Source organism: Canis lupus, chromosome 16 (genome assembly GCF_048164855.1).
Source record: "Canis lupus baileyi chromosome 16, mCanLup2.hap1, whole genome shotgun sequence".
Classification (NCBI taxonomy): Eukaryota; Metazoa; Chordata; class Mammalia; order Carnivora; family Canidae; genus Canis; species Canis lupus.
The window spans coordinates 6,583,827-6,654,918 of NC_132853.1; the positions used below are offsets into that span (position 1 = coordinate 6,583,827).

The window sequence follows — 71,092 nt, forward strand, 5'->3', positions numbered from 1 at the left end:
TGGGCCATCTGCTCTGGCTGACGTGGTGAGGCTCCCAGTGATGTGTTTACGTGTGGGTTTCCTCTTGGGGCTCAGTTCTCTGAAGAGGGCCCCTTGTCTACCCTTCACTTTCCCCCAGAGCAGCCTGCAGATTCACCCCAGGAGGTGACACTGGGAACGTTGAGGTGGGGGGGGGCGGCGGCTGTTGTTTTTACCTGCGCAGCACCCAGCCCTCCCCCTCAGTTCCCTAGGTCATGTGGTTCCCCATCCTCTGTTGGGGACAAGCATGTGATCCTGGCCTGGCCATCCTTCTGGCCACAGGGCTTGGTGGGCGCCATCATGTGAAGGTGAGGCTGTCTTTCTGCTGGCAGTCTGGGCTGGTAGGGTTTATTGCTGGGGTCAACCACATGGACACCTGTGCGAAGATGAAGCCAGCACGGTAGAGGGAAGGACAGAGAGGGAGAGAAAAAGAGATGATAGTATTTGAGCACCTGGATCCAGCCTTGCCTGAGCCCGCTATCTGCTTTGGCTTACACAAGTTTGAGTCGGGTTTCTATACTTGTTTCACCCACTTGTCTGTCCACCTTCTACTCTTCCATCCCACATTTGTTCAACTCTTGCTTCATACCAGCCTCTATGCTAGGACCTCAGCCCTCTTGGCTGGAAGGGGGAGGTGACAAGGTGACACAAGCTTTTCATGGCTAGGGAAGCTAGGAGCTGCCTCAGAGGTGAGTGCTGGGGGCTGTGGATGTGAGAATTTCCATGTTGTGGGGAGGGGGGAATCCTGGCAGGCTTTCTGGAGGAGGTGACTTTTGTGCAGGGCTCTGAGGCAAGGCAGGATTTCACCGGTTAGAGAATTGAGCAGAAGGAGTCAGAAAAAGGCAGGTCAGAGAAGACCAGGATCAGTTGAACCCTGCTGCCCCGTGGTGGAGGGGTTGGGATTTTAGGGACTGTTGGGCTGTATGTAATAGTAATACTCACTGGTAATCAGTCACCAACATTTGTCCAGCAAGCGCTGTGCTAGAACTTGGTGCTTATTTCTCATTGGTTCTCTTCACCTCCCTGAAGGGGGAGAATGTACATATGCCCATTGATAGGTGAGGAAACTGAGGCCCAGTGGTGGCAACCTTCTTGAGGCTTCATGAACACCAAGGGGCCAGCATGGCTCTCTGACTTCCATCCCAAGTTCTTAACTGCTCAGGCCCACGTGAGTCCTTCTGGGGCTCTGTGTCTTTAGCTGCGTCCTTGGGAGGAGGTTGGGGTGGAGGCCAAAGACGAAGCCCTGGAGAGTTCTGGAGTTTCCAGGCTGTGTGTGGGATGGGGGCTTGCCCTGCAGGTCGTTCCCAGGACTGGGATGGAGACACTGGGTGATTGCTGTGGGACCCTCAACCCCTGTGCCCTCCCCCAGCCTACCCTCTCCCATCTTCACCCTGGCAGCCAGAGCGATGGAACCTTTGAGGGCATTATCTGCTCAGGTATCCCTTGCCAAACAGTCTTCAATGGCTCCCTATTGCCCCAGACTCTCTTCCTTTGCTAACAGGCTTTTCATTCTCTGGCCCTGCCCCCTCCCCCAGCCTCTTTTCTGAGGCTCAGACTCACACTGAACAGTGGCCACCCTCCCCTCTGAGTCCCTGGAGGCCTGGCACCCTTCCAGCCTCTGTGAGTCAGTCCAGGTACCCTGTTTCGGTGGAGACTGGGGCCCTTTCTGGGCCTGCCGCTCACTCTTCATGGCACTTACTGCTGAACTACCAGCGGGTGTGTCTGAGTCTCCAGCTTGACTGGATTCCCCCTGAGACCAGAAGCTCAGGTCTTGGCACACGGGGGCTCACGATCGGTGCAGGAAATGCATGGGTCCAAGCTTTCTTGGCTTCTAAAGAGAAGCCCTCACCACTCCAAGAATCACCTCATTTCCAGGGCACTGAGTAGAAAAATGAGGAGAGAGAGACACCCCCACTCACCCCAGAAGTTTGCCTGCAGGCTTAGCTTCCGTTAAAGCAGACTGGACCCCTGAGCCTCGCTGTGCTGTGCTGACAGCTGAGGCTTCCCCTGAGATTCCAGAGTTCCAAGGTGGGCTGTGGAGAGGGAGGGGTGGAGGGGCGGAGAGGGTCCCTTCCTGGATGGCTGTGGGGTGATGACTTCAATAGGCTGGGCGGAATGGTCCTGCCCCTGCCCTTCGCTTGGCCGGTGAATGTGATACCCCCTGGTGAGCACGGTCCCCTTTTGGCCCACCACCACTCAGCCAGAGCCCCCCTGCCTCGAAGGCCCTGAGGCCGGCTGGACCCTGTGGGACAGGGACTCCGTGGGACAGATGGTTCTAGTAGTGCCCAGTGCATCCACCTTGCTCGCTTCAATGTCCGCGCTGTCTTAGCAGGTGCTTGATACATTTTATTTTGAGTGTGGCAGGAATGATGGTTCCCGAGTTCCCACTTCTGGAAAGGGGGCCGCCCCTAGGATCTTCTCAGAGAGACTTAGAAAAAACAGACACCTGTACTGCCATGTTCATAGCAGCATGAGTCACGGAGTTATAATGTGGAAAGAGTCCATGTGTCCACCGACAGATGGACGGACGGACGGACGGACAATTGGACATGATGTGGTTGGCCTATCGGAACAACAGAATATTAGTTGGCCTTCAAAAGGGAGGTGATGTTGCCTCCTGCTGCCTCCTCGGGCAAAGCCCAGAGGACATGGTCTAAGCCAGGGAGGCCAGTCACAAAAGAACAAGTCCTGTGTGATCCCACTGGTGTGGGGGACCTGGGGTCATCCGGGGTAGAGGGTGGGACCAGGGGTCAACGGGGACAGGATCTCAGTTTCGCAGGAAGGAAAGAGGTCTGGAGATGGACGGCGTGAATGTACTTTGTGCTGCTGAACCGTGCACTTAAGAGTGGTCAGGATGGCCAATTTTACATGATCTGTATTTTACCACAATAAAAAATATCAGAAAAAAACCCCGACAACCCCTTTCTACATTTTTTTTTTTTTTATGGTGGGAGCTTTCACCTTCTCAGATGGAACTCTCCAAGCACTTAGCAGAAATGGAGAGAATAGGATAATGAACACGGGTACCCATTGCCCAGGTGCGCCAACACTCACAGTCGGGTCACCTCACCTGTCCCCACCGATTCCTGTCCCTATTTCCTTTGAAGCAACTCCCAGCCGTGATATATATATATATTTTTAATCTGGAAATACTTCAGTATGCAGCTCTAGAAATCAGGGCCTTTCAAAATGTAACATGTAGCTACGATACCTCCCAAACTCGAATCAATATCATTGCATTTCTTTTAAGTGTAAATATATTTCACATATAATTATATATGTGGGATGCATAGGTAGTGTCATCAAATTTCCAATGGCCTCCATTTATATTTAAAATATAAACACATATCTTTTTTTGTGTAGTATTTAGCGTATTCACACACTAGGCATTTGATCTATAATTATATTTATGTATTTAATATGTAATTGCATATTATGTGACATATATACCACATGCATTCCTACAGAATTATTTTCATTTGAACCAGGATTTAAATTAAGGGCCGCACGTTGAGATCGGTGTTTTAAATCGCTTCTTAAATAGGCTCCCTGACCCCGTATTGTCTTCCTTGTGATGTATTTGTCCTGGAGAGTCTCCCTCGGGCTGGACTTTGCTGGCCGGGTCCCCACCGTGTTTTCTCACCTAAGTCTGTGCTCCTTGTATTTTCTGTAAATTGCCGTTTGGGTCTAGAGGCTGGTCCTGGTTCGGGCTCGCTGTTTCTGGTGGACAACCTCACAGGTGCGGAGTGTTTCCTCACTAGGCACAATACCCTCTGTTTTCTCTTTTTTTTGGTGGGGGAGGTTGGCAACCGGTCACCCAGCACTGCTGGAGCGCATTAATTCATGAGGGGCTGCCCAGTGGAGACAGCCCGATGCTGCCACTCCTTCACCCGCGAACTGGGGTGTCCCAGCTCTAGGTTTGGGCACCATGTGATACCGTGTCTAGGAAGATGCTCAAGCCTTACCTTTTATTGACCATCTTCCCGCCTCCTCCTTTTTTTTAGAGAGGCAGAGGGAGAGAGAGAGGTGGAGAGGGGCAGAGAGAGAGAGAGAGAGAGAGAATCCCAAGCAGGGCTCCACGCCCAGTGTGGATGCCCAGGAGTTGAATGCACTTCACCTTCTCAGATGGAACTCTCCAAGCACTTAGCAGAAATGGAGAGAATAGGATAATGAACACGGGTACCCATCACCCAGGAGTTGGATGCACTTCACTGACTGAGCCACCTGGGTGCCCCCACTTTTTTAATTGGGAGGAAGCTGAGGCTCAGAGGCAGTGTGTGACTTGAATTTTGGGTCACAGAGCAAAGGGCTCCAGTGGGCAGGGCTAGAACCTCACTATCCACCCACCTCCGCCCCCACTGCTCACTTCTGCAACCCAAAAGATGAAAGGGCGGATGTCATGTTGGAGCTGACCTTGGACCACAGCCTCGACCCTGAGTCCCCCGGACCTCCTGTGCTCACTGGCTGGCTCGAGTGCCTCACCTAATTTGCTTTCGTGGGAGAGGTGGCTGGTGCAGGTCCCAGTGAGCAGTGGATCCTCCTTCCCCGTAGACTCCGCTGCTCCATCTTCAGGCTGGCCGTTCTCTCTCTCTCTCTCTCTCTCTCTCTCTTAATCTCAGCCTTTGGTTCTTAAGGAGAGCCAGGCCTCCCTTTGGCCTCTTCTTCAGGGGCAGCCTCCATGTGGGCCTGACCTCCCCTCTCTGTGGCCAGCCCCTGTGGAGCTCCCTCGAGCCTCCCAGGTTCTCGCTGTGGATGCTAAGCTCCTGCCCCGGCTGAGGCTCTTCAGAATCAAATCTTGTACCAGGTACCAACATTTCATTTATTGACTGATTTTTTTTTTCTTTTCAAAAGATTCTTTTAATGGACATGCAAGAAATGGCACCTGTTTGAAGTGTGCACTTTGATAACAAACCAATAATTTACTGAGCACCTATTATGTGCCAGGGATTGCCTGACAAGCCATGGAACAGAGGGGCTTTGATGTCAGACAGCTTGGGCCAGAATCTCAGTTGGAATCATGGTAACAGTGGTGTCACCTTGGGCCACTTGTGTCCCCATGTGAGGCCCTGTGTTCTCACTTGTGAAACCTCTTGCAGGCAGATTGGACATCATTCTTTTTTTTTTTTTTAATATTTTATTTATTTATTCTTGAGAGACACAGAGAGAGAGGCAGAGACACAAGCAGAGGGAGAAGCAGGCTCCATGCAGGGAGCCCGACATGGGACTCGAACCTGGGACTCCAGGATCAGGCCCTGGGCCGAAGGCAGCCTTAAACCACTGAGCCACCCGGGCTGCCTTGGACATCATTCTTAAATTTTCACTCTCTCCTGTAATAGAGTTATACATCCATGCTCTTCGCCATGTAACTCTGTGGTCCCTGCCTCTGGCATAGGCAGGGTCTGTTTCCCCAGCCTGCTGAATTGAGGCCTTGGCCACCTGACTTGGTTTGGTTGATCTGCTATTAGTGGATGTGACAAAAGCATTGGCTTGAAATATGGTTGGGTTTTCGGCCTGGCTGCTTAAGCCTCTGCCATGTGCTATGAGGCACACAGGGCATAGGGAGCTGATGGTTCTAGAAGGAGACATGCACTTAATGTTGACCTGAATCTGAGCTGTGTCCTGTTGCTGAATCCAGCCGACCCACTAGAGCCAGCCCAGTTGACCTGCAGACCTATAAGAGAGGAGGAGAAATGTGACAAGCCAGTGGATTGGTGGGGTTGTTCGTTACACAGCAGTGTTGTAGCAGAAGCCTGACCGATCCACATGTATGATGGTAGTACCCCTACACAGGATCACTGGGAGGATTAAACAAGATAACATTTAAAAATACAAATTTAATATGTTAAAATATTTGTTAGAGTCTGGCATATAGTCACTCTAAAAATATTAGATATTATTAACCAGAGATTTTATTTTTTAATTTAATTTAATTTTTTAAAAAAGATTTTATTTATTTGAGAGACAGAATGGGTGAGAAAGAGAGAGCACCAAGCAGGGGCAGAGGGAGAGGCAGACTCCCAGGTGAGCAAGGAGCCCCATGTGGGGCCCGATCCCAGGACCCTGAGATCATGACCCAAGCCAAAGGCAGACGCCCAACTGACTGAGCCACCCAGGCACCCCACCAAAGATTTTCTCATGTAAAAATGTGTTTCTCAATGCATACCATGACATGCTGATACATTTATTTAACTTACTAGCATTCTTTTTTCTTTTCTAAGCCTCGAAACATAGAGTAACTCTGTTATTTACGGACACTGACCACAGTTCCCAGCCTGGGGTATGGATTTCCGCAGAGGCCCTCCAGTCCCTCTCTTCACTCCCACCCCCGCCCAGTGCAGGAACCCTGTCCCCCTGTCCCTTTCTAAGCCTTGCTCAGCGTCTTCTTGAATTCTCCCTGCTTCACATCCAGCCTGTTTCATTTCTGATCTCCCTCACGGTGAAGAAGGTTCTCTCTCGATGCAGGAAGACTCTTTTGGACAGGGCTAGAGATTTTTATTTTCTTTAAAGATTTATTTATGAGAGAGAGCGAGAGCGAGAGAGCACACATGAAAGTGGGGGAGTGGCAGAGGGAGAGGGAGAGAGAAAATCCCAAGCATACTCCTCACTCAGTGAGGAGCCTGACATGGGGCTTGATCCCATGACTCTGAGATCATGACCCGAGCCAAAATAAAGAGTCAGATGCTTAACCAACTGAGCCAACCATGCGCCCCAGGGCTGGAAATTTTTAATAGGTTGTTACTAGCAAGAGTACAGTCTCTCTTGGTGCTGTGTGGCCTTGGGCAAGTGGATTCACCTCTCTGGGCTGCAGTGCCCTCTGTAAAATGGGATGGGGAGATAACAAAAAAAATCCACCTCCCAGGGTGTTGGGAGGATCAAAAGAGAGACACCGAGTGGGTTCTGCAGAGGAGGGCGCGAGGTCACGTGTACACTGAGGTTCTTAGGGTACAAGACATTCCCCTTGCTATGCAGAAGTATTCTCTCATCTTTCCCTCCTGTTTCACGTTTCCCTTCTCGAAGTTTGAACATCCCCAACCCACAATTTTCCAGGTTGCTTTGGCATGTGCCTCGGAGACGCTGTTGGCTGAGGTGCCCCTCAGGGCACATTCTTGCTCCCAATGTGCCAGGCACCCATCTAGACCCCGGATGTTGCAGCAAACACTCCGTCCTCATGGAGCCCACATTCTGGGGGTGGAGGTGGGCATCAAACCGGCCCATACAGCGTTGAAGGTTAGGGTCATGGAGGCAATTACAGCAGGGAAGGGCAGAGGGAAGGTGCGGTCGGGCAGCCTTGGGGAATTCATTCTTAGGGCGCACAAAGAGAAACGCGATGTCCAGAGCAAAGAAGGGGGGCCTCTTCCTCTGTTTTCTCTGCTCAGGCCCAACTGGCAGTGCTCTCTGTACTGAGCATCAGTTGCCCCTTAGTGATGACAGAAGCAAAGGGCAGGGGGCCGGGCGGGGGGGACAGGATGGTGGAGACACAGAGAGCCACATAACTGCAGTGATGGTAAGAATGGCTGCTGCTCCTGAAGGCTTGTCCTCCACTGAGCACCCTGCACTCCTTTCCCCCTCTATTCTTGGCGTGAGGTGTGTCCGGCTACCCTCATGCCCACTTTACAGAGGAGCTAGCGAGGCTCGGCATGGAGGAGTGACCCGCCCAAGTTTGCACAGTGAGTTGCAGAAGGGGCAAAGTTGGAGCCTGGGTCCCTTGGACTCCAGAGGTGATTCTTGTGATGTCTGTGAAACCGTGGGTGCCACTGGGTGCCTGGGCCTGGACGGTGGCGTGCGTGCTGGTAGATGGACAGCACCCAGCGCCCCCAGGAGAAGAGAAGCTCTGATTTGTAGCATTTGCCCATTTCCATGGGGTCGGTACCCCCATGATGGTCAGTGTCAAGCTACGAAAGGGAATTTTGGGGGAACGGAAGGGGCCAGGACGTGGTGTGTGACTGGACGGAGAGCAGTCCAACGGGCTCCAGATCCTGCGGCTACAAATATGAGGGTCTAGGGGATGCTGGAGGACCCCTGGGAATCCTAGCCTGTAGCTGCCATTGCCTTGCAAATGTTACCAGAGCTCCTGCAGAGACAGGGCTTGTCTTCGGCCCTTGGGGGCCTCTGCCCTCCTGGTGCGCCTATCTGGGAGCACTGGGGTCTTGGAAGCCATCACCATCACCCCTATCGTAGTGGGCTCTCTCCAAGGTCAGAAAAGGGCAGGTGGCATTGGGAGGTGGAGCCTTGTCGCAAGGAAGAGCCTGGTGCTGGTCATACCCGCACACACCCGGGTGGGGTCACAGCCTTCCTGCTCACAAGCCTGTGATCTGCGGTGTGACGTCCACCCTCTGGGGGCCTCAGTTTCTCCCTCCCGCAAATGCAGAGGCGAGAAGGATCAGCCCTGAGGTCCTCTGGGCTTGGCCCTTCCTCCACCAGCACCGTGTGCGGAAACCCAGCCGGAGCTCCTGCCTGCACGCGCTAGCCTGCCTCTCCTCCCTGCTGCATTGCTATTTAAAGTGGCGGTGGTTTGGCTCACTCTTTTTTTAAAAACCATTCCCGTACTGGAGCCGAGTTCCACAAGGCCAGCTGTCACCACTAAAAATGTCTGTCGTGTGACAGTCACCAGTAAGGAGGTGGGAGGAGGCGGGAGGCCCCGGACAGGACCACACAGTGGCTGGATTTGAAGCAAAAAAACAAAAAACAAAACCCCCAAAACAACACTGCAAGGCAGAAAGAAAAGATGGGAGGGGGTTGCTCTCCTGTCTTTCTCCACCCCTCCTTTCGAGCTCTGAGCTCCTCATGGGCTCTGTTAGAGGATGGAGGCCGCAGGCACTGCGTCGCCGTGGTGACGAGGTGTGCAGGGGCGCAGCAGATAGGACCAGTCTTCGCCTTTCTCTTGCCCCAGCCCCTCCCCATGCAGGCTCGCTGAGCCCTGGACCCTCGCAGGTCCTCCCAGCAGCCCCATCTGTGCCTCCCGGGCCATCCTCAGCCCTCCTGGGGTGACCGGGGAGGTGACCTGTCCAACACTGCTGTTCCATGAGGGGCCGAAATAGGGCTTCACCAGGGAGGGAAGGAAACCTCTGATGAGCCCCTTCCTCAGACTCTTCCATGAGTCAATTTTCAAACAACGAAGTTTTCATGATACATTTGAAAAGAAGACTCTAGCCCCCCATTTTACAGATAGGGAGACTGAGGATCACACGGTAGAGCACCCGCATAAGGCAGTGAGGAGTGCAGACAGGTTGATGTGACATCGGACTTGGGACACTCTCACAATGTAATCGTGAACAAGTGATTCTCTGGCCTCAATCTCCCCAGCTGTGAAATGCAGCAGGAATAGAGCTGCTTCCCAAAGATGTTGTGAGGATGAACCTAAAACCAGGCATATCAAAAAGTAGGTAAGGTGACTGGGGCACAGAATGTGCTGGAAGGTCAGGAGCTGGGACAGGATCCAGGGCTGTCAGATTCCAGAGGCTGAGTTCTTTCTACCACATGTCTGTGGCCTCTCAGGGCTGCTGGGAGAAGGGCTTGGAGGAGGCCTAGGGTGGGTGGGGAACGGGAGGGGGTTACCCCCTGCTCTCTCCCACGCCCTGCACCTGGGTGTGGCCCCCTTGGACTGTTGGGGGGCTGTGGGCTTCCTGACCACTGGTCTGAAACTGTAGCTTCTCCGATGGGCCCCCTGGCCCTCAAACTGTCTGGGACATCTTATAGCAGGGAGGGTGGGCAAGCAGAGACCAAATGGCAGAGACTTTTTGAAAAGTAAAGGGAACTTATACAATTAGTGGGGGAAAAAAAATTCCAAAGAAGAATTTTGTGTCTCTGGAATTGTTTCATCTTTTCATCAGGGTTCTCCCGGCTTCACTTCTTGCTCACAGGCCCAGGTAAGTAATTTATACTTTAGTAATAATTATAGTAGCTACCATGTATTGAGCATCTACTCTGTGCCTAATACTTCTAAGAGTTTTCCTCTTAAAAAGCTTTGCTTGTCCCTCTGAAAGTTATGTATTCATCTATTAACAGGTCTTTTATTCATTCAACAAACATTTATTGAGCAATGATGGTATGCCAGCTTCAATGCAGCGTGCAACATCAGTAGGCCCTGGAGTATGTGTGAAGGAGTGCACAGTTGGGCAGGTGGGAGTAGCTCTGGGATGATTTTCACTCCTTCCACAGGGATCTATTAAGCACCTCTGACACGGCCCTGGGATGGGACATGGCCCTGTGCTCACAGGGTGATGTTCCAATGGGAGGGACACACGATCAAATACACACTTTGATTTGAAAAACAAAGCAGGTGAAGGGTGAAGAGTGATGGAAAGGGGGCGGCTTTAGTAAGTTTGGTCAGGGAGAAGCTGTCTAAGAAGGCTGAGATGCCAAAAAACTACATTTGTCCATTTATTAATACATTTTTTTGTGTGAACATAAAGAGTACTCACGTGATTCAAATCCCAGAAGATGAAAAGCTCCTCTTCTCTCTCCACCTCTATCTGCTTGGTTTCCCATCCCCAATAGTCACTGTTCTTCATTTTTAAATAATCTTTCAGAGTTTCTTTAGAAAGATATAAGCAAGTACAAATATTCTAATCAAACACAAAAGTCAGCACACAATAAGTATTAACATTTGGACTGAGACTTGAATGAAAAGGAGCCAAACCAGGGAGAGTTTCTGGTAGAGGGTGGACAAGTGAGCCAGGGGCCAGGTGGTGGACAGGCTAAGGGCACAGACATGGGCTGGACTTTGAGCAGCTGGGGGCGGTGGGCCACAGTGAGAAAGAGGCCTACCAACCAGGAGGCTGCTGTGGATTGTTGATTGGAGTGTGTGCCGATGGAGCACAGGCTTTAACAGGATCCCTTTGGCTGCTGTGGGGGTGAGGGCAGGTGCAGAGATATGGCTGGGAGAATTCATGCACAGGAGCCACAGTGGGTGCCAGCACACATGTATTTTCCATTAACAGTCCAGGGAGGTGGGTGCTATTATTACCTCACCTGTGCAGGGGAAGGAGCTGTGGCACAGAGAGGTTAATTAGGCTGAGGAAGGTCACACAGGCAGTGAGCAGCAGAGGTGGGACAGAAGCTCCGATGGCCTGACTGGCGAGCCTGAGCTTTTAAATCCTGTACCCACCAGCCTCTCCTAATGGCTACATGAGGCACCAGCATAAAGTATGTTGAAGGGCCACCTGGGTGGCTCAGTTGGTTAAGTATCTGACTTTTGATGTTGGCTCAGGTCATGATCTCAGGGTCCTGGGATAGAGCCCCACTTTGGGCTACATGTTGAGCAGGAAGTCTGCTTGAGGATTCTCTTTCTCTCTCCCTCTGCCCCTCCCCCTGCTCACATTCTCTCTCTTTCAGATAAATAAATAATTCTTAAAAAACAAAAAGTTGAAGGCCACACAGCAAGGAAGGGATGGAGGTGGAGCTCACCCTCACGTTTGCAGGTGCCAGAGCTTCCAGGCTCTTCCAATGCAATAATGGGCAGTGGCGCCCCCCCGCCCCCCGCCCCGACCTGCTGTACCAGAGTCACCTGGGCTGGTAGTCAAATGCAGGTTCCTGGGCCTGGGCTAGACCTACGGAATCAGAGCCTTTGAGGATGGAGCCTAGGAACCCACATTTTAAACCAGGAGTTCCCTTGTCACCCCACCTCATCCCCTTATACAATACATATCTTGAAATCTGGGATTCCAGGTGGTTGGGGGTGGAATCCCCCTCATTCACCAGGGTCAAATCGTTCCCCTCTGGGGTCTAAGCCGAGCCCATCCCTTGCTGAGAAGACTGGTAGCAGCTGGCCGCCGCAGCCACGCTGGTGCCTTGAGGCCAGGATGGAGTTCTGGGTCTGGCTTTGCCCCTCTACGCAGAAACTGGGAGGGCAGCCTCCCCTGAATCCACCCTGAGTGATGCTCCTTGTCTCACCTCTGCCACGGCAACTCCTCAAGGGATGGGACCCCCACCCTGACTCATGCTCCGAACCCCACCCCCAGCACGGAGCCTGGCACACTGCAGGGCCAGCACAGCCTGAAATGAACCCGTGCCTCAGCGGCTCCCTGTGTGTGAAAGCCTGTCGCCAGCTGCCCCCACGAATTAACACCCATGACGCTCCCTCTGCTCCCACCCACAGGTTGCTTTTCCTTTACAGGAGAAAATGCAAGTGAAAGCACCTAGCGTGGGGTGCCCAGGCTCTCACTCAACACGTCTGCCCACCTCAACACGTCTGTTATTCTGGTTGCTCGGGTCATGGGTTCCTGGGGCCCCCAGGGCAGAAGGCACCGCAGATCCTCTGGAAGCCCCACACCCCAGGGGGGTGGCTTGCTCTGGGGTCAAGGGCAAGAAATGGCAAAAGGGGACGCCTGGGTGACTCAGTGATTGAGCATCTACCTTTGACTCAGGTTGTGATCCTGGGGTCCCCGAGTCGAGTCCCACATCATCGGGCTCCTTGCATGGAACCTGCTTCTCCCTCTGCCTGTGTCTCTGCCTCTCTCTCTCTCTCTCTCTCTCTGTGTCTCTCATGGATAAATATACAACGTCTTTAAAAACAAAACAAAACAAAAGAAATGGTCAGACCAGCATTCAGAGCCAGGCCCACCGCCCAGGGCTTGTGTGCCTTCCTGTGGTGCCAGAGTCAGAAGGGACCTCCCCTTCATTCAGTGAGTGTTTGCTGGATGCCGTTCGAGTGGCCTTCTCCTGGTGGGGACAGATGACCCGGAGCCAGTCACATGCTCCCCTCCACACGTGGGTGAAGCGCTGCAGAGACACCTGCATTGTCAGCATCCCAGGGCCACAGCGGGCCCTGGAGGGGTGCCGAGGACTGACCTCTCCCTGGGCCCCTGTGGCGGCCCCTGTGTGCTCAGGGTGGGCTCTGTGTTAATACGTTGGTCCCGCCATGTATGTATTTGTACGCTCATCCCTTTCTGGGTTGTGCCTTTCTGATGAATCCCCGTCGCACATGCTTCTCCAGCACACACGAGTGCGGCAGGCTGCAAGCGCACAGGCTGAAGAGCCAGCTCTGGCCCTCACTCTGCTTAGGGAGGCAAGGAGGCCTCTGGACGATGGGGGCACAGGGGACAAGGGCTCTGCAGTTGGGGGGAGCCCCCCGGGGGCCCCCACTTCTCCCAGGGACAAGGAAGTCTTCGCAGAAGAAGTGACATTGGGCTCAAGCCTTATAGGAGGAATAAGGCCTGCCTCATGCCCCATGGAGTGGTGAGAAGTTTCCAGGGCCTGGGGTTGAGTAGAGGAGGAGGAGCCTTTGAAGGAGGTGGGGCTGGGGAAGTAACCTAGGGTTCTAGGGAGCCACTGAAGGTACTTGAGGATGGGGGTGACCAAGCAGAGCTGTCAGCTGTGACAGAGTAGACCAGAACTGGAGGCCCGGGGAGATGGGAGAGGCCTGGGGCCACCTGGCTCTGGTTCTGCCCTCTGGTGGGCGCCCCTCTGCTGCCTGGGCCTAGGGGCTCCCGTGGGTTCCCTCCCCTGCTCCAGCTGCATAGCTCACCCTCCTCCCGCCCCTGAACCACAACTTTGGAGCAGGGCAGGGCAGGACCGGGGTGGGGGACGGCGTGGGAGAGGGGGTGGCCGCTGCTTGATGACAGGCTCAACCCCTCTCCTCTGGGTGCTCCCCTAAATCTCGAAATAAATGAGGCAGAATCAAAATCAGACTCTCTTCATCAGGAGAAATTACTCATTTCAAATATTTGCAGCCGCTTGAACTGAAATTTAGCGAGATGAGGACTTAGATGAATAATCTGGGGCCTTTTCAAAGACAGTTTTTACTCAGCAGTTTTCCTGATTCCTGAGCAGCCCCCTTCCCTGCTGAGCCCCCTCCCCGGCAGGAGCCACCCTCCTGTCTTCTTCCTCGGGCTCCCTCCCTTCACCCCCAGCCCTGGTCTGTGTCTCCCTGTTTCATTCGTTAAATCTGCAAATATTTGCTGAGCGCCTCCTCCTGCCTGGCACCGAGCTTGGCCTGGAGACCCAGTGGGGACAAGACCGTGTAGCCCCTGCGCCCCCCACCAGCCTTAGGAGCACCGGGGATTCCTGGATTGGGACCCGCCTTGTCCTTTGAGGGGCATTCGCCCCCTTATTTGCTCTGAGTGGCCCTCCTTAATATTTGCAAACATTTCCTTTCCACCCTTTTAAAAAAGAAACTTTATATAACCAGCTCTCTGGAGGCCCTTTGGAGGCTGGGAGAAAATCTGGAGAATTCTCCTCCCCCCCCCAACCCCTCTCTCCTCCACATGGGCCTGTGGCCTTCGGGATGGGCGGCGTTTGACAAAAGCCAGGCCTGAGCTTGACCACCCTCGGCAGCAGGGCAGCAGCCGGGGCCCTACAGGAAGTGGATGGGCATGCTGGGTGCCCCGGAGGAGGCGTGCGATGAGAAGGCAGGAGGTTGCCAGAGCTTTCCTGCCCTGCTGTTCTCTGGAAGAAGCTTCCAGACTGGATGTAGAGGCCAACCATACTTCCTGCTCCCAGGGTCCCAGGCTGTTGAGTCTGCTCTGTCGGCTGGTGGGGCTGGTGGGGTGGGAAGAGGGTGTGCTCATCCTGTCTTCCCTGTTCAGTGGAGAAATGTGTCCACGTCGGAGGGCGGGGGCAGGGGAAGGGGGGGGTGGGGATAGGAAGGAGGAGGGCAGAGGCAGGGGCGGTTCAGACTGCGAGTGCAGGTGGGGCAGAGGCATAAGCCCCTCTTGCGAGCAGGCATGAGGCCTGTGTGAGTTGGTGCCTGTGGGGACACTGGGGGACCTAGAGTCAGATGCCCATGGGCATTTGTGCCCGGTGGCCTTTCAGATCATGCCCCTGCACAGTCTCAGCCACTTCACATCCTCCTCTGTGCCACAAGGAGCTGCTTTCAGTTCCTGGAATGGATCAGGGCCTTAGCACATGCTGTTTCCTCTCCTATAATACTCTTCCTTGACCTGGTCATCTTGCTGGTGGCACTGGATCCTCGGGTCTCAGCGTGGCTGTCATGGTGGCCCCAAGAAATCTGTGCTGTGTGCTAGGCAGCTGGACTGGCCGGGGCTGGGAATAGACTGGGAGTGGGTACTGTGTGGATGGGGCTGAAGCTAGGCTTGCAGGGATCCTCCCACAGGCGTGCATGGAGATCACCCAGGCCAGAGCCCCAAGGGGCAGACATTTAGAGGACCTTCAGAAGAGGGGCAGATTGTAAAGGAAAACCTGAATGGCACATGGAAAAGTTTTTACCTTTATTTTTAAAAAATATTTATTTATTATTTATTTATTTATTTATTTATTTATTTATTTCAGAGGAGAGAGAGAAAGAAAGAGCAGGAGTAGGGGCAGAAGTGGGGAGGGAGAGGCAGACACCTCACTGAGCAGGGACCGCCCCCCCCCCCCCAGTGCAGGGCTCGATCCCAGAACCCTGAGATCATGACCCGAGCCGAAGGCAGATGCTTCACCAACTGAGCCCCCCGGGTACCCCAACAGGGAAGGTTTTAGAGAGGTCCTGAACCTACTCTCTGTCTCCCTCACGCACACACAGAGATGTCGATCCAGTTAGGGCACAGGGTGCTGCCACCAGCACCCAGAAGCTCCTCGTGTATCCTTTACTGGTCATACTCTTTTTTCCCCCTTTACTGGTAATTCCCATTTTGACTCTTGAAGAAATCGCTTCCTTGGGACTCCTGGGTGGCTCAGCGGTTGAACATCTGCCTTCAGCTCAGGATGTGATCCTGGAGTCCTGGGATCGAGTCCCACATCGGGCTCCCCACGGGGGGCTTGCTTCTCTCTCTGCCTGTGTCTCTGCCTCTCTCTCTCTGTGTTTCTCGCGAATAAATAGATAAAAATCTTAAAAAAAAAATCACTTCCTTGTCTTTCTTTAGCATTTGATGTACGTCTAAATACCAAGGTTCAGGCAGAACCTGGGGGGCTCAGAAAGTGAAGCTTCTGCCTTCAGCTTGGGTCATGGTCTCAGATGTGGGACCGAGCCCCACATCGGGCTCCCTGCTCAGCGGGGCGTCTGCCTCTCCCTCTGCCTCTCCCCCTGCTTGTGCTCTCTCTCTCTCTCCCTCTCGCTCACTCTTTCTTAAATAAATAAATAAATAAATAAATAAATAAATAAATAAAATCTGTAAAAAGTACATTCATACATACCCGGGTTTAGGTTTGCTTTTTGTGATGAGAAAGCAGAGTGATCTGTGCAGTGGTCCCAGCGAGGGCCACCATCTCAGGAGGGGAGGGGGAGAAACAAGTGAACAAGATTCTGCTTTCCTGACGGTTCATGGGTTAAATTCTAGGAGCTAATTTTATGGTGCTGACGGAGGGAGCCCTTGTTGCTCCAATGCACCTTGCACCCTCCCGGGGCACACACACACACACACACACACACACACACACACACACAGAGCCAGCTGGGCAAGGCTCCTGCTCTCATGGAGCTCATGACCTTCCTCCTCCTCCTCCTCCCTCCTTCCCACAAACATTTGCTGAGCACCTACTGTATGGCAGGTGCCGTCCTGGGCACTGGGGAACAGCCTGGCAGCGGAGACACAGACCCTGAGTGCACCCATTCCCCAAATAAGTAGATGAAATGGACCTGCCCCAGGTGAGGAAGGCGCAGGGCGCTCGGGGTCATCTGGGGACCTGGCTTGTTCTGGGTGGGGGTGAGGAAGGTCTTACTTGGCACAAGTCTTAAGTGATGGGCTGTGAGTGCTAAGCACGTGGCACCCCAGAAATGCCAGCTGTTGCTCTTCCAATCTTTTTTTTTCCAGGGTCCCTGGAAAGTGGGTGTCTGCCGAGCTCCCCCTCTCTGCGTCTAGGGTGGAGGCTGGTATGAGGCCTCAGGCAGGCAAGCGGCTCTGCCTGGAGGTGCTCTGGGGAGCTCTCTGAAGTCAGTGGTTCAGCTGTGGGTTCAACTTGAAATGCCATGTGAATTTTTGGGTCCCTTTGATCTGAAATCAGGGGTTTCCCACCCATAAAAGAGAGGAAATGGGGAGGCGGCAGGGGCTTAGAACAACAACAACAAAAATGCCTTTTAGTCTGAAGCCTGTGATGGGGACAGGGTTCATTCATGGAGGGAGCCTCGGGCAGGCACAGTGGGAGGGTCCACAGTCCCCAGCATGGGGCCTGGCACAGAGCTGTCTGTGAAATGCATGGTCGCGTCGGGGCTCCACGGCCTTGTCCTGCAGAGGCTGGCACAACAGGAGCCACCCCACATGAGCCTCTGCTGTCATGTGTGCAGCAGGCTGCACTTTGACCTCAGGCACCAAGGAGCCACGGATGACTCTTAAGGAAGGGCATGACATAAGGACATCATGGAATTGGGGTTGCCTCATAAATAGAGCACATCCAGTTAAATTTAAATTTCAGATAAACAGTGAATAATTTTTTAGTTCAAGTATGTCCCAAATAGTGCGGGACGTGCTTGCACTAAACATATTATTTGTTTATCTGACATTCAGTTGTAACTAGACATTCTGTGTGTTTCTGCTAAATCGGGCAACCCCGGAGGGAATGACCTTTCTCCAGCCTTCTCTTGACCTCTCGTAGTCCAGGGTGTGAGACGCAGACGGCCAACAGAGGAGGCCACAGGCCAGCTGTGGGGTGACAGCATGTCCCGGGGGCTGCCTTGGCCCTGGCCTTGGCATCAGAACTTCTTCCTGAAACGGAAGGCAAACTGGAAGGGCCACGGAGGTGTGAGCATTGCTGGGTAGGGGGGCTGGGGTCCGGGGTAGGAGCCCACCTGGGTCTGTCTGACTCTGGGGCCTGGGACTCTCAACCCTGGGACCGTCTGCCCCTCCCAGCCTTGGGCTCTCCCCTCTGACCCCTAACTCCTGACCTCCCTTTGGCCTGGCTTGGCCCCTGCTTTCCCTCTCAGCCTGCCTGCCCTGGGCCTGGGGCTTTGTCTCCCCACATCCTGCCCCCTGACTTGGCCGAAGGGTGCCTCTCATTTCCTGAGGGTCAAACAGGAGAGATGGCACCCATCACTCCATGGTCCCCCGAGCCCACAGATACTCAGGCAAAGGCTGTTTCTCCAGTTAGCTTGTCACAAGGGGCCAGTAGACCCCCACTCTCCCTGAAGAGTAATGTGTTTGCCAAGCTCTTTTTTTTTTTAATTTTTTTTTTATTTTGTTTATTTATTCATGAGAGACACAGGCAGAGGGAGAAGCAGGGTCCACGCAGGGAGACCGATGAGGAACTTGATCCTGGGACTCCAGGATCAGGACCTGAGCCAAAGGCAGATGCTCAACCACTGAGCCACCAAGGCGTCCCTGTTTGCCGAGCTCTTAACACACTCATGCCTGGGCCTCGCCATGGGATCCCACTGGAGCCCCACACTGACCCAGGGAGGGAGGCCTGCCAGGAGCCCCGTTTCACAGAGGTGGAAACTGAGGCTCAGAGAGGCCCATCACCTGTGCGCCTCAGCCAGTGCAAGAAGTTCAGTGTGCCCTTTGTGTCTCAGTCTAAATGTTAGGTTTCTGGGGAGGTTCTCTCCTACCCCCCAGGCTGGCTTCCCCATTGCATGCTTTTTAGGCATCTGACGTTTCTTCCTTTGCCCCAGTTAATGGGGTAGTTGGTGAATTGTGGGTGCTGGGTGGATGTCTGTCCCTTGCGTCTTGTTTGCAGCTATAACACCAGTACCAAGCTCAGTGCTGGGCATGAGGCCGGAGCTGGAGACCCAAGAGAGGCTTTGGATGCAGCCTAGGTGGCGAGAGGCTGGCGCCCAGGCTTGGGAGGGCCTGTGGCCTCTGTCTGGACTCAGAGGTTGAAACACTGACCCCCTAAGTTGACAGTATTGGAGATGGTGGGGCCTTTGGGAGGTAGTGAGGCTTAGACCAGGCCGTGGGGGGGCCTCAGAATGGGATTAGTGACCTCTTCAGAAGGAAGAGATAGACCTTTCTCCCCACGGACACATCCAGGAAGGCGGCCATCTGAGAGCCGGGAAGAGGGTCCTCACCACACAGCCTGACCACACAGAAACCCTGATCCCGATTCCAGCCTTCAGAACCGGGAGGAGTAAAGTATGTGCTGGTGAAGCCCCGAGTCTGTGGGGTCTGTTGCAGTAGCCCGAGCTGACCAGGGAGGGTAGTTGTCGGGCACACCAAGTGGGGCCCTGGTGACAGAAGCTTGGAAGTGGGACACAGCCTGGTGTGTCTAAGAACCGTGTGTCGTGGAGGAGGGCGGTGCAGTGGGGGTGGGGGACAAGGTGCAGGAGAGAGAAACTGGGGACAGTATGGGGTCTGGCCAGGGGTCCCAGATGCCTGTGAACTTGGTATCATTTAGGGACACTCTTGGTTCTGTTTTCATATAATATAATGAGAACATCCTTTACCTGAAAGGGAATTTATGCACATTCCTGGGCTGGCTTCTAGAAGCAAAGTCTGCTCATTGTTTGGAGTTTCTCATGAGGCAGGACCTTGTATCCTTTAGAAACGCCTTTAGCTTCAGGTATCAGAAAACATAACTTCCAGGGGCTTAAACCATTAGACTCACTAAAGTTTACCTTTAAAAACAAGACCAGGGGCAGCCCCGGTAGCTCAGCGGTTTAGCGCCGCCTGCAGCCCAGGGGGTGATCCTGGAGTCTCAGGATCGAGTCCCACGTCAGGCTCCCTGCATGGAGCCTGCTTCTCCCTCTGCCTGTGTCTCTGCCTCTCTCTCTCTTTCTCTCTCTCTCTCTCTCTGTGTGTGTGTGTGTGTGTGTCTATGAATAAATAAATAAAAAATCTTTAAAAAAAATAAAAACAAGACCAGGAATGATGTCTGCAGGTTTATTTAGCCACAGGATCAGACTCTAAGTTGCCTCTCTGATTCTCTTCATGGTGATAACAAGCTGCCATAGCAACAAGCATCAACCTCATGGTGATAAGGTGGCTGCCACAGCCCAGGACTCCACGTCTTCATGGGGCCACATCTCCAAGTGGGAAGGGAGGTGTGCGTGATGAGAGGCATAGTGAAGGTGTGAGAGAGTGCTCTCCTCTGGGACTTCTCCCCTTTAATCAGGGAGGAAAAGATCTTGAGGCCCCTGCAGATTTTGCCTTGTATACCATTGGCCAGAACATGGCCCCATGGCCTCTTCTGGCTCTAAGGGATGCTAGGAAAATAAGCACATGGCTTTTTAGCCCCTGTGATGGGAGGCAGGCAGGGGAACAGGGGTTTGGGAATGGCTGGGGGCGAGAGGATCTTCAGTGTCTGTTAGTGTCCCTTTCTCCAGCATGTGACCCTGTTGCTCTCGCAGGCCAGCCCCAAATGTTATTACCTCTGTGAAGTCAGCTTCCACTGGAGCTGGTCATCACTTCCTCTGCCTCCCACCCCACAGTGCCTGGGGGGACATCCTGTGACAGGAATCCCTTCCTTTCAACATATATATTCCTGAAGCCAACTCACGGCGAGCGAGTGTGGGAACGTGTCGCAGACTTGAATGTGGTAATGGGGCTGTTCTTCCCCCGACATGGGAAAACATACAAAATCCCCTTGTCTTTTTAGGAACAGTTGTCAAAGTGCCAGGTCCAGGATTTTGTGTGTGTTTCAGTTTTGTCATTTCACTTCACGGTTTCCACCCTGCTTGTCCGGAATTCATCTGGAGCACTTCCAGAGGAGTGTCAGGATCTGTGGCTCTTGGAGGGTCTCGTGATGTCTGCCCTCGGTCACGTTACCCTGACGACACCCGGCCCTCCTCCCTTTTGGCTTGTGCCTCTGCCCTTGCATCTTCCAGCTCCTTTTTGTAAAATAAGAGAAAATGCAATAAAATGTTTCGTGAGTTCCCACTTATAATCGTTGTAGTCTGAGGGGGTGACGAGGGGCACCTGGGTGGCTCAGTGGCTGAGCATCTGCCTTTGGCTCAGGGTGTGATCCCAGAGTCCCTGGATCGAGTCCCACATGGGGTTCTCCGCAGGGAGCCTGCTTCTCTCTCTGCCTATGTCTCTGCCTCTCTCTGTGTGCCTCTCATGAATAAATAAATTAAAATTTTAAACAAATAACAACTACAAAAAACAAAGGTGGTGATGAAGAACCACAGACAGGACATCCGCTCATAGGCCGGGTGCGGGGGGATGCACTGTGCTGATATGACCTCTCAACTAAGCCGACTCCAGCTCGGGGAGGTAGAGACCACCCTGGCCCCTACTCTGCCACAGAAGAAATGGAGACTCTGGGAGGTTGAGCTGCATTCTACCCCCCACCCCTGTGGCCACTAGGGCTGGGGCCCAGCCTAAGGGGTCACATTGCTGTTGTGGTCGAGATGATCCGCACTCACCCACCGAACTTCTGCTTGACTCCTCACACTCCCTGGCCAATGGGTGGAGAGGTGAGGTGACAAGTGTCCCCTCCAGGCTGGGGCTCCCATTTCCCTGTTGTCTCTTCTCCTATTTCAGTGACCCTTGCAGATGGGGAGCCGTCAGACTGGGGAGCCCCTGGTGGCCTGGGTTCCTGAGCGACTGTGTGGAGCGGAGCCCCAGCAGTGGCTGAGCAGTTAGTGGGAGAGGAACTCCTATTCTCCGCCACTCACGCTACACGTGCAGGTGGGTGAGCACGGCCCTGCATCCCTGCCCCCGGGGGTGCTCTGTCATTGCTGCTGGACCCTGCTGAGCCAGGCTGAGCCGCACAGCTGCACAGGGTATTCTGGATGTGGCCTCTCATCCACACCAGGGCGTTGGCAGGGCCTTTGGCTCTGGCTGGCATGGGACAGCCTCCCTTTTCTGTCAGGCCGTTCGGAACCTGGCAGCGTCGCGTGGAACCTGGGCACATCTGGGGTCCCCCCTGCACGCACCCCTCTGAAGCCGGGCACTTCACAAAAGCCCCAGCTGCCACTGGCAGGGCGGAGGGACATCTGTGCCGCACTGGCCCAGGTGCTTCTGGCAGCGAAGGCTGGGCTGGCAGGGACATGGTCTGCTGGAAGCTCAGGGCTCTGGGCCTCTCCAGCCTTGTCCCTGCCCTGCCCTGACCCCGTCCCCTCCTCCCTCCCCACATCTGGACCCTTCTCCACCACCATGCTTAGGGGGTTCAGGGGGCTCAGGGGGTACCCTTCTGTCTTCTCTCATTGCGCCCACTCACTTTTGCTGCTTTGATATCACCACCGTCACTTGGCTTTATATCCCCGCCCCCCCGTTGACTTGTCTGTCTGCCCTGGGAGGCTGTGGCCCTCGTGGGTGGCAACCGTGCCATTTCTGAGCCAAGCCCTGGCTCGGCACAAGACTGGTGCTCTGTCAACCGTGCCTGCAGTGAATGATGGATGCCTCCCTGGCCCTGGGAAGCCGCACCTGTTCATTGAGCACCTGCTATATGCCGGGCCTGTCACATGTCTGCCGTGCTTGGACTCCAGTTGTGCCACCATCCTCTTGCGTCGTCACCACATATGCTCGTCAGGCCATGATTAGCATTTGCCTCTGTCTTAGCCTGAGCTGCCCTGGAAGCAGAGCCTGGTGAGGACCCGGGTGTGCATCCTTTGCTGGGGAGTGCTCCAAGGGGGCAGCAGGAGGGGACAGGGGAGTGAGCCCACCCAGAGAAGCCCACACAGGGCTGGGGGTGACAGGGCTGATAATCACTACAGGCAGCTAGGCCTCTATCCTGCTGGGCCCTCTGCTGCCATATGGGAAGCTACCCAGCACCTTCTACAGAGGCACTGATGGAGGACGGCCCTGGGGGCTTGAAGTCCCCTGCACTCCCTCTATGCAGGCCTTTGGGATGGCTCCCCCTGGTGCCCCACGCTGCACAGAGTGAGCAGAAGGATGTGTGGGTGGGGTGGGGGGCACAGGGTCTGTGTGCAGAGTCTGAGCCTGCCTGCACCTGTCCCCACCTGGAGCTCACCTGGAGCAGAGATGAAGCCAGAGGGATGTGAAGTGGGTCCAAAAGGCATCTGATTCAATTCCCACTTGACAGACAAACTAGGCCCAGAGATCGCTTGCCTCTTTCCTACTGTCACCTAAAGGATGTGCCAAACACTTTGAAGACTGTAAAACTCACTCTTTCATCCTTCCAAACGACATCCCTGGTGCACCTGCTCTGGGCCCTTTGCTGCCCATGGGACATAATACGATGAATGAGAAGCCTTGCCTGGTGGCTTTGGGTCTGGTGGGTGGGATTGCTGGGTCCTAGCGATCCTGAGGTTCTGGGTGGCCCTGCTCAGGGGTTCGGCAGAGCTGTGTGGAATCCTGGCTCAGTCATGGGCAAGTCATAGTCTCCACCTCAAATGGCTGTGTATGGGGGTAGGTCCCATAAGCCAGGTCACAGATGCCCAAGAACAAGGAAACTCCCTATGAAGCATGCAATTATGACCCCATTTTACAGATGAAAACTGTAAGGCTCAGAAGGATCAGCCACTAGCCCAAGGTCATGCAGCTGGCTGTGGCTGAGCCGGGGTCAGAGCCAGGTCTGTCTGCCTTTGACCATTATGTGGCAGACAGGACCATGAGCCTGGTGGTGGAGGCCCCAGCCCCCAGCATGATTCCTAGAACACAGTGGATTAGGAATAAAACTGTACCTCCTTGGGGTTAGGGTCCTGGTGGCAGAGGGAAGCCCCTCACCAAGCTAGGCTTGTGTTCTGATGCAAATGGAGGACCCTGAGTTTCCCCCAAGGGCTCTCACTCCGCATCCCTGGCTCTCATCTGAAGTGCAAACCACCTCCCTCCATCTCCATCCTCACTTCCCCACTTGCCATCCAAAGAAGCAGCAAAGAGGCCGCTTCTGGCTCTGTGCCCACAAGGGCAGTGTTTGACCGGGACCCAGTTTGGGGGCATTGCCAGCTCTCTCCCTCAGAAATTGGGGTTTCTCTTCCGAATGCTGGCTGGGTCCTGGCTTGGCAGTGGGGCCCAGACGGCTCTCCCCCTTCCCCCACCCCTGTCTTTCCAGTCCTTCCCTTGTGCAGGTAGTGAAATTTTAAACAGGCACACTCCTGCTGCCCGATTTTCATTAATTGGATCTAAAAGGGTTTCTATTTTCTCCCCGAACGCTGATTGATCCAGCCGAGGTAAACAGCACCACCAAAAATGAGGGGGGCTGTTGCTGAGGGAGATGGGGTAGCTAATGTTACTTGACATTTACTCAGGGAGAGGAGGGGAGGGAGGTGAGTCACACGCCAGAGTCTCAGCCCACAGATTCTGTGGAAATGAGCAGCCTCGAGGCAGGCGGGAGCAGGAGGGCTCCGGGAAGCATCGGTTCTCCCACTCTCGTGGGCTGTGGGGAACCCTGGGGGTTCTCACTCCTGGAGGACAGGGTCTCTGTCCTTACATGGCTGTGCATTTAGCTCCAGAGGTGGCACTCCTGAGGATGCCAGCCAGGCTGGGCTCATGCTTTCCTCTTCGTGACAGGGAGAGATGGGAATGTAGGCACCTCCCTCCGTGGAAGGCCTTTGCAGGATGGGAGGCGGTCGGGGTGGTAGGGAGCCAGACAGGAGGGGCTGGGTACTTGTTTTTCCACCCACCAAAACCAAAACAAAAAACCCAAAACAAAACAAAACAAAAAAACCCAACAACCAACAACAACCAAACAATCTTTTGCCAAGCAATCTTTGCTTGTGACTGCCTCAGTTTCCCAACGTGGTGCTATTCCCACTGGTGTTTGCGGGAGGCATAATTATGGTTAGGGAATCCCGGCTGAAGGGGAGCAGGTGTGGCTTTCTGCACCAGGACGGAAGAAGGAAACCAGCTAAGTGCTGGCCTCACCACTGACACCAACCACAACCACCGACTGTGTGCCGGCACCTCTCGCTTGGCTTGCTCAGCACGCGTGGGCCGAGCACCTGTTACGGACCAAGCTCTGCGGGTTGCTGATGCTCCTAGGGAGCGGCCTGCCGCTGTGTCTCCCTGCCGGGCCTGGCCCTTTCCCGTGGCCTCCCGTCACCCTTGCTGCCTTCTGGAGCCGTGGGTGCTGTGCTCTCCAGGCTGCCGCCTCGCAGATCTTCCCCTTTCTGCTGCCTGCCCTTAAGAGCTGATTGCACTACCTCTTCCCCCAGGGAATCCTTCCTGTCTCCTCCTGCCCCAGGAGCCTCCTATCCCTTGGGTACCAATGGACTTGATTTTCTGCGGCGACCACATCCCAAACTAAGCCCACCAACCCCCTAAACCTGCTCCTCCTGTTTCATCTCATGGCAGCAGGGCCCGTCCAGCCAAGCAGCCCCCTTGCCAGACTTGACCTTCACCCTGCTTCTTCTTGCCCTCCTCCATCACAAAAAGTCATCACCAAGTCACCCCAGTTCTGGGTCCTCGGCCTCTCCCAGATCTGTCCACCTATCTCCTTCCCTGTTGCTGATCTGGTCCTGGCCACCGTTGTCCCAGCTTCCAGCCGGTTGCTCAGCCTCTGGTCTGGCAGCCAGAGTGTCCTTTCACTGCATAGGAGACTCCAGGTGGGTGCTACGTCCCAGGGCTCCCGACTTCCATGGCTGCTGTGGAAAAGTCGGCTGTCGGCCCAGCCAGACTTCCCTGGAAGGTGAATCTGGCTTTTTCCCTCTGACTGCTGCTAGGTATGTTCTCCCCTTACCTTTGGATTTCTTTCTTTCCTTTTTTTTTTTTTTTTAAGATTTTATTCATGAGAGACATAGAGAGAGAGAGAGGCAGAGACACAGGCAGAGGGAGAAGCAGGCTCCATGCAGGGAGCCCGATGGGGGACTCCATCCCAGGTCTCCAGGATCACACCCTGGGCTGAAGGCGGCGCTAAACTGCTGAGCCACCCTGGCTGCCCTACTTTTGGGTTTCTGCGGATTCGCTATGTTGGGTGGAAGTGTGGATTCTTTTTATTTATCTCTCTGGGGACTTTTTAGGTGTCTCGAATCTATGGTTGGGTGTCTTTTTCTTTTTTTAAGATTTATGTATTTGTTTTAGAAAGTGAGAACACTTGAGCAGGGGGAGAAGCAAAGACGGAGGGAGAGAAAAAAGTCCAGGGTGACTCCCCACTGAGAGTTGTGCCTGTTGTGGGCTCAGTATTATGACCCTGAGATCAGGACCTGAGCCAAAATCAAGAGTCAGATGCTTAACCGACTGACTCACCCAGGCGCCCCTGTGGTTTGGTGTCTTTTATCAGTCCTGGACATTATCAGCCACTGTCTCCTAAACACTGTCTCTGTTCCTTTCTCTCTCTTCCAGGGCTCTGATCAGACTTTATCTTGCCTACCCTCTCTGTCTCTTACCCTCCCCTTTTGCCCATCTCTGTGTCTCTCTGCAGTGCATCCAGGATATTTTCTTTTGACCTAATTCTTTCTTTGGCTGCATTTAATCCATTCTCAAACCCAGCCACTGAGTGCTCTCTATGCCTCATCAGTTTGAAATACAACACACATGCAGGAAATGCATAAATTATAAAAATACAGCTTTGTAGCACAGTGAAAAACAAACATGCAATTTAATATTTAATGAATGATTAGAAACCAATGTGTATGAGACATACAGGTTCAAGAAATGAAGCCTCAGACTTTTTTTTTTTTTTTTTTTTTTTTTTTTTGAGTAATCTCTACACCTGCAGTGGGGCTTGATCTCATGACCCCTAGGTCAAGAGTCACACTCTCTACTGACTGAACCAGCCAGGAGCCCCTAACGTCTCTGAGTTTTAAATTTCCATTATCATAATGTTCATTACTAGGGCTACTGTTTGGTTCTTTTGTCAGTTTGCTGTGTCACTTTTTAGAGTTTTATGTTCTCCGGTGATGTTTCACACTTATCTTTTAATTTTTTTAAATATCGTAAGCACCATTGTTTTATGTTAATTCCCACACCTGAACATCTTTGCAGGTATGTCTCTAAGTGTTTTCATTCATTTGTTTTCTCATGGTGTCTTATTTCCTTGTATGCCTGGTTTTCTTGGTGCATTGATCACAGTATTTGAAAAATTAAACACAGGGACAGTCTAGAGCATGAGACGAAGTTGCTTCGCTTCATAGCAGGATTTTGTTTGCATCAACCACACACTTGGAAGTACTACCTGTCCGGGCCCACCTAACAAGCTGGAGCTTCCCTGAGATGCCTGAGTCATTCAAACCCAGCTGTTTCCTCAGAAGGTACTGGTCCACTTCTTATCACCCTCTCCCCAAGGGAGACCCTAACCCTCTCCCCAGGAGACCCTGGGGGTCCCAGCTAACTGTGGGAAAGTCTTTTGTGAGACTGTGGGTCCTGGGCTTTGGTTTCTGTTCTCCCCACCCCCACCCCCATTTTTCTGCAGCTGGCAAAGGCAAGGCTTCTCTCAGCTTGGAAATTTTCCTTAGGCAGAAGAAGCCTCCATGTGCACTCCTGCTCTGAGTTCCTATTTTTCCTTTAGGTTTGGTTGGAAATTTCTCATTCTTTTGTAAACGTTTGAGGCTATCCCTAATATATCTGTATCTCTGCGTTAGGTATAGATATTTCAACTCAAGTTACTATATAGAAGCCTGGTCAGAATAACCCCGCCTATCCTCATCAGAAGCCCGAGTTATCTTTCTAAACAGGAAATCTAGCCACATGTCTCCTGTGTTAAGAAGTATTGACAGGCTCCTGCTGCCCTTGTGTAGAGATCCACTCTTAACTGTGTCTCCCAAGGTCCTGGCAGATCTGGCCCCAGACACCCTCCTCTGAAAATGCACCCCTCCCCAGTCCATCCCCTCCATGCTGCCCTGCTCTCTGCTTCAGCCACACTGAGCTGTTCTGGTCTCTGAAGGCCGGAACCACACCTCTGGGTGTAGGTAGGTGCTGTTGGGTTCCTTCAGTCTGAGCTGCTTTTCCTCACCTCTTAGTCTGGCTAAGTCCTGCTTGCCCCCTAAGTCTCAGGTTAGACATTACCTCTTCCAGGAAGCCTTCCCTGACTACTCCACCCCAACCTCATGCTAGATCGGGTGCCTTCTCTGGGCTCCCCCAGTGCTTTGTATGTCCCCTGTCACAGCACTGGATTGTAATTACCTGCTTCCCTGTTTGTCACTTCATCAGACTGTGGGCTCAGTCAATGTATTTGTTGAATGGATGGATGCATGGATGGATGGATGGATGGATGGATGGATGGATGGATGACTTCTCACTCCTGCCCTGACATTGTCAATTGTTCCAGCTCTTTGGGGATCCATCTCCTACCCCCAACTGAATTGGTGGTGCCTGGACAGGATTGTCCTTTCTTCATTCCCCCTCCACCTCACCTGCCCTGTCCTCAGCACGGAATGGCTCCAGGCTCCTTCTAGCACACACTTCCTTTGATGCTCAGGCCCTCTCTTGATCTCAGGCCCGAGATCAAGAACTGGGGCTGCACGTCCCAGTAATAGGAGAATATACCAGAGGGGGAAGTTTTAATTCAGACTACAGGAAACCCTATTTCATGTAAAGTTCATTCCTGTGCATACAAATTCTAAACCCCACTGCTAAGAGAAAGCCAGGTGGGGAGGTGTTCAGTTCAGCGATGATCCAAGGGCTCTGGGCCTCTGACTCAGGTTAGAATTTCTGACTGTAGGACCTGGAGGGAAGAATTTAACCATTTATTCTACTCATCTGTAAGAGACAGGAAGCCGTATTATTTATCTGAGAGCACTGAGGAGGGGCCAGGCTGATGGGGCCCTCTCAGGAGATCCACATTCCTTTCCGCCCTCTGTCTTTGCTGACTCTGTGTCCCTTTCTAGAATGCCCTTTTCCTTCCCACACTAGTCACATCTGCCTCGTACTGTGAGGCCAGGAGAGCTCATGCTGACCCCTGGATCCATGCAGGCCTTTGCTGGCATCTCCCTCCACCATGTGAGGAGGCAGCTGGATGGGATAAAGCATCAACATTCATTAGGAGCATCACTTGAGCTCCTCCTGTGTGCAGGGCCCTGTGCTGGGGACGCAGTGATGAGTGAGCACTGCAAGCCCCATTTTCCTGTACTTGGGGTGTGCCGTTCCCATCGGTAGAACGAGGGCTCTCATTAAAGCTGTTTGCCTGTCTGGGCTGGTGGTCTCTTCCCATCTCCCCCGATACCTGGCTGTCCCTCGGAGGAGGGTGGTGGGACTCAGGTAGGGGGTGCATGGCATGTCCATCTCCCCCTGGGGAGTCCCATCTGCTGAGGCTGCAGAGCAGGGGCAGCACTTTTGAGGGCTGGAGATGTGGTCTCCCCAGTGCCCAGCTTGGGATCTGGCACCTGGGATGGGAGGGGGATCATTTCAAATACAGGGGGAGTCATGGAAGAGTCTAGAGCGGGAAGTGTCTGTGAGGAGGCTCCAGGCTGTGGAGCTGGGGCTGAGGAGGAGGCTGTAGAAACAGAAACAAGGGGAGACATTTGAGGAGTGTCTGGGGTCGGGTGGACCTGGTGACGGGACGAGGGGGCTTCGGGCAGGGTGGACCCAAGGTCCTGAGAGGACAGCTGAGAGGATGAAATCATTTGCAGAGGGAGGGGTCCCAGAGAAGAAACGTGTTTCTGGGTGGTGTCAATGGGCAGGGCAACAAGGAACCCATTTTTGGCATTTGGGGCATCCAAGTGGGAACATGTACTAAGGTGGCTGGGGTTTGGGGGTGAGCAATGACCGGTTGAACCCTCTCCTCCAGCCCCTGCCCCTGCCTCCAGCAGCATCGGGACTTGGGGCCTGTTCCTCGGGGTTCTGGAACATACAGACCTCATTTCCCTCCTACTACCTTCCCTGGAAGGAAAACACCCAGGGACTTGGTTGAACCTTGGAATTAATTTCATTCAAAGTGTAGCCCAGGAGTCTGATCATGTGGGACTTTCATAATAAGATTACTTAATCACATGCTTACTCCGGGACGAGGGAGGCACTGCTCGGGCCTGTGGGAGAGCTCCCAGGCCCACCTCTGCTTCCCACACCTGCCCCGCCCCCAGCCATTGTCAGATGGAGCCCCATGGCATTCCCAGCTGCCTCAGTTTCTCTGCCTGTCTCGAGGTCCCGGACAATCACGGCAAGAGGGAAGACGAAGCAGGAGACGAGGATGACCCCGATTGCCCAGTAGCAACAGTGGCGAGGTGTGGACTGTTTTCATCCCAACCACGTGGTGCTTGGAGCAAGATCTGTGTAGCTCATGCATCTTGGCGTCCATTGCACGGCGCGTTTTTCTCACTTGCTGTCAACTCCCCCCTAGGATGTGTGCCCCATGAGGTCGGGAGCTTGTGGCTGTTTCATCAGTGCCTGGGACATGCTGGCACCTGATGGGGCTCTGCAGGCACCGAATGAATGAATGATTCCCCGTTTGTCTTCAGTCCAGGTCGGGGACCTTCTGCTTAATTCTGTGTCTAAGCTGAGGGCCGTGACGGGCTGCTGACCACCCACCTCCCCATCAACCGGAGCCAGTGGCCATAAAGCTTTCCGGGCAGGACTGTGGCCACCCAAGGCCTCACAGCTAGTTGGTGGACTCGAAGCTGGGCTGCCTCCCCGCCTCTCCTGCCAGGCAGGGCAGCAGGAAAGAGAGGATGAGTGGAGGGTTTGCCTGCCTCTTGAACGGTCCCACCTTCCTTATCATGGGTGGACATGGCTTGGCTTGAAGCTCTGGAAGCATCTCTGACCCAGAAAGGAGAAGTAGACAAGATGGGAGCCGAGAAGTCTGTTTTAGGATTCTGCCGTCACCCTGGACAGGGGCCCGAGGGCCATCTCTGCTTCCTCTCTTTTCCTCTCTATGTGCTTCCAACCATAGCCTATTGGCTCTATCCACGTCAATCCACATCTCTCTCTACCCCTGACCACCACCCAGGGAGGTCAGCGTCATCTTCCTCTGGAAGATTCTATAGAGGGGCCTGAGTGATTGTTTTAAACACATAATGTGGAGCATGTCATGCCCCTGCTTAAACCCTCAATAGCCTCCGTCCTCCTTCCTGCTTTTGGCCAGGGCTCCCCAACCTGTATGATCTGTCCTGACCCTTCTGGCCTCGTCGCCTCCATGCTGCACCCCTGCTCATTGCACCTCTGCCACCCCAACCTCTTGTCCAGCCCCTACCTCAGGGTTATGTGCTCGTGGTTCCCCTACCAGAAATGCTTTACCACGCGTTCTTTTTCCACACTCCTTCTCATCCTTGGGGTCTTGGTGGCAGTATGGCCTCCTCAGAGGGTCCTTTGCCAATTAACATACTTGAGGTAGGTCCCTCCTGTTACTTTTCTCTTCTGTTTTGTCAGCTATGGTGTTAACTGCGTGCTGTGACCCTCCTTCCCTTGTCTTTCTTGTTCTACGTCTGCCTCTCCTACTGGGGACCATTTCCAAGGAGGCAGGGACCTGAGGAGTCTTTGTCAGCATTGAGCATCCACCCCCTTGCACAGGCCACGCACTGAGCAGCTGCTCAATTAATATTTTTTTGGATATAGATATAGTAATGACAACAAATGCTTCATGGTGTTGTACTGAACTTTCAGGGGAACTAGGCACACATCTTTAAGCCCAGAGGCTTAAAGATGGCGGCTCTTGTCAGCCCCCTGGTCTGGGAGTTTCTGGATGCAGGGTCCTGAGTCCTCACTCCCCACAGTGCCCAGCACAGCTCAGTCATAGACCTGCTGAATAGTTGAATGAGAGATTTACAAGACAGAGAAATAGGGTTGGGATCATATACTCAGTGATGGTTTTTGTTGCCTGGGAACCCTCCCACCCCCACCCCCGCCACTCCTCAGAGATGAGTGACTTTGTGGGTGAAGAACAAGGACTAAATGACCCAGAAAGTAGAACAGGCTCTGCTGCAGTCAGATAGGGAGAAGGACTTGTGAGGGCTATCAGCTCTGTTGGGCCTCAGCTGGGGGAGATGCTGGTTCCCTGCTTGGGCAGAATTAAGAATCATGAAGATTTCCCTGGCCCTGGTATCCACAACTTACAAAAGGAGTTTAACATAAGGAAATGTTAACTTCTGCATTTTGACTCCAAAAGTCAACTGAAGGATGGGGGTAGATGAGACCTAACAGCAGATTGCCTGGAAGCTCTCAGGGTCTTGGGTTGGCTACAGAAACATATGGGCCCTGCAGCCCTTGAGAGCTGCTCAGGGCAGGGGCTTTGTGGATGCTTGGGGTCAGAACTCTAGATCATTGGGGTCCAATACAATTCAAAGTTTACATTTAGAGTTGGCAAGTCCAACAAACAGATGTATAGAGTTAATGAAATTCCTATCAAAATTCCAATTGGCTTTTTTTGGCAACAAATTGACAAGTTCATCTTAAAATGGATACAGAGATGTGAAAGACCCAGAAAGCCAAATGATCTTGACAAAGAAGAACAAAATTGGAGAACCCATACATTCTGATTTTAGTAGTTATTACACAGCTACAGGAATCAAGACTGTGTGGCACTGGCATAAGGATAAACTATAGATCAATGGAATAGAGTTGAGAGAGTCCAGAAGTAAACCCATACATTTATGTTCAATTGATTTCTGACAAAGGTATGAAGCCATTCAATAGGGAAAGAATAGTCTTTTCAACAAATGGTATGAACACCCGGATACCCACATCAAAAAAATGAAATTGGATCCCTACCTCACACCATATACAAAAGCTCTTAAATGTAAGAGCTAAAACTACAAAGCTCTTTTTAAAAAAAAATATTTTATTTATTTACTCATGAGAGACACAGAGAAAGAGAAAGAGAGCGAGAGCAAGAGAGGCAGAGACACAGGCAGAGGCAGAAGCAGGCTACATGCAGGGAGCCTGATGTGGGACTCAATCCTGGGACTCCAGGATCATGCCCTGGGCTGAAGGCAGGTGTTAAACCTCTGAGTTTTATCCCTAAAACTCTTAAAATAAAATGTAAAAGTAAATCTTCATAACCATGGATTAGGCATAGGACACCTAAAGCAAAGGGATAAAAGAATAAATAGATAAATAAGAATTCACTAAAATTTAAAACTTTGTGCTTTTAAGAACACCAAAAGTGTAAAGATAACCGACAGAATGAGAGTAAAATTTTGTATATCATGTGTCTGATGAGAGATCTGTGTCCAGAAGCTATAGAGAGTTCTTACAACTCAATAATAAAAAACAAATAACACAATTTAAAAACAGGCAAAGGATTTGAATAGACATTCTTCCAAGGAGGACATACAAATTACACTAAACATATGAAAAGATGCTCAACGCCATTAGTCACCAAAACCACGAGATGCTACTTCACCCCCACTAGAGTGACTAAACTAAAAAGATGGGCAATAACAAGTGTTGGCAAGGGTGTAGAGAAGTTGGGACCTTCATGCATTGCTGGTGTGCTGGTGAACTGGCACAGTTCCTTTGGAGTACAGTTTGGTGGTTCCTTGAAATGTTAAACACAGTATTATGTATGACCTGGGAATATGTATAAACACCCAAGAGAATTGAAAACATATATTTACCCAAACACACATGAATGTTTATAGCAGCATTATTCATAAGGGCCAAGAAGAGGAAGAACGCTAATGCTCCTCAGTGGATAAATGGATTAAAAAAATAGGCTACTTTCAAATGGAATATTATTTGCTGATAAAAAGGGATGGAGTGCTGATACATGGTATAACATGATGAACCTTGAAAATATGCTAAGCAGCCAGTCACAAAAGGCTTCATATTTTCTGATTCCATTTATATGAAATGTCCAGAGTAGATAGGTGATCCAGAGAGAGAGAAAAGACTAGCAGTTGCCAGGAGGGCATAATGGGGAGTGACTGGTAATGGGGATGTGGTTTCTTTTTGGCCTCATGAAAATGTCCTGAAGTTGAATATGGTGGTGGTTGCACAACTCTGTTAACATACTAAAAACCATTAAATTGTCTACTTTAAAAGGGTGAATTTTATGGTGTGTGAATTACTTCTCCATAAGACAGCCAGTTAAAGAGGAAAGGGGCTCACCGTCTAGTTCACAGGAAATATGTGGACGGAGAAACAAGTTAGATGACACCATGAGAAAGAAAACAGATAAATCTGTCTTCTGTGGCCATCTAACAGGACAACAGACTCAGTTTCTTCGGTAAGTCAGTGCGAGAAAATAAACTTCCGAAAAAAGTAATGGGATGTTACAACCAAATGCCATGTGGAGACCTTACCTGGATCCTAATTTGAACAAATCACCTGGAACCTGACATTGGTGAGTATTGGGAAAGCCCCATTATGCCCTGGGTTTGCGACAAGGCCTTGGAATTGCTCTTAATTTTGCCAGATGTAGCATTGTGTTTCTATGAAAACGGGTCCACATATTTAGAGCAACAGTGAAGTGGGTTGGGATGAAAGGGCATGTCCAGGGTTGGCTTTCAGCTTACTTCAAGCAACAACAGCAAAATAACCAAAGGCAGGGATAGAGCAGGTGTGGCAAAATCCCAATAATGATTGAATCTGAATGATAGGATGGGGGATTTATAAGACTCTTTACTTTCTTTTTTTAAAGATTTTATTTATTTATTCATGAGAAGCACACAGAGAGAGGCAGAGACATAGGCAGAGGGAGAAGCAGGCTCCCTGTGGGGAGCCCGATGCAGGACTCCATCCCAGGCTCCTGAGGTTATGACTTGAGCCAAAGGTAGATGCTCAACCACTGAGCCACCCAGATGCCCCCAGACTCTTTACTTTGGTGTATTTTTGAAAAAGCTCCTAATGGAAACCTTTTTTTTTTAAGATTGTATTTTTAAGTAATGTCTACACCCAATATGGGGCTCTAATTCACAACCCCAAGGTCAAGAGTCACATGCTCTACCAACTGAGCCAGCCAGGTGCCCCAAAAACCTTTTTAATATATATATATATATGTAGAACTCCTCCTTGTGTGGACTCAGGCGAGCCACTTCTCTGAAGCTGGGTTGGCACATCTGTAAAAGAGGGGCAGTGTCTGTCCCATTTTATGGAGGAGGAGACCAAGGCTCAGAGAGGGAGCATGACCCACGCGGGCCTCAGAGCCAGCCAGTATTAGAATCCCAACCCACTCGGCTCTAAGTCCCTGGTTCTTACCTCCTTGCTGCAGTTGTCACTTCTTGGGTGTGTGCGTGTGACCTCAGGGCCTGTCTGAGGCCAGCCTGAGGCCGGTGGAGTCTGGGATATCCTTCAAGTCGCCTACGGCTCTCACACAGGCCCTTCGGCCCACTGTGTCCAGGTCATCCTCTGCCCCTGCTCCGGATGTCCAAGAGCCAGGCTTGGTGGCCCAGGCAGCCGGACAATGGGCCCTTTGGAGGCCCAGCCAGGGCCTGGCCCTTGGCCGTGGGCTGTGGCTGAGGCCACGACAGAAGGCCGCTTGTGCAGCCAGAAATAGGTCCTGCTGGGCGCGAGCTCCTGTGGGCCCCCGCCCTGGGTTCGGCCTGGGAACGTGGGTATTTGTGGAGCTGAGGGGAGGAGACCTTCATCAGGAAAGTAGGTCTATTTTGGGGCTTTCAAGAGGTAGGGAAGAAAACTGACCCCCACCCGTAGCTTCCACCTTTAGCTCATTCCTTTAGTGCAGAGGTGGGAGCCTAGGCTCCTGAGTCCCCCTGGGTTCACATCCTGGCTCTGTCCCAGCTAGCTGGGTGGTTGGTTACTTGCCTCTCTGGGCCTTACTTTGCTCATCTATATGATGGGGACAAATGATGATAAGTCCCTATGGGGTTGTAAGGATTCTGGCTGTAAGGATTCCAGGTGATGCACGCACACCCCTTGGAATAGGCTGTGCTCATAATGTGCCTGTCACTAGAACACTCCATTCCCCTCAACCTCCTGCTCTTGCCTGGCTTCAGGATGGGCGCTGCAGGGCTTGGAAGGTGATCTGGGGCACACATTTTGCATCACCACTGTTTGAGGAATCAAGCACTGGAGACTGAAGATGCTTGTGAGCCCCTGCAACTGGGCAGCCCCCTCCCCTCCCACCCTAGGCATGCTCCATGGTTATCCCAGGCTCTGAGCTCAGATGGCAGCTTCTCCTGTCTTTAGTCATGCACCAGAGCCCTGCAGGAGTTTTGCTCTGAGCTGGCAGTGGGAGGGATTTCAGATGCTTTTCCTGTACAACGTCTGCGTCAGCCTCTCTTTGCCCCAAGCTGGGTGATGGGGGCCGCTGACTGAGGAGCTAGGCAAGTTTAGGCATGAGGTCCACACATACCGACCCAGGTTCAAATCCAGATTAATATGGGCAGCAGGGGGCCCCTGGACAGTGAGAGATGGGAGTGTGTATCTAGTTCTTCTGGAAGTCAGGGACCAGGGCTACCCCCTCCCGCCCCCTGTGTGTCCTTGAAGCTATTTTTATGTGTTTCTGGAAACCAGAATTACAGCCAGAGCCAAAAGCACTGGGAGGTTTCCCGTGTGCCGTGGGTCTTGCCCAGGGCAGCACGGGCCATTCCCAGCAGACTGGTGGAGCCAGTCCAGATGCTCCACCATTTGGGAGGGGGAGCCTGGTCCTCTGTCTCCCAGGAGCCTAGAGGTCATTGTCAGGAGGTCCCAACTGGTTGTCATAAAGGTGAAGAACAGGGACTTCAGGAATGGCGGTGAGGGCGCAGTCATCCTGGGGCCCTTGAGGGGCATGAAAATCCAGAATGCTCATGAAGTTCAATATTCCATTCATTCATTCATTTACTCATCACTGAGCTTTTCGCTTGTCACCCATTTAACCAGGATCTTCCGAGTGCTGGTGGAAGATCAGCCACAAAACACAGAGAGCCTGCTTCCATGGAAGATTTGCTCACAAATCTGACCGCTTTACTCTCTGGCTCAAAACCCTCCCCTGGCTCCCCAGTGCCCGATGGAGATGGTGCAATCTTCACACTATGACAAGTCACAGGAACGTTCCCCCACTCACCTAGGCCTCATAAAAGAGAATCTTGACCTTGCCTATTCAGCTCTTCCTTCTGCCCTCTGCAGAGCACTCTCTCCTTCCCAAGGCTGGTTCTAGGCAGAGGTGAGAGTGCTGAACAGGGGAGGGCGGGAGGGCTGTGCACTTGCTGGGTCAGTTCTAGGCTGTTCCTTACTGGGGGCTCTGGGGAGTGGGGAGAACAGAGAGGGAACAAAGAGAGGAAGCCCCTGAGGCCGAGTTGAATCTTATAGAGAAGAACTGAGTGAGCACACAGAGGGCAGGAAAGCCACATTTCAGGGGGCTGCAAGGGAGAGATTCTGGATTAGAACACGATCCAAGAGCCCTAGAGGAAGGGGTGATGGGACTGAGCAGTGTGGCTGTGGTGTAGGAGTCAGACCCTCCTTGACATTCTTTGAAAGACAAAATAATATTAGAAACCCCCATGCATGATCTGTGGCTACCGTCTCAAGCTTCTCCGAATGAGACTCTGCAGGGCCAGAGCCACGTGCACCCCAAGAACTACGTGGGTTACATGTGTACGCTCTGTAGTCTGCCTACCTTCTTAACCTCCACTGCTCCTCTGTCACCTTTTCCCTCCCCCAACTCCTCATCCAAACCCCACCTTCCAGCCGGATCTAGTTCCCTGACTCTCCCTCAGCCTGGCTGGGACTTCTGCAGGAACCCACTTCCTCTTCCCTCCACCAACCTGGACTTTTTTTTGAAGTACTTGGTCCCCTAAGCTCTCTGTTCCCCTGCATGGGTCACCGGAGTGACATGCACAAGCCATTCCCCCCTTGTTTCCTACATAGGAATGATTTTTGGGGGGTGCCGTCTTAGAAGAATAGAAAATTAGTGTGTGGGTGAGTTTTACCAGTCTGTTCACAATATACAGACAAACAACCAGGAACCCACAGAATGATGCTGCCTGGCCACTTTGTCTTTCTGGGTCACAATAAACCACAGTAATTAATTCATCAAAAATATCCATTGGGCCCTTATTATTTATGTCCCAGATTTTCGATTGGGCGCTAGCGATAGAGGTGCATGTGATGGAACTCGAATTCACAATCCAAACCCTGACCCAACCCTAATCCTGACCCCAACACTAGTCTTAGTCTAACCCCAACCCAAGCCTAACCCAAACCCTGTACCAGCTCTATCCTCAGCCAAAACCCAACCCCTAATTCTAACCCTTGTGTTAAACATCTTTCCATAAATGCGTCTCCTTTTCTGTCGTAGTCAGTGAAGTGTGCTGAGTAATAATGAAACTCATCTGATTCTGAATCATCCAGCGCCTTCAGACTGGAAAAGGCAGAAGGCAGGTGAGACCAGGTTGAACACCAGCTGAATCCAGGGGGTGACTCTGAAAAACAAAAAAGTATATATATATTTTTTAATTTTTAAAAAGATTTTATGTATCTATTCATGAAAGACACAGAGAGAGGCAGAGACACAGGCAGAGGGAGAAGCAGGCTCCTCACAGGGAACCCGACCTGGGACTTGATCTCAGGACTCTGGGGATCGTGACCCGAGCTGAAGGCAGACGCTCTACCACTGAGCCACCCAGGTGCCCCAATAAAGTATATTTTAATGTAAATCCCCATGAATTTATGTTGTGGCCATTTTCTAAAGTTTAGATCCTTAGCATGACCCTGCCTGACTGAGCCAGCCAGTGTCTGTGGGCCACCCCACTCCCCGGCCCCGGCCCGTGGTCTCCAGCCCACAGGATGCTGTGCTCCCCCGAATGCCTCAGCTCTCCCTGGCCTCAAGGCGCCGCACACCGTTCCCTTTGCCTGGAATACCTTTCCTCCCTCCTCGCCAGGCTGACTCTTGTTCAGTCTTCAGGGCCCTCTGAAATGCCACTTCCTCAGGGAGACCTGTCCTGACTGCTTCTCTCCCCCAGACTCCTTTTTATTTTCTCCATGCTCATGGCTCCTGTGCTTTTCTTTCAGGGCATTTATGGATATTCGTGGCCACGTGTTTATTTCCATGTTTATTTCTTTAATGCCTGTCACCCCAGCCAGACAGTGACCTCTTTCAGGGCAGGGCCGTGTTTTGTTCACTGCTATAGCACACAGCAGTCCCACAGAAAACTTTGTTGAATGAACAAATGAATGAATGAATGAGCACACAAAAGAATGAATGCACACATGCATTTTCCATTTCTTCATAAAAGTGATAGAAAGATTCCTGCTAATTGAAGCTCCTGGCTAGGGATGTTTGTCCCATGCCCTAGGCTGAGCCTGGGGAAGCCAGGGGAGAGGGGCTAGGTCTCTCCCAGTGCAGTTTGCTATCTACCACTGCTTCTGTTGGACTCTTCCAGGCTCACTTGGAAACAGAGGGTTGCTTTTTTTTTTTTTTTTTTTTTTTTTGAGAATCCATTTCCTCATTTCAGATTCTCCACCACACTGAGGGGGAGGTCAGCAGGTATCATCCTCACTGTTTTACAAGATGCTTTTGCCCAGAGAGGTAAAAACACTTGTGTGGGTCATCTGGTTGGTTGGCGTCAGTGCCAAAATCTTTTCCTGGCCCCCAGCCCTTGGCACTGAACCTTCCTTTCTTTCTGCCCTCAGCCCCCCCACCCCCACCCCCAATCGGGAGGTGCTCAGCTCTATGGCAGCCTCCAGGGACTTGGCAGCCTGGGTGCTGCCAAGGGGACTGTGAGAGACCCCAGGCCCATCTTTCCATTTTGTTGACAAGCACGTTGAAGCCATAGTTGGAACCAGCCTTGGGCAAATGAGGCAAAAGTCGGCATCTGGGGAACCTCAAGCTGAGAGGGTGGATTTTTCACACCCAAATGGGGTCTTCCTTTCTGGAAGATCAGGAAAATGACGTCAGTCATAAGGGTCACTGCTGTTTGTTGAGCACACCCTGGTGCCAGCCAGACTGGGTGAATTGCTTGTTATCTGTTCACAGGTTTGCAACGCCTCAGTTTACCAAATGAGGAAACTGGCACAGAAAGGTCCAGCCACTTGTGCAAGGCACACAGCTGGTAGGTGTTGCTGGTCGGATCTGAACCCAGATCTACCGCAGTCTAGCCTCTTAAACTTCTACTTCAAGGCAAAGAAAAATCCCGGGAGTGCCGAGGAAACGCATGTGAAATGTTACCCAAGCTGCGCGGTGCAGACAACCCAGGGAGCGCCCCGCACACTTTCGCCGGCTGGGTCAGGCAGGTGTGACCCGGGCCCCGCCCTCATCTTGCGTCGCCACCGCCCCGGCCCCGCCCCGGCCCCGCCCCCGCCGGCGGCGCTCGGCTCCGCCCCCGGGGGCAGGCGGGCTTCCCATTGGCCGCCGTTTCCATGGTTACGCGGGGCCGGCGGAGCTGCAGCCTTCCCGACACGTGCCCCGGGAGCCGCCCGGAATTTGACAGGCGACCATGTGCGCGGCAGCGCGGGAGCCAGACAAAGGGCCGGGGGAGGCGGGGGACGAGGCCGGCGGAGAGGCCGGGGGCCGGGACGGCCGGGCAGGGATGAGCCCGGTGCTCCGCCCGAGACCAGGAACATCCCCGCCCCCTGCCCCCGCCTTCTTGTATTTAGAAGGAAAGAAAAAATACAAAAAGAATTGCTGTGGAGAGCGAGGTGGGAGAGGATTCCAGCCAGTCGCACCTGCGATCCCTCCTCCGGAGGAAGCCAGGTACAGGTACGCAGGCATCATCTACCCACTGAGAGCCCTCAGCGTCATTACTTAGGCCACCTGGCCCTGGGCTTGTCACCCATCTTGACCTCCGTCCTGAGGTTTAAATGCTTTTTCTCTGGCTTGTTTAGGAAGCGAAAGCTTAAGAGAGTGGTTGTTTTGATGCCTGAGAAATGAGACCCAAGGAATTGTGGGGGATCTTGTTCCTCCTGCAACAGCCACTTCCCTCCAGCAGCAATGATGTAAGGATACATCCATCCCCCGCCACCCCCCCACCCCCGCCAGCCCAGTTTTTCACTGAGTCCCTGGGCTGTGTGCCCAGCGAGAGCCTGGGCTGGGCTGATGGGTCAGGGCAGGAGACAGACTCCTCCTGTCCCCATGTGTTTGTTGTCCTGTGGCCTCCTTCAGTTGGTGGCATTACCATCTTTCCAGTCCCCAAGCCAGACGTCCTTGAGGTCCCCTCTCCCAACCCCCACTCCATCAGTAGTTGCACCTGTGGCTGCTGTGACGCCTAACCACAAACTTAGTGGCTTGAAACAGTTTATGGGTCAGATGTCTGACTCAGGTCTCACCGGACTGAATCCAAGGCCGCGGTAGGCAGGGCTGCGTTCCTTCTGGAGCTCTAGAGGGAGAATCGTTTCCTTGTATTTCCAGGTATAGAGGCTGCCCATGCTGCTTGGCTGTTGGCTTCCTTTCATCTTCAAAACCAGGAGTGACCAACGGAGTCTTTCCTCATCCGAGATACTGACCCTTCTTCCCTCTTCCACATTTAAGGATGCTTATGATTACAATCACCACTCAGATTATTAGAATAATCTCTCCATCTCAAAGTCAGCTATAAGCAATCTTAATTCCATCAGCAACCTTAGTTCTCTCTGTATGTAACCTAAAATAGTCTCATGCTCGGGGAGTAGGATGTAGACATCTTCGGGGGACATTGCTCTGCCAACCACTCTGGTCCTAAGAGTTTCACCTTGGAGACCTCTCTGGGTCCAGCTCCTCCTCTCTGGGCTGCCCCCGAAACTCCCCCAGGATGCCTGTGGTAGCCCCCTGTCTGTTGTGCTCATCTCTCTCACCCCGCTGTATTCACAGCCTCCAGGGTGAATGCTCCAAAATACAGATGCTGCCATTTCCATGGCCCCCTCGCCTGTGAGTCAGAGTCCAAACTCTGTACTGGGGCACACAGGCCCTCGACCTGCCCCCTACCCTCTCTGCCCTGCTGGAGACCCATCCCCTCCTCTCCACCTCACACTATTTGCTCCTGTAATACAGAATCATTTCTGATTCTCTTTGTACCCCTAGAGAGTTGACACCTCCTGGCCTTTGCCTGTGTCGTTTCAGCTCTCTGGACCATCTACCCATCTTATTCATCTCCTCCAGGAAGTCTTCCCTGACCTTTAAGTCCAGTTCAGGGTCCCTTCCCCAGAACCTGAATATACTCATCACTGACTACCTTGGCTCAAGAGATCCAGACACATGTCTGTGTCCCTCCACCATGTGTGCCCCCTCCTCTGAGCCCCCCCCCCACAAGCCCTCTAGGATGGGCATGGCATCTGGCTAGCTATTTTGGCCACACCACTCAGCACAGAATCACCCAGCAGCTTGGTCTCGGGGTGGTGAGGAGACCAGTTGAGCTATTCTGGGAGCAAAGGAAAGGTTGCATGGAAAAGTCCATTCTCTCACAGTATACAAGGACCTTTGCCCTCCTTCTGGTGGGTGGGGTGGGATAGTATAACAGCAGCAACAAGGTAGCCAACCCTGAAGGCCACTCCACGCCAGGCATCTGCTCTGTGCTTTACTACCAACTTGTCAACCGATTCTCACAACAGTCTGGAGACATACCAACCGTCATCTGCACCCCCATTTTATAGATGAGGACCCCGAGGCTCCTGAGGCTAACAATGAGCAGACTTCTGGCAAGACCCTGGGCCAGGAGGGTGTCCTGGCTTCTGTGTGGAAGGGTGGGGGTGGTGGTCTGGTGGTCATCTGTCCGTTCCTTCATTCAATGGAGAGGTCGCTCCTTCTGGGGCAAGGGGCTAGGGTTGGCCTGGCCATGGGTGGGGTTGGCCAGCCCCTCGGAAGCAGCTTCCTGGATGCACTTCCCTGGAGCCTCTTCTTTCCTCTCCCTTCCCATTTCCTTTTCCTTGTTGTTTGCCAGCCTATTGTCATCTCTCCTCTCCTTGCCCCATCCCACCAGGATGTGTAGCCAGGAGGCTACACATTTTCAAAAGTAAAGGAGGGGGCAGGGAGAGCTAGTGTTCAAGGGGCAGGGGTGGGGAGGCAGCCAGCGTTGGGGGAGGTGAGAAAGTTCTGGAGACTGATGGTGGTGATGGTCGTACAACGGTGTGAATGTATTTTGTGCCTCTCAACTGTACACTTAAAAATGGCTAAAATGTTAACTTTGATGTGACGTGTATTGTACTGCAATAAAAGTCGTTCGCTGAAGTTTTGAAGATCAGCTGCCCGTCGCACACTTGTCATTTCCCAACGCCCCTGGGGCAGGGCCACACGTGTGCTCATTTCACTGGGGAAACAACGTCCAGGAGAGTGTGGCCACTCCCTTTGCAGATGAGAAGACTGAGACATAGAGGCTGGAAGTGGCGAGGCTGCTTTTCAACCCCATCTGCCTCCAGGAAGAAAGTGCAGATTGACCAGTGTTAGGAGTTTAAGCGTAGGAATCTGCTCCTGACCACTGCCGGCCGCGGGCGAATGCTTCCCGTTGCTGACTGTCCTCTTCAGACACCTGGGGACAATGATAGCGTCCTCTCCAGTTCAGCGACAACACTTGGCGGGATAATACTGGGAGGATTTATCATGGTGCCTTGGCCACCATCAAAAACCAAATCCCCTCCGGAGCCTGCTGATGTTGCCTCTTGGTGCTACGATGGAATGGACAGTGGTCATCCTCTTCAGCCCTGACACTGACGTCCTCTGTGACCTTGGGGGCGGGCCCCTTCTCTCCCCCGGCCTCAGATGTCCCTCTATATAGTTGGGAGGAGCGCAAGGTCTGCAGGACTCTTTCTGTCTGGTTTCCTGGGGTTTCACCGACAGTCTGGACACCTTCATAATCAGAACCTTCTAGAAGGGCGAGGCAGGTCTCCACTTTCACCTTTGCCCTCTGATCTTCTCAGGAGCATTTAACCCCTAAGCAAGAGGGAGAGGAAGAGGAAGAGGAAGGCAACAGAAGTCTTGGATCTACCCCACGCCCTGGGCCCAGGCTGGGGACAGACAGACTCATCAGCTGGAACTGTCACCATCTCCAGTGTGAATTGTCCCGTTCCTGCCCTCGGCTTGAGTTGTGACCCGGCAATCCCGGGTGCACTCCTGCCCCCACCACTCCACCTCCATGTCCATTTCAGGATCTCAGGGACAAGCTTCATTTTTCCCTTATCTTCCACCGTCTCCACAGGGCTGGGCCCAAAGGAGGATCCTTGGAAATCCCACAGTTTTGGTTGGCATCCTGGATCCTGGGGGCAAAAAAAGAAGGAAGGAGGTTCCAAATGACAGGTCTCACAGGAAGAACACACGCAGGGCAGGGCAAGGCAGGTGGGCCAGAGCACCCGGGAGGTGACAGGTGTCGCCAGCAGGGTGCTGGGCACAGGAGTGTTTAGTAAAGGGGAACTGAGCCCTGTGGTCACCGTTATTACTAGTAAATCATGTATTAAAAACCTTATTGGGGGACACGTGGGTGGCTCAGTGGTTTAGCGTCTGCCTTTGGCTCAGGGCGTGATCCCAGGGTCCGGGATCAAGTCCCACATTAGGCTTCTTGTGAGGACCCTACTTCTCCCTCTGCTTATGTCTCTGCCTCTCTCAGTGTTTCTTATGAATAAATAAATAATCTCTCTTTAAAAAAAAAACCTATTGAGACATTTGTAGGTAGTGGGTATAGAAGGGAAAAAATTGGAAAGACTTGTCCATTACAATAATAACTTAAAAAACAAGCTTATTGGGTGATCACCAAACCTAGGTATGGTGCGGGGCACGGACAGTCAGAGGTCATTTTCATCTTAGAACCTAGCAAGCACTGGTTCCTCATTTTACAGATGGAATCACTGAGGCTTGAGGAAGCTGTGCCCAAGGTCACATGGTGGGGAAGTGGTGGCCCCAAGCTGAGACTGGAAAAGACATGTGCAATGGGGCTGGGGAAGAGCGGGCATCAGGCAGGGGGTCCGCATGCAGGGGGAGGAGAGTGGCTAACAGCTCAGGCTCCGTCAGAGGACTGCTGCATTTAGTCCATCACAGGAGGGGCTCTGAGGTGGGACCAAGGATGGAGAAGAATCATAAATTGCCTGGAGGAGAATCCGCACTGAACAGACTCCCCTGCAGCCCTGATCAGAAGGCAGTTCAGTGGGCTCTGAGATGACCCTAAATCCTACAGGGAAAAATCTAAATTCAGCTTTTTTTTTTTTTTTTTTTAAATTTTTATTTATTTATGATAGTCACAGAGAGAGAGAGAGAGAGAGGCAGAGACACAGGCAGAGGGAGAAGCAGGCTCCATGCACCGGGAGCCTGACGTGGGATTCGATCCCGAGTCTCCAGGATCGCGCCCTGGGCCAAAGGCAGGCGCCAAACCGCTGCGCCACCCAGGGATCCCTAAATTCAGCTTTTGAGCCAGAAAAGGAGCCTCCTTCTCCTCCATCTCAACCAACTCCCTTCTGCAGTTAAAATTAACAATGAATGGGGCACCTGGGTGGCTCAGTGGTTGAGCATCTGCCTTTGGCTCAGGTTGTGATCCCGGGGTCCTGGGATGAGTCCCACATTGGGCTCCCTGTGGGGAGCCTGCTTCTCCCTCTGCCTATGTCTCTGCCTCTCTGTGTGTCTCTCATGAATAAATAAATACAATCTTTTAAAAATTTGACAATAAATTTTTTTTTTCCAGAAAATCATCCATCCGTCCATCCATCCATCCATCCATCCATCCTATGCTAAGCAGTATTCTGGGCCAGGCACTGTTCCAGGCACTAGGATTCGGCGGGGTGGGGGAAAAAGACAAAAGATCTTGCCATCTTGGGGCTTACATTCTAGTGGAGGGAGGTGGACATAAGCAGGAAATACACTTCATTTGATGTGATAGATACTATGGAGAAAAAGCGGGGGAGTGCTGGAGCACAGGAGGTGGTCTATGATGTGAAATAAGGAGTCCCTGGAGCCCTGGGAGAAAGGTGACATTTCAGCGGAGGCGTGAGTGGAGGATGGTGAAGGGCAAACTATGTGCAAACCTGAGGGAAGAGTCCGGCAGAGGGAAGAGTTAAGTGCAAAGGCTCCTCAGGGGAACTGGAGGGACAGCAAGGTGGCCTGGTGGCCAGAGTGGGGGGTGGCGGTGAGCAATGAGTTCAGGAGGCTAAGGAGAGAAGCCTGTGTAGGGGCCCCATCAGCCACACAGGGACTTAGGCTTTTACCGGGAGAGAGGTGGGGAGCTCCCGGAGGATTTTGAGCAGAACATAATCTGATTTACATTTTAAAAGCATCTTCCTGGCTGCTGTGCTGGAAATACTGAGGACAGCATGGCCTCAGTATCCCCAGCCCCAGGGGAGGGGGGGATCCGGAAGATGCTGGTGCTCCAGCCTGGGTGGAAGCTGGCTGAGGAGAAGGAACACAGTTTAGAATTTATTTGGAAGGTGAAGCTGCCAGCATTAGTTAGTTGGAGGGGAGCTTTCGAGAAGAGTCCGGAATGACTCCAGAGGCTTTGGCCAGGGTCATCTACTACAGGAGGGGCCACTAACTAAGGCGAGATAACAAGTTCCGCAGGGAAGAGGAAGAGTTCAGTTTTAGGCATTTTATAAGGGAAAGGCTGATTTGACAACTAGGTGGCCAATGGCGAGATGAGTCTGGGTTCTCCGGGCAGGGCTGGGTGGAGCAGGGCTGGGTGGAGGAGTGAACGAGGGACCCATGAGAATAGAGGGGAGACCATATAGAGGGAGAACAGAGGGGCCTGTGTGAGTTTCCTAGGGCTTCCAAACAGGGTGCCGCAAAGCCAGTGGCTTAACACAACAGAAATGCATTCTGTCACAGTTCAGGAGACCACAAGTCTGAGATCAGGGTGTCAGCAGGGTCACGGTTCCCGGACACTTGGGCTGGTTCCCTTCCTTGCCTCTCCCTAGCTTCTACTGGGGGTCAGCAATTCTTTGCTTGCAGCAGCCACTCTGAGCACTACCTCTGGGGTCATCTGGCATTTTCCATGTGTGTCTCTGTCCTCCTCTAATAAGGACACCAGTCATATTGGGTAAAGACCCACCCTACTCACATATGACCTCATCTCAACCAATCACATCTGAAAGACCCAATTTCCAAATAAGTTCATTAGTTCATATTCTTAAGTACTGGGAGTAGGACTTCAGTATATCTTTTTAAAAAATATTATTAAGGGGAGCCTGAGTGGGTCAGTCGGTTGGGCATCTGACTTTGGCTCAGGTCGTGATCTCAGGGGCCTGGGATGGAGCCCCGAGTTGAGCTCCCCCGTTCAGTGGCGAGTCTGCTTGTCCCTCTGCCCCTCCCCCCACCCCTACTCACGCTCTTTCAAATAAATAAATAAAAATTAAAAAAAAAATCCAAAATCCATAAAGAACTTACCGGGATCCCTGGGTGGTGCAGCGTTTAGCGCCTGCCTTTGGCCCAAGGCGCAATCCTGGAGACCCGGGATGGAGTCCCACGTCGGGCTCCCGGTGCATGGAGCCTGCTTCTCCCTCTGCCTGTGTCTCTGCCTCTCTCTCTCTCTCTCTCTCTCTGTGTGTGTGACTATCATAAATAAATAAAAATAAAAAATAAAATAAAATAAAATAAAATAAAATAAAATAAAATAAAATAAAATAGAACTTATCAAACTCAACACCCAAAGAACAAATAATCCTGGCGAGAAATGGGCAGAAGACATGAACAGACATTTCTCAAAAAAAGACATCCAAATGGCCCACAAACACATGAAAAAAATGCTCAACATCACTCGGCATTAAGGAAATACAAATCAAAACCACAATGAGGTACCACTTCATACCAGTCACAATGGCTAAAATTAACAAGTCAGGAAACAACGAATGTTGCTGATGGTGCGGAGGAAGGAGAACACTCTTACACTGTTGGTGGAAATGCAAGCTGGTGCAGCTACTCTGGAAAACAGTATGGAGGTTCCTCAAAAAGCTAAAAATAGAGCTACCCTATGACCCAGCAATTGCACTACTAGGTATTTATCCCAAAGATACAAACGTAGTGATCTGAAGGGGCACCAGCACCCGAATGTTCATAGCAGCAATATTCACAATAGCCAAACTATGGAAAAAGCCCAGATGCCCACTGACAGATGAATGGATAAATAAGAAGTGGTATATATACACAACAGAATATTACTCAGCCATTAAAAAAGTGAAACCTTGCCATTTGCAATGACATGGATGAAACTAGAGGGTATTATGCTAAGTGAAATAAATCAATTAGAGAAAAACAAATATCATATGATTACCTCTCATATGTGGGCTTTAAAAAACAAAACAGAGGAGCATTGTGGAAGGAGGGAAAAATAAAACAAGATGAAATTGGAGTGGGAGACAAACCATAAGAGACTCTTAACCATAAGAAACAAACTGAGGGTTGCTGGAGGGGATGTGGGTAACTGGGTGGTGGGCATTAAGGAGGGCACGTGATGTAATGAGCACACTGACCTCTACCTCTGAAACTGATAGCACACTCTGCTATTTTATTGAATTTAAATAAACTTTATTTAAAATTTTCTTAGATGAACTTTTGAAGATATTGTGGAAAATACACAAGATGTGAAAGGTACCATTTGAGCCATTTTTAAGCATAGAGTTGTGTGGCATTAAATACACTCAAATTTTTATGCCACCATCACCACCATCCATCCACAGAATGTTTTCATTTTGCAGAATGAATCTGTACTTTCAAACACTAACTGCCCTCTTTCCAGCCCCTGGCACCACCATCCTACTGTCTGCTTCTATGAATTTGATGAGTACTAGGTTCCTCAACAAGTGGAATCATACAGCATTTTTCTTTTTCTGATGGGCATATTTCACTTAGTGGTGTCACAATCTCTTCCCTTTTGAAGGCAGAATAATATTCTTCAAATTATCTTTTTGAAAGATGCAACTCCATCCATTACCAGGGCCAGAGGACTGAGTCTTGGTTGTCATTTCAACATGAAGAGGCCATAGAAGACATGAGGAGGAACCAGCAAAGAAGGTTGAGGAAGAGAAGAGGGGTGGTGGGAGGGAAATCAGGAGAATGTGTTGTCAGTACCAAAGAGGGAGTGACCAAGGGAGTACCAAGGGTCAGTCCAAGGCTGGTTCCAGTCAAATCAGAGGAGGATGGGGACTGACCATTGGGTTAGCAATGGGCAGGTCACTGTGAAGAGCAGTGCTGGGAGGGGCAGAAGGGGTGAAGCCTGGTTGGAGTAGGTTCTGGGAGACTGGGCTGGGTAGAAATAGTCACAGCAGGCAACTCCTTTGATAAATTTTGTAATAAAAGGGTGGGAGAAATGGGGTGATAGCTAGAGACAGAGATGAGAGCAGTGAGTGCTTGTTTGTATGCAGAGGAGAATGATCCAGCAGGGAGGGGACATCTGATGATGCAGGACACAGAAGGGGTGGCTGGGGCATGGCCTAGGGGGCTGGAGATGGGACCTGATGCCCATCACGTGGGCATTTCTAGGAGTGGGAGGGTGCAGCAGGAGCAGACCAGGTGCTGGGGGATAAGAGTGGGGGTGGCAGTCCTCGGATTTTCTCCTTATTGTTTCTGTCCCTCTGAAATAGAAGGTTGGTCATCAGGTGAGAGAGTCAGGGGAGACGGCTGATGGTCCGGGGAGCAAGGAGAAGGCACAGAACAGTAACCTGGGAGAGGGACGAATGAATGGACTGGGAGAGGAGGTGCGAGTGCCAGAAGGAGTAACAGCTGCCCTTCGCTCTGGACTTCGTGCCAGGCACCCTGCGAATGATGTCTCACACGTGTTCTCATTCAGTTTTCCAATAACTGACATACATTTTTATTTTCCCTTTTACACATGTGGAGACTTGACGGCTTAGGAAGGTGATGTAACTTTCCTTAGATCATGTGAACTGTAAGTCTGACCCTAAAGCCTGGCGGCTAAGTAAGCCTGTCCAGATCCCAAAGGAAGCCTGGGGACTATTTTGTCAATTATTAAATTACACTTTTTCTTTTCCCCTCCCTGTAAAAGCACTAAATGTTTATTTTAGAAAATTTGAAAAATTCCAAGTAACATAAATACGAAAGATTTTAAACACCTTTCATTTTACCATCCAGAAACAGATACTGTGAAAATGTGATGGTTTCTTTGCAGTATTTTTTTTTCAATGTTATATTCATTGTGGCAGATTTACTGTGATCAGCAAATAATCCTATTTCCCTTCTCTTCTAGACTACCTTTCCCAGCCTCCCCTGCAGGTAGGGTGGCACGTGATTGAGTTAGACTAATGGGATGTGGGAGGAAGTGATGTCACACAGTTCTGGGTCTGGCCCACTCAACCTTCTGATCCTCCTCTCTTCTCTTCCTGCTGGTGGGTGGGAAGGGCTTAGTGAAGGAGTCCAAGACCCGAGGTGGCAGCCAAAGACATTAGGCAGAATGTGCATGGGTTCCCAAATGACCCAATAGAGACCCCACCTCCCCATGATAATTTCATGAGGGTGAAATGGGCCTTTGTCCAGTTAAGTCATTGAATTTTAGGAGTTGTGTTTGTTAAAGCAGTCAGCCTGGTACAGTAACATCCCCTAAACATTGGAGTCCTACTGTAGATACAGTTTTTAGGCTTATTATTATCATTACTACTACTGCTTACCATTTACCACGACTTTCTTAAACATTATTGAACAGTCTTAGCGTGATTTTCATGGTAGCCCATTATAAATACAGAGCTATCCAATCCCATATGGTTGGATATTTAGGTTGCTTCCAACATTTTGCTTTTGTAAGTCATGCTCCAGCAAACATCCTCATGGTAAATCAGGTCACCCCATCTGGAGATGCACCCACTCACCCCACCTCGGTTTTATGCCTCTGAGCCTGTCTTCCATCTATGCTTAAAGACATGCCCCAATTCCACAGAGACCATTTGTAAAAATGAGTGCAGCAGGATGAAATATATGTTCTTGGATCAAGGTGTGCAAAAACCTTGATTTTCTATAAGTGACCTCATTGTGTGTGCACCCCCTTTTCTGCTGGTGTCATGGTGGTAGAGGAGGCGACGGCCACAGGACTGAAAGTCAGCCAATATCTGGTCAGTTCAAGCCCTGACCCCTGGTAAGGCTGGTTCCTCCTCATACAGGGTGTCTCTCTTCTGTTTCCTTTTGCAGGTGGTGTCTGGCTGCGTGAAGACGCTTACGTGGCTTCAAGGGGTGGGTTGGACTGTATAGTCCTATTTGCTGTCACTGTGCCTGTTCAGGTGTGGCAGTTTGGTGTGCACTGGTCTCTGGGCATTGCGGGGACATTCGCTGATGGTGACTATGGACTTTGCTTTGCACTAAACTTCTCATCTCAGAGTCAAGCCTCTTTGAACCCTCTGTATTGGTTTGCAATGGCTGCCATAACCAAGTGCCCCACGTTGGATGGCTTACAGCAATAGAAATCTGTTACAGTTCTGGAATCTAGAAGTCTGAGATCAAGGTGTCGCCAGTGCCATGCTTCCTTCGAAGACCCTGGGGGAGGAGCCTTTCTTGCCTCTTCCGGGTCCTGATGACCTCAGGCTTGCAGTTGTATTACTCCAGTCTCGCCCTTTGACCTCTCCTCTTTGTATAAGGACATGTGGCATATGGGATTAGGGCCCACACTAATGACCTCATCTTAACATGATCACATCTTCCAAGATTCTATTTCCTTTTTTAAATACTATTTTTATTTTTATTTTTTTAAGATTTTACTTATTTATTAATGAGAAACACAGAGAGAGAGAAAGGTAGAGACACAGGCAGAGGGAAAAGCAGACTCCGTGCAGGGAACCCGGGACTCCATCCCAGGTCTCCAGGATCATGCCCTGGGCTGAAGGGGGCACTAAACTGCTGAGCCACCTGGGCCACCCCAAGATTCTATTTCCAAATAAATTCACACACACATGGATTTGGTGATTAGGACTTCAACATATCTTTTTCGGTGGATATAATTCAATCCATAATGCCATCCCTGGATCTTCTCAGCTCCTGGGTGCTCCCCGCCACCACCCCCGCCTTCAGCTGCAGTGAGAGTCTCTGTAAGAATGTTCTCAGTCCCATCTGCCTGGGGTCCCTTAGCCATTTCCACTCTGCTACAGCCTTGCCATGTAGGGTGCAATGTCAGGCCCCATGTGGACACATCCTGGGGGCCCAGACACCATCTAGGATGTCCTTACATCCTCTAAACCTATGAGAATCGGTCTACTGCTCCAGGACCCTCAGGTCTGGCCTTCCTCCTCTCCTTCTCCTCCTGCCCTAAAACGGTCTTGTACTCCCCTGAGCTGTCCAGCAGGACTCTTGGAGCCCTCTTCTTCCCCTCTCTGTGCCGCAGATGTTATCCACCGTCCCTTCATGGGGCAAAAGCCTCATGGTTTAAGTTTCATGGTGGTGGTGATGCTAGACAGAAAGAAAAAAATATTGAATTAGCAAAAGGGAGAACACAGCAGGAAACGTTTCAAAGATTCTATGCCTGTTAAAATGTTTTTGATGTTAAAGCCCTATTTGCCTTGACCTTTGAAAGTCTAAACAGATGAAAACCCTGGTCTCCCTTTATCTGCCAGCCTGTCTGCTCCTTCAGAGAACCCTCGTTCTACTTCCCTGTCCATTCTCTCAATGCCCCCTGGGCCTTATTTTCTTTGGCTGGGACTCTTTCCTCCTGCCTCTTTGCTGGGGCAATTCCTCCTCGTGCGTTGGGTCACGGCACTTCATTGGGGAAGCCGTCCCAGTGCCCCAGACACCTATTCTGCACCACGGGCTGCCAGGAAGCCCTGGCTGCACCCACTGCTCTGGTGACTGTGTGTTTCACATCTGTGACCCTCAGTGGCCATGAGGACAGGAGCCACACCTGTACTGTTCCTCTCTGTGTCCTGTCTGTTGGCACTTGGTGGGAACTTATTAAATGTTGAATGAAGGAGGGCACCTGGGTGGCTCCGTCGGTTAAGTGTCTGCCTTCAGCTCAGCTCAGGTCATGATCTCTGGGTCCTGGGATCCATCTGGGTCCTGGAATCGAGCCCTGCGTCAGGCTTCCTGCTCAACGGGGAGTCTGCTTCTCCCTCTCCCTCTGTCCCTCCCCACTGCTCATTCTCTCTCTCTGTCTCTCAAGTAAATAAATAAAATCTTTTTTAAAAACGTTAAATGAAGGAATGAAAGCCCAGGTAAGTGATACATCATTTTGTATTGGGTTGAATGTATGAACTTGTCTATGAAAATCACAATTGCCTGTGGTTGAAGGCTTCCCAAACTGCTTTTCGGGAGACCCCCTTCACTAGGTGGTGATCCACTCATCTGCTGGGAGGTGGGGGCTGGGGATGGTCTGTGATTTTCTGGGACCTCCCCTCCCCTCTTCTGTTGACCAACCCTCCAGGGCCCGGCAGATTCTGCGATGGGTGAGTCGGCATGTGTGTGTTAATACAACCTGCGTGCATTAGCCAATTTCTCCAATTTCCAATTGTTCTCCAGTTTCTCCACCCCCTGGTGAGTTATCTTCTTGCATCTCATCTTAGAGCAGCTTGAAGTTTGGCACTATTTGAGTCAGTGCAGAGTAGCAGTTTAAACTAACGGACCGTTGACACCAAATAGTCCCCTACGTGGGTCTGGTACACAGTAGGTGCTCAATAAATGCTTGTGGAAACCGATTGGAACTTGAGTCACAACTCTGCCACTTTTGGCTTTGAGACCTAGGGCAAGTTACTTATACTCTTTGAGCCTCAGTCTCTCATCTTTCAACCGGAGCATGTGTGTACCCACCTGACTAGGTGTGCTGAGATGATGCTTGACCTGAGGCTGCGCCCATGTGAGGCTTCTTGGCAGTCAGAGCTGTTCTAGGCTGTTCTAAGAATCTCTTTAATGGCTTCCCGACCTCCTATTTCTTCCCCTCTAGCCACCCTGTCCCCTCACCCTAGGATTCATCAGTGTTCTCGTCTTGTCCCATCACTTCCTGCTCAGAGCCCTGCAGGGGCTCCTCATCCAGTGACACTTGGGCCTCTCCATGGGCACCCTTGGGTGTCCGAGGTCAGCCTCCCCCAGCCTCATTTCTAGCCTCTCTTCTGACCTCACTCTTGTGCTTCAGCCAAATATGTCACTTGCTCCTTTCTGCCCCCTACCCCCCAGCTGCCAGGCTCCTGGCTTCACTCAGTCTGTCCTTTCCACCTGTGGTGCCCTTGCCTCACTAAAGGAGACAATGTTTGTCAACGAACTTGGACGACGGATGGTTACTATGAAAAAAAAAAAACAGATAGAGGATAGCAAGTGTTGGTGGGGACGTGGACAAAGGGGACCGCTTGCATATCGCGGTGAGAATGTAAGTTGGTGGCTGCTGTGGCAACAGGGTGGTGGCTCCTCGGAAAGCGAAACAGAGGATTGACACAGGACCCAGCAATCCTACGTCTGGGAATATAACCCAAAGAATTCAAAGCAGGGTATTGAAGAGATGTGCGTGCACCCGTGTTCACTGCAGCATTATCCACGACTGCCGAAAGGTGGAAACAGCCCAAGTGGCCATCCACGGGCGGATAGACAAAATGTGCCACGCACACGGAATATTATTTTAGCCTCAGGAAAGAAGAGAACCCTGACACCTGCTACAACATGGATGAACCCAGAGGATATCACGCTGAGTGAAATAAGCCAGAAACAAAAAAGACAAATACTGTATGATTCCACTTACATGAGGTCCCTAGAGTGGTCAAGTTCTTTGACACGGAGAGTAGAAGGGTGGGTGCCAGAGGCTGAGGGACAGGGAGTAGGGAGTCAGTGTGTGATAGGGACAGAGACTCATTTGGGGATGATGAGCAGAGTTCTAGTGATTGGTTCACAACATCGTGAATGTACTTAACACTGCTGAGCTTTAAAATGGTTAAGCTGGCGGATTAAGAGGAGCAAACTTCCAGTTTTTAAATCAATCAATCAATCAATCAAATAAGAATGTTAAGATGGTAAATTTTGTGTTATGTGTATTTTATTTAAAAAAAAATAAAATAAAAGACTCTGAAGATTGTCCTTGCCAGAAGCCACCAACTAGGGATGTCCTTGCTCCTGGTCGGAGGACAAAGGATGGTATGCACGGAGGCCCCAGGCAGCCTGTTTTGCTGCTTGAGCCAGGCCCCCAGGAGCATTCCCACCTCCCCTGACCTCACTCCCCACCACTGAGAAGGCAAAGCCCCCCCTGATGAGCAGGGCTGTACCAGGGGTCTCTCTGCCTTCATCCTTCCCTCGCCTCGCCTCACCTGTCAGCTCCCCCAAATCCTGTCCTTGAAAAACCTTTCAGCCTTCACCACACTGCCACTTCCAACAGCCACAGCTGGATCTTGGCTTTGCCCCAGATCCCCCCGCAACCCCGTCCTAACTTCCATTTCTAGCCTCCCATTTTTCCACCCCGTCTCTCTGCACACTCCCTCTGTGAACTTGACACCCATAATTCTTTGCCCTCTGAGATCCTTGACCCCTTTCTCCTTGGCCTTTCCCTCTCCCACCTCCTCTCTTCTCTGGGTCACAGTCTAATCTCTCCACCCTGGGTCCTGGGCCCTCCTTTCCTCCTACTCGCCATCCTGGCTGCGTGCAGCACGCTGCCCCTTGTATTCCCGCGCCCGAGCAGAGGAACCACCAGGATGACCACTGGCTTCACCTCACGACCTCAGCCTCTAGGGAAACTTTCAGATCACTGCTGCTTCTTATTTCTGAGAAAACACTAGCAATCAGAGGCCTTCCCAGCCCTCCCTTCACCATCGTCCCTGCTGGAACCACCTCTCGGCCTCCCCTGATCTCACGGACATCAGTGGATCGGGGGGCCCGCTCCTGCCCAAGGGCTCCTGGGCACCTTCATAAAATATCTCTGTTGCTTTGTCCCGTGTGCATCTCCCATGTCACTAGCTGCTGGCTCCTTTCCTGGGTTGTCACCATCAACATGCAACAAATATTCAGGGATGTCTCCCACATTTCAGAAAGCCACCCCTTGACCCTACAATCCTCTCCAGCTTCTGCCCCATTTATCTGACCCCTTTCTAGCCACGCTCCTTAGAAATACCATCAAAATTGCTCTCTCTCCATGCCTCCCTTGTGTGGTTGCCTGAGCCCACTGCAGTCAGGCCTTCGCTCTGGCCACTCCACCCAAACTGTGCTTGGCAAGGTCAGGGCTGACTGCTCTGGTTGCTAACCCCAACGGTTACCCTTGGTCCCATGTTACTCCACCTGTCAGCCGCAATGGGTGCAACTGGTCACTCCGTCCATCTCTGAACTCTCTTCTCTTGGCCTCCTTCCCTTTCTGACCACCCTACCCTAATGCCGTTGACTATTTGCTCCTCCTCTGTCTGTTAACCCGGACCTGCCCCAGGGCTGGGTCCTGACCCCACTTCTCCTGTCTGTCACCCTCTGCCTGGGTGGTCTCTTGGTTTCATGGGGCTGAGAACCAGCTTTACGGGGGATACCCCCTGCCTCCAGGCTGTCCCCTTCCCTGGACTCCAGGCTTCTCCAAGATCTCCCAAGGGATGGCTCATGGCTCCTCACATTTAACCTGTCCCAAACTGTGTCTCCTCCACCTGCTACCCAAATGTGCTCTTCCAGAAGGAAATGGAAACTTCATGCTTTCATTTTCTCAGCTCAAACTCTTTTTTTTTTTAATTTTTATTTATTTATGATAGTCACACACAGAGAGAGAGAGAGAGAGAGAGAAAGGCAGAGACATAGGCAGAGGGAGAAGCAGGCTCCATGCACCGGGAGCCCGACATGGGATTCGATCCCGGGTCTCCAGGATCGCGCCCTGGGCCAAAGGCAGGCGCCAAACCGCTGCGCCACCCAGGGATCCCGACTCTCAGCTCAAACTCTTGGGGTTATCCTTCCAGATCCAAAAATCTGGTCAGCTCTAACTCTGGAAACACACCAGGAACCTGGCCCCTTCTCCAGGTCACCTGAGACCAGCGGGCCAGTAATCATCGGCTCCTCTGTATTAACTGGCCCTCTCCCTGCATGGTACCCTGTTCCCCTTACAACCATTCTCCACCTAAAGAGCAAACCACCTTTCAAAATGCAAGTGAAATCTTGTCTCTTGCCAACTGGGAATCCTCCAGTAGCTTCTCATTGCAGGGAGAGACAGATCCAAAGTCCTGGCTGTGACCCACCAGGCCCGACCTGATCCTGTCTCTCCCTTACCTGGTGGACCCTTTCTGAGCCCTGTGAGGGCAGGGCAGCCCTGTGTCTCCCCGAGAACGGTGGTGATCCGCATCCTGGCCACCCGTCAGCACAAATCTGATGAGAGTAAGCTAGGACAAGTGACCACATCTTCCCTTGGAGGCTCCACCTACACAGGAGTCCCCCACCCCCCCTCCTGTCCCTACTGCCCTGGGCCCTACACCTGGCCCCCTGCCCCTTCCCCTTGGCCAGGTGTGCAGCCTCAAGAGCTCTTCCTTCCGGTTGCCAACTCGGCTCAGCAAAGGGGGTACTCCGAGGACAAAGGTTTCACGGTGTCCCCCCGGATCCTCTTGAATCCGCGTGAACCTCCTCGGGCCGTCCCAGTCCCGCTTTTAGGTCCCTCCCCTTCACCTTCCTCGCCGGTGGGCGTGGCCTCGGCTCTCGGCCACGCCCCATCCCTAACCTACCGGACACCAAAGAGCCGAGATTGGCAGGAGGAGCCGGCGGCCCGGGGCAGCTCCCTGGGCTCCTCGCCTCTGCTTTGAGGAAAGGGAGGCCACTAGTCCCAGTTTGGGAGCTGAGGCACCAGGATTCAAGCTCCCAGCCTATGGGCAGGACTCAAGCGCCCATTCAGCACGTGCTTCGGCCACGTAGCCTCGCTTCTCACTTCTGACATGACATTGCACCAGGAGCCGAACAGAAATAGAGCTGCAGGGATCTGTTCCAATCTGCAGACTAACTTGTATAAATGCACAGAAATTCTCAGTTTTAAGTTTCTTTACTTAAAATTTTTCTCTACGTTTACCGCTTGCCAATATTTGTCTGTATGTGACATTCAGCACTGCTAATTGCCGTCACCTAGACAAACTTTATCTAGATGTCTCAGGCATCATGTGCTTTCCATACGAACGTACGGAAATTCACAGGCAACCTGCGCTTGGCTGGTGCTATTGTCCTGCCTCTTTGCAGAGGAGGAGACTGAGGCTCAGAGAAAGGAAGTTGCTTGCTCAAAATCACACAGCTGGCACCGGGTGAAGCTGAGATTCGAACCCAGGTCAGGATCTCACTAAAGCCCCTGCTCTACCCACCACCCTCCCCCACCCCTTCTCTTTGATGCCATCAGAGCACTTAGATATTTTAGAAAAATGCTTTCCAGTTTCCATCTGTCCATGGAGCCCGCCTTTGCTTTTCATGCATTCTGAGTTAGGGAGCCCCTCTGCACAGGGAAGATTCCTGTTTTGCTTGCCTGGATATGACCTTGGGGCTAAGACCTAGGGGAGTCAAGGTGGCTATGCCTCAGGGTGACTTGAGGCGTGGAGTGGGCTGCCTGGGGGCTGCCCCTGCCAACCATGGGTCCTCCTGCTTTTCTGCTCCCTGACCAGAGCAGACAGATTGGTTCTGAGGATCCGGGTTGGGGAGGAGGTGGGGGCGGATTCTGGGACCCAGTATTTGTCAGGTGCACATGTGTGTGGAGGGGTCTGAATGCATGCACAGGTCTGCCCACAGCACCTGGCCAGCCCCTCACTTCCAGGTCACCTGTTCTAGGCTGCAAAGGACTGGGCTCACTTCCAAATTCATTCGGCAAATTGGATCTAAGGTTAGACACCACACCCATCATGGGATGAAATTGAGAGCCCCCAGGCCAGCAGGATTTGCTCACTGCTTCTGAGACCCCCTTGGGCACCTTCTCTCCACACAAGGCCCATCACACTTTGTGGAGGGGCTCTGGGGTCTCAGAGTCTCCGGGGGCTGATCAGAGTGTCCAGGTTGCTCTCCTTGACAGGGGACAGAGTCAGGGATGCTATGGGTTTCGGAAGTGGGTCATGGTGGAGAGGAGCCTGCGTGGACAGAAGCCTCACAGCCCCCATGGGGGCCAAGTGAGATTTGCTGCCTGTGACATATGCCATCAGCCTGCCTCCACCGCTGTTTTGTGGGGCTGCGACAAACAGCTGCCAGTCCTTCCAAGGGTAAAACATCACCTCCATCCTTGCTGGCCGCTCGCCCACAGGATTGTTTGGGGACCATCCTGGCACCCTCATGAGTTTCTCCCTGCCATCTTCACCACCGCCCATTTTAATTCACACATTTCTTTCTGAGACTTATAATTGCATTTCTCATAGAGGAAATCATTATCATATGGGATGATTTTGATCCGACTTACCTGCTTCCCTTGGAAATCAAGGGGGTGGTTTGTGAGGATTGGGGTGTGGCCCCCTTCCCCTCCATCTCTGGCCAAGCAAGGCTCTAGGCTGCATTTGGGGGGTGATTGTCAGAAGAGTCTTCTTGCAGTGAGTCCTGGGTCCGGAATGGTACAGCAAGGATCCTCAGGGAGACAGTGCCCTGCCAGGAGAACCACTGGGGGCTGGAGGAGGGATCCTCCAGGTGAGGGGGTCTGAACAAGGAGTGCCAGTGGAGAGGAGCACCAGAAAAACCATAAAGCATTTGTAGTGAACAGATTTGGCCATGCAGGGAGCAGAGGGCTGAGGGCTGTGGTCTGCCCACTTCCAGGAGGAGGCCATGGGCTAGACTGCTCCCCAGGGCTCAGGTGCCCTCACCTGTAACGGGACCTCACCTGTAATGTGATGCCTGCCTCACGCCAGGGGTAATAACACCTGTCGGCATTAAATGAGATGAGGTCCCTATCTTGCCGGTAGCCCCATCTTCCGGTTCAGTGGCCTGGGGGTGTCACCTACTGGTTAGGGTTTCCCAAGTGCAGGATGGGTAGCCCTGGTGACCTAGCAGAGGAACGATTTCAGGAGCCACACAGACTCAGGTCACAAGGAGGTGATTCCCTTCTCCATTCTCTCAGCCCGTCTGGTTTCCTGGAGAAGCTCACACTCCCCAACCCTTTTATAACAAAGCTTTTGGCAGCAGCAATAGCCAGATAGAATTTAATAACATTGTTTTATTTTCATTGTAATTTATTTTTACTTTTATCTTCTATTTATGGCATTATGATCTCAGAATTCCACTTACAGTGGTCATATAAAGTTCCCTGCTAGATATATCGATTTAAGTAAAAATAGCGAATTCCTTTAAAGAAAAATATTAAACAAATAATAAAATGGGTAAAACACAGATGGCAAAATGTGGTGAAGGTGGTACCTGAGGGTCTGGGTCAAGAGCAGGTGCCAGACAGGCCCATGGATGGTTTTGCTATTTCTTTTTTGTGAGATTTGCTCTGATCGAAAAGGAAAGTGTAAGTGGTAACACATTTGGCAGGGAGAGCTTTGGGCCCTGTCCGCTCTTCCTTGGCCCCTCTTCCTCCCTTGTCAGACCTGTCTATGGCCTGTTGCTCTGAGGCCCTCCCCATTTGTCATGGAACCCAAGATGGAGGCTTTTGAGGTAGCTCTCCCCCAAAAGGTCCTAGCTCCTATCAGGAAGCCTGGCCCTGGGGCCACAGTATTCTAGATCTTTCTTTCTGCAGGCTTCCTTTCTTGCAGCACACACCTGCACCTGTGCCCCTGCCCCCAGCTCCCTGGCCCGTGATTCTCTTGGTGAGCTTTGGGCAGCCTTCTTGGCAGAACACAGATCAGGCTGGGGTTCTCCTTGGCCCATGCCCATCCCAGCCTGGGAGGATGTAGTTACGGGGTGGGCTGGGGGAGCACTGCGGTGGGCTCACTGGCTAGTAGTCACTGGGAAAGGCCGAGCTCCCTGCCCTGCTGCAGGCCAGGGCCTGCCTGGCTGTTGCCTTTCTTCCATCTGCTGGGGACCTCCCCACTCTCCACCCAAAGGGTTTCGGGAGCTGCTGCCCACCTGCCACCCCCTGACCCTGGCAGTCTCATGGCCTAGGGACTTCGAAGCCCACTAATGTGCCACTGGTAGAAGGGAAGGTATTTGGAATCGTGGGACGGGCGTGGGGAGGGGCAGGCTGAGTTTGGGTCACAGAGCTTCAGCTTTCTCGTTCACAGCTGCACTGGGCTCCTGTACCGTCTGTCCCAGATTCCATCTGGGGTTAGAACAGGGAGTGTTATTTTATTTTTTTCACAAAATGTTGTCCTTGGCCCTGCAAATGGTGTCTACCCACTGATGCACTACCCAGGGTGGGCCTCCTCCCAGACCCCTCTTGTTAGGAGCCCTTGTGGTTAGTCTGGGAAGCACCTAGAACCCTTCATGCACTACTGGAGACCTAGGGTCCCTGCCTGTCCACCTGGCCTTGGGGCTTGGCTTTCTCTGCTACCCTTCTTCTCCTTCTTCTTTTTTTTTTTTTAAAAGATTTATTTATTTATTTTAAAGATGTATTTATTTGAGAGACAGTGCGTGCACATGCACAGGGGAGGGGCAGAGGCAGAGGGAGAATCTTAAGTAGACTCCATGCTGAGTGTGGAGCCCCACTCAGGGCTCAATCCCATGACCCTGAGATCAAACAGAAGAGTCAGATGCTCAACCAACAGCATCACCAAGGCACCCCTCGTCTCCATCTTCTTTCTACACCCTTCTTGGACCACTGACTGCCTTAGGACCAGAGAGGGACAGGGTCAAAGGCATAGTCGTGGGCCCCCTTGGGGAGTCACACTCTGGTTTTGGGTGGGACCCAGGGCTTGCATTTTATCAACCTCCCAGTGGTTCTGGTGTGGGTGCTCTGAGGGCCACACTTTGAAGGACCTGGGTCCCCAGACGGTGGACTAGCAGATGAGGCTGTATATAGGGGAGCATAGAACTGCTGGGACTAGGCTTGGGGTTAGGATGAGGGTTGGGGGGTGAGGGGGTAACCCCCCTCCAAGGATCTCATGGTTTACACCAGTGCTTCTCAAACTTGAGCGTGCACCTGTCACCTGGGAGCCTTGTTAAAATTGACCATGGGCCACACAGTTTCTGGTTCAGAGGCCTGAGCAAGATCCCAGGCAGCGTTCATGCTGCTGGCTCTGAGACCACACTTTGAGGACCGATGATGTATACAGACAGGCAGATGGATAGTGGCAGCGGCCCCGGCTGGGACGGGAGTCAGAGACCTCGTCTTCCTCATCCTCAGGAGCCACCCCAGCCGCTGGAGGAAGGAAGCAGGACATAAAAAAATGGACACAACATGCAAATACCCATTTGCCCTTTCAGTGCCCAGGGAGGGTGGACTCAATGTGAATGTATGCACTTGGTGCTGGGTCCGTGCTAATTCCATCCTCTGGGACCCTCTCCACCCCACCAGAGCCCTGCAGGGCAGGGGTTGATGAGACTCCCAATTCATAGGCGAGGAAGTGGAGGCTCAGAGAGGGCAAGTGACCTGCTCAAAGTCATGCTGCCAGCAAATCCGGCAACAGGCCTAACTTTACCTCATCCAGCTATGGGTCTAGCAGTAGTGGGGGGTGCTTCTGGTTACCTCCTCCTAGCCATTTGGAAGGGGAAGGGACAGCAGGAGGCCCAGGAGGCTAGGCAGTGTGTGTGTGTGTACCTGTCAGAAGGAGTGACCACTCAAGGTCACTGGGGGAGCCTGGAACCCAGGATCCCACCTCCATGGGATATGTCATCCACCCCCCATGGAATTCTGCAGGAGTGTCCTTTGACCCTGTCCCCGCCGCTGCCCCTAGGATGCACCAGGGCATTGAACAGGACATCACCACGGGTTGGGGGTAGGGCTGCCTGAGGAATGGCCTGGTGCTGTGGGAAGAGCCCTGGAGTCGGAACAGAGAGACCTGAGTCTCCCCGGGGAACCTCCGCTTCTCCTTTTTAAAGGGAAGGGTGAGGACTGGTCAGCAGAGGGCCTTCTCCGGTGGCCTGGTGGGGCACGGCCCCTGCCTGTCCTGGTCTCCAGCCTGTGCCCCGCTGCCCTCTCTCCTCGGGAGCGGCCCCAGAAGCACCAACTCCCGGGCCAGGTGAGGCGGCTGCACCCTGGGTACCCCCGCTGCACGCTGTCCGGCACCGCGTCCCCACTGTCTAGCTGTGCGGTCTGGGCACGCTCAGCCCTCAGAGCACGGAGGCGGACACATAGCAAGTGCTTGGTAAACATGATCCGTGTGCTGATGTTCATGACAAAGCACTTCAAAAGCTGGAGGGGCCCAGAGGGGGGCCTTTAGACACCACGGTTGGCTCTGTGGGCTGGGAGCTGGGGGCCAGGAACCCTCCTAATGGCAGCCTATAGGGAGTCAGCCTGTCTTTCTCTTCCCTCCTAGGCTTCAGGCCTGAGCTCCGAGATCAGCCCATCCAAGGGCCTCCCCAGGCCCCCCCACAGGGTCATCTCCTGGGCTCTGCCCTTCCTCTTTCGTTGTCTGATGCTCACATGAGAACAGAAGCCCCAAGCCTTGGCTCTGCAGCTCCGCCCCCCCCCCCCCCCCCCCAGTGTGGTGCCTGGCTGGAACAGGTTCTCCCCAAGCCCTTGTGAATCAGGGAACAGCAGCATCACTACACTCCATCCCTGCCTCGCAGGAGCCTCGGAGGCTCAGAGAGCCAAAACCGCTTGCCCAAGGACACGTAGGAGGACAGTGGTGGCGAGCCCTCCAGTCTGTGCAGGATGCTCCTGCCTCAGCTCCCGTTCTTGGCGAGCCAGGATTTTCTACCTTCTGCAGGCTCAGTGGGCTGAGAACGTTGGGGGGGGGTGGGGGGCTGGAGTGTTGGAAGCCAGGGAGGCGATCTCTCCTGCTGAGCTTGGCAGGAGGCTTCACAGACCTAGCAGGTTGAGAAGAGAGCAGGAACTCGCAAAGGCACTAATTATCACGGACTCCAGAGCAATGGCTCCCATCAGGGACCAGGAGGCAGGTTCTGGCTTTTCGTCTTTTTTATTACCTTCTAAGTCTGGGACCAGTGGTTTCTGGATGGAGTCCTATTAACCTTACATCTGTGTTCATTCATTCATTCATTCATTCATTCGTTCATCGTTCATTCAGTAAAATACTCTCAAAATATCCAAAATAAATAAATAAATAAATAAAACAAAATAAAATAAAATACTCTCAAAATGGAATGAAAAGCCTTGTAGATGCCTCTACTCACCTAGAGTTTGTCTGCAAATAGGAAAACTCTGATTCAAGTGACCCCACACTTACTGCGCACCTACCATTCCCTAGGTCAGGGGGTCTAGTTCAAGCCCCAAGACACCACAGCCACTGTCTGTTTTGTATCTCGTGCTTTTCACTTGACATACTCTTGTGTGCAAAGGCCCTTGCTGGAGATCATGCCTGGAGAGGACACAAGAAAACCTCAGGAGCCTACGCTGTGGGTTGCCAGGGAGGGGAGACTGTCCCTTTGCCCAGCTGGAACCCTCCAGCACCCCTCCTCTCTGTTCGGCTACCTTGTGTCTGGCTCCATTCTGCTTCCTCCCATGGAACCTGTGATTTTCTCCCCTCTAAGCCTCTGCTCTGTCCTTGAAGCTGGTGGCTCACTGCCCTGCCTCACTCATGTCTCCAACCTCCTCGTCCCCTGCCCAGGATATAAATTCTTTCCATGATTCAGGTTTGAGCTCAAAGGTCACCTTGTCGATGGGCCTCCCAGACCACGTTCTGTGCTTATCTTGTGGGCTTGTCTCTCTGTTTATCCCTAAGCCCACAGGTCCAGCCGGTCATTGGGCCGTTCAGGAGGGGGACTTCCGTAGAAGGTGCTCAGTAACTGCTAAATGCTGGAAGATCTTCTTTGCAAGGTTGCCAGATTTTGCAATTAAAAGAATGTGGTACGCTTCGTTAAATATGAATTTCAGATAAGCCAGAAATAATGTTTGAGTATAAGTATATCCCGAATATTGAATGGGATAAACTTACACTGAAAATGTGGGTTGTCTATCTTAAGTTCAAGTCTAACTTGGCATCTTGAATTTAATCTGGCAACCCTACCATCTTCTGCCCCTCTTTGTCCCCTTGTCAGGTACTTTTAGTCACTAGACCACCAGCCCCTATGGGCAGGGATCCTGTCTCCCGGGGACATGGCTGGATGCTGCGTGTTTCAGATGACACGAAACACCAATGGATAGGGTGAGTGCAGGAGAACCTACCCTGAGCCAGGTGGGAGAACCGTGTGCAGAACTCTCATCGATTTCTGTGAAGACCAGTGCAAATGAGTGGGGAAACCGAGATGCACTTTTTAATTATTGTAAAACAGCTGTGCATTCCTGAGCACCTGCCGTGCACTGAGCCTCACACTGTGTTTCCTCACATCACAGCAGCTCTGTGGGGAAGCCGGTATTATTTAGGTTTCCAAAGGAAACTGAAGTTCAGAGAGGGGTTGTACTTGGCCCCGAGTCACACAGCCCAGAGCCCCACGTAGGTCTTTCTCCAGCCAGGCCCGGGTGGGGCCAGCCCAGTGCCTACCCTGCCAAGGGAACGGGGCCCATGGGCTGCTTTATGGAGACCTTGGCTGCTGGGCACTTATGTGCACGCCCCTGACATGTGTCAGCCATCTGTCCTCCCACGTTAACCGGTTCCCATCAGCCTCGTGTGTATAGCTCATGTAGCCAGTAAACTGCACGTCCCCTCACATTTGGTGCAAAGGAGACTCCCCTCCTCTCAGGAGGTCCCAGCTAAGGAGTTTTGAACAAATGAGACTCTGCTCAATTAAGTCCCAATGAGGCAGAGAGGTGGCGGGTAATTGGTGCAGGGGCACCAGCTCGGCAGCGAGAAGGGACAGGAGTTCAAATCCAGCCCCCGCCATCTCCGGCGCTGGGACTTCAGGCCAGCTACCACTTCCGTTTCACTCTCTCTAAGGTGGGAGCTTCATGAACTCAGACACCCCGAAGCCCCAGGGGATGCCCGTTGCCAATGCTGCCGCTGAAGGTAATTAGGGATAGGACACTCCTGTGGCTGGACACGTCGTCTCTGGCTCCTCTGCTGGTAACCGCTGAGAAGGGAAAACCACCCGTGACTCGGGCCCAGGGCACCTTGGTCCCTGTTGGGCAGAGGCTGAGCCTCCCTCTGACTTGCCTCCTTATCGAGGCTGGAGGCTCCCTCCTGCCCTCCAGGCTGCTAGTGAGTGTGAGTGGTGTGTGCTTACATGTGGTGTGTGTGTGAGTGTGTATGGTGTGTGCTTATATGTAGTGTGCGTGTGTGAGGTGTGTGTGCGTGTGGTGTGTGTGGTGTGTGAGTGTGTCGTGTGTGTACGATGCACGAGTGGTGTGTGTCTGTGTGTGGTATGTGAATGTGTGCATGTGAACGCATGAGCATGTGTGTGTGAGCCTGTGGGGGGGTGTGTGTGACAAGGAGGGGGCCTGTAGTCTGGGGACCCCCCTGTTTTTAGCTGGCCACCTGACTAGGAAGGAGTGGCCATCCTGGCTGCAGCGGGGGTCACTGCTTTCCCAGGGCGCCGTCACCGTCCCAAGGGCTTGGAGGGAGGCACGAGGCCTGCGGCTCCCCCGCCCCATCCTCCCCTGCCCTGGCCGCGGCGGCCTCCACCGCCTCCCCGTCCCTGCGGCCTCCTCGCCTCCTCCGGCCTCCCCGCCGCGCAGGCTCCAGAGGCGGCCGGGCCCTGGCTTCTCCCAGGCAGGGGGCACCCCCTGCGTCCCGCCCTGGGCATCTGCTCCCTCCTCAGGGCACACATCCGTCCACTCATTTGCTCCTTCACAGATACGACCCGTTGGGAGACGCGGTGCGGGTCCCGCCAGGTGCGGGGGGCGCCAGGGCTGGGGGCGGGGGTGGGCCTGCGCCAGCAGGTGGGAGCAGAAAGCCGGCCCCACCTGGCGCTCTCTCTGGGGTCCTCCAATTCCAGGTCGCGCGCTTTCTCCCACACAAGCTCCTTTGTGGCTGTGAAGAGATTAATAATATGCAAATATCCTTTTCCTGTGGTGGTTTTAGCCTTGAACTCTGTGGATTAAGTTACTTGATTTAAATACATATTGGGGCACCCCCCCCACACACACATGTACACGTATAAATCCTAAACACTAAATAAAATCCCTTCATTTCGCATGTGCCGCAGAGCTGCTAATCCCGAGTCCTGTGGGCATTTCCGCGGTTACGATGGTTCACAGGGGCTGCCGAGACTTTACTCGGAATATCAAATACCTGCGTAATACAGCCCGCTCCTTACCGGGGCTTGCTAGTACCAGCCAAAGGGGGACGGGGGATGAGGTGGGCACTGGAGGTGTGCGGGACCGGGTCTCGGGAGGGACATGTGCAGGCGAGGAAGGAGGTGACTCCGTGAGGGCTGTTAAGAACCCAGGCAGGAAGCTGCTGGGATGACAAAGTGACAGTGGAGGGACAACTGGGTTTGGATGCATCCGAGGTCTGGCCAGGACTGGGGTGCAGTAGGAGCCTATAAGGAGGGCTTGGGGACAGAGTGTCCAAAGATGAGACCTGAAGCAAACTGTTTCCAAAGCCATTAAGGGGGTGGTGGGGACACACAGTGTCCTGAGTTTGGGGAAAGGCAGGGGATGGGCTCTGACAGGCGGGCTGGAGGGCAGCCTGGACTGACTTGGCCATGGGCGACAGGAAAGCTGATTCCCCAGCAAATCCTGCCAAACCAGGACCTCAGCCTTCCTCCCAGCCCCAGCCAAGTGGGGGAGGGGACCTCTGGGCCCTGTGGTTCACCTGGTGGATCACCTGCGCTGCCCCAAGCCCAAGGACAGAGCCTGGACGTGGCCTTTGGGTGCAGGAGTAGCAGGTGTGATGTTTACCCTTCCCTGAGACCAGGCGGCCCTGGAAATACCTGCACCCCCACTGCTGTTCCTGGGGCTACCTCTGCCTGGGGTTCCTCCCCACATGTCAGGGTGGTTCGTTCCCCTGCTCCTTTGAAATCTTGGCTCAAACATCACTTCAAGAATTCTATACCCACAGCAACCTGCCCAGCCCCACCCCTGCACGGGCCACCCCTGCCCAGCCTCATCTCTGTAAGCTCCACTCTTGTACCCCCCCTCCTGCGTGTCTCACTCCTGCTAGCTACACCCTGCTCCCTCTACTGCTTCCAGGTCCCCCACCCCATGCATGCCCCACCCCTTACCCTGCTCCACTTGGTTACCCCATAGCACCTTCACTTCTACCAAACTTTATCATTCATATTTTATGATGTTTATTGATTACTGATTCTCCTCCCAAACCCCGGCACCAACCCATCATCAGAATGTACACTCCTTCAGGAGAGGGTCCGGGTTTGAACTGAGGTAGCCCCAGGGCCTGGAAAAGGCCTGGCACACAGTAGGTGCTCAGTAAACACTGTGTTGCCTGGATGAACCCAGCAGACATTGCCTGAATCCCGGCTCTGGCCAGGAACCAGCCTATCAAAGCAATCGCAGCCTTCTGTACCAATAAACCACCCAGTGACCCCCAGAATCTGCTGCTCCTGGCTGAGGACCACCCACATTATGTGCCAACCTGCCGTCGAGGTTCTGCAAGTGGGTGGCAAGGTGCACAAGGCTTCACGCACTGCCCCGCCCTGGGGCCCAGCATGCTGCCCTTCCCTCCCTGGTGTCACAGGAGACCTTCACCGGGGAGGGGATGTGGACAGATGTGGGAGTGAAGTTAGGGAGCAGGTCTAAAGAACATCTGGACAGAGCTTTCTTTGCTGTGATATTTATTGAGTGCTCCAGCCTCCCTCGACTTTGCATGTGTGTCTTCTCCCATCCATTCCCTTTCAGGGCAGTTCTGCATTTTGCTCCTTTGTACCTCCTCTCCTGCCCTCTTGGCTTTATTATTATTATTTTTTAAAGATTTTATTTATTGACTTGACAGAGAAAGAGTGCATGCACAAGCAGGGGGAGACACAGAGGGAGAGGGAGAGGCAGGCTCTCCACCGAGCAGGGAGCCCAACGTGGGGCTCAATCCCAGGACGCCAGGAACATGACGTGAGCCCAAGGCAGATGCTTCACAGACTGAGCCACTCAGGCGCCCCTGCATTATTATTATTATTTATTATTATTATTTCGTGGTTGCTTCGGGGATTAAACTATTCATCCCTACTTCCTTAACTTTTCAGTCGAGTCAGAGTAAATATTAAACCACTTTATATAAAATGTGGGATCCTTCGACTGCATGGAACTGTCAGCTACCACTCCTGCCACCCTTGACACTTGCGCTGTACACAATTTTTGCTTTAGATAGGTATTTCACAGAAATTAAGAGGGAAAAATACCTTACCCAGATATTTATCATTTCTAATGCCCTTCTTGGCAATCTGAATTTTCACCTTGTACCCTTGCCCTCGTCCTTTAAAACTTTTGTAAAATTAAATCTGAAAATGACTATTTTACCTTCATGCTTGGAGGATATTTTTTACTAGATATAGAATTCTTGGGTTGAAGTAACTTTTTACTTCCTCTTTTTTTAAAATAAAAAAACCGCTTTGTATTTTGAAATAATTACAGATTCACTGGCAGTTCCAAAAATAGCATGGCGAGATCTGGGTACCCTCAGCTAATTTCCCCCAATAGTTCTATATGTGAGTCATACAATAGCAAAACCAGGAGATTGGCGCCAGTATGACGTGTGTAGTTTACAAGCACACATTCCTGTGAATCCCATGGAAATCAAGATACAGAACATTCCATCACCACAAAGATCCCCCCGAAAGTCCCCTTCCTTGTCACACAGAATACCTGTCCCCTACCCCGTCCCCTGGCAACCACTCATCTGTTCTCGATCTATACACTTTTGTCATTTAGAGAATGACACGTAACCAAAGCTATACAGTAAGTGATCTTTTCAGAATTGCTTGTTCACTCAATGTGATGTCCTTGGGGTCCACCCAGGCTGCTGTGTGGATCAACAGACTGTTCCTTTTTCTTGCTGAGTACTACTCCATGATTTGTTTAACCATCGCCTACTGACAGGGGTTCTGGTTGGTTCCAGTTTGGGGCTGTTACAAATCAAACTTCCATGAACATTCATGAGCAGGTATTAATGTGAATAGAAGTTTCCATTCTCTGGGCTAAATGCCCAGAAGCTCGACCGCTAGGTTGTATAGTATGCGTGTGTTTAGGGTTTTTTTTTTTTTTTTTTTTTTTTTTGAAACTACCAACTCTTTTGCAGAGTGGTTGTACTATGTTCCATTCCCACCACCCATGTAGGAATGACCCACTTTCTCTGTATCCCCACCAGTTTTTGATGTTGTCACTATGTTGGTGGTTTTTTTTTTTTTTTTTTTTTTTTTTAGATTTAGGCTGTCCTAATAGGTGTGTAGTGATGTCTTATCGTGGCCTAAATTTGTGTTTCCCTACTGACTAATGATGTGGAACATCTTTTTTTATGTGCCTACTTGCCATCCCTATATTCTTCAGTGAAAATCGGGTGTTCTGCCCATTTCAACTTGGGTTGTTTGTGGATTTTTTTTTCTGTTGAGTTTTGAGAATCCTTTGTATTCTCTAGATACAAGTTCTTGGTTAGATATCTGATTTGCAAATGTTTTCTCCACGTATGTAGCTTGTCTCTTCATTCTTTTAACTAGGTCTTTGACAGAACAAGAGTTTTTTTATTTTTATTAAGTCCAATTAATTAATTTTTTTATTATGGATTATGCTTTTTCTAATAAGTCTAAGAACTCCTTGTGTAGCCCTAGAGAAAATACTGAAGATTTTCTCCTGTGGTCTCCTTTTTCTAAAAGTTTTATGATTTTACATACAAGCCTACAATCCATTCAAACTTAGTTTTTATATAACATGTGAAGTTCAATTTTTTTTTTTTTTTTTTTGCCTATGAATATCCAATTGCTCCAGCACCATTTGTTGAAAGGCTATTCTTCCTCATTTGGATTAGTTTGCACCTTTGTAAAAAAAAATCATTTAGCTGTATTTGTGTGAGTCTCTTTCTAATTCTCTGTTCTGTTCCATTGATCTATGTGGTTTACTTCTCCACCAACACTACAGCCTAGATCATTGTAGCTGATGTTGTTTTAAAAGTGGAGAGAGTGATTCCTCTCACTTCTTTTTCAAAATGGTTTTAGATATCCTGCTTCTTTTGATTTTCCATATAAATTTTATATGATATAGATATTATTATCTATATCTAAAAAATATCTTGCTTGACTTTATGAGACTGACGCGCTGCCCACTGCGCTAAGAAGGCGGTTTTTGCTTGACTTTAGATAGGAATTGTGTTAAATTCACACACCAGTTTGGGGAGGATTGACACTTTTTACTGTGCTGATGCTTCCAATCCATAAACATGAATTCCTCCTCCTATTATTTAGATTTTTAAGGGGTGCCTGAGTGGCTCAGATGGTTAAGTGTCTGACTCTTAACCTCAGCTCAAGTCTTGGTCTCAGGGTCATGGGTTCAAGCCCTGCTTTGGGCTCTAAGCTGGGTGTGCAAGCTACTTAAAAAAAAAAAAAAAAAGGATGCCTGGATGGCTCAGTGGTTGAGCCTTCAGGGTGTGATCCTGGAATACTAGGATCAACTCCCACATCGCACTTCCTGCATGGAGCCTACTTCTCCCTCTGCCTGTGTCCCTGCCTTTCTCTCCGTGTCTTTCATAAATAAATAAATAAAATCTTTAAAAAACCCACCATTTTTAAAAACTTCCTTCATCAGTGTTTTATAGGTTTCAATGTAAAAGTCCTGTATGTGTTGTGTTATGTACAGCTAAGAATTTCGTTTTTTTGAATGATTATAAATGGTGCTATATTTTAAATTTCAGTTTCCATGTGTTCGATGCTAACCTTTAGATACACATTTGATTTTTGTGTCTTGATCTCATAATCTGTGACCTGGAATAACTCATTTATTAGTTCTGGGAAAATTTTTTTGGTAGCCTTTTTGAGATTTTCATCATTGACAGTTATGCCATCTGCAAACAGG

At 51.8% G+C, this 71,092-nt stretch overlaps 2 long non-coding RNA genes across 2 annotated transcripts; both read left to right on the plus strand.

Moving 5' to 3' along the window:
* The first annotated feature begins 21,312 nt into the window (after positions 1-21,312).
* LOC140607414 (uncharacterized) lies at positions 21,313-32,622 on the plus strand. The gene is made up of 3 exons (XR_012009446.1): positions 21,313-21,455; positions 26,760-26,917; positions 29,745-32,622. It is a non-coding gene; the product is annotated as an uncharacterized lncRNA (long non-coding RNA).
* Positions 32,623-39,891: 7,269 nt separating this feature from the next.
* On the plus strand, positions 39,892-44,562 carry LOC140605848 (uncharacterized). Its single transcript, XR_012008365.1, has 3 exons — positions 39,892-40,173; positions 40,299-40,409; positions 40,822-44,562. It is a non-coding gene; the product is annotated as an uncharacterized lncRNA (long non-coding RNA).
* Positions 44,563-71,092: the final 26,530 nt, after the last annotated feature.